Genomic DNA, 63,075 nt, shown 5'->3' on the forward strand with positions numbered 1-63,075 from the left:
ATTTCTCGGCGTGCAATAGTTGAACAAGACCACTCAAAGATGAAGAAAGCGATTCTTTGGAAAAAAATACCACTAGTTCGTTGCGCAATTCAAACAATCTTGATAATACTTTTCCTTTGGAAAGCCATCTTACTTCCGTGTGAAGAAGAAGTGATTGATGCTGACTTCCTATATCTTCACACACTTTAAAAAAAAGTCACAATTGGAGCGGACGTGATTTAACGTAATTCACAATTTGTACGGCTTGATCGAGAACTTTCTTTACCTCGTGTGGTATTTTTTTTACGACAAGGGCATGTCGATGTAAAACGCAGTGACTGCTGCTGCATTTAAGTGCAACATTCTTAATTCTTGTTACAGTACCTTTTATTTTCCCAGTCAAAGCGGCAGCTCCATCGCTACATATATCGACACATTTGTTCCAATGAATGTTATGTACATTTTCGTAATTATCAATGACTTTGAAAATTTCTTCTCCAGTGGTGTTGGTCTCCAAAGGAGCACAAATAAACAAATCCTCTTCAATAGATCCCCCAAAGGAGTATCTTACGAAAACAAGCAGTACTGATAGTCCAGCGACATCTGTACTTTCGTCGAGTTGCATTGCAAACATTTCACCACTTTTCAATCTACAAATCAATTCATCTTCAATGTGGTCAGATATTTTATGGATTCGATCAGATATGACATTATTGGAACTCTGAACTGCTGCAACTTTCTTCGCTGCGTCTTCGCCAAGTACACACTTGACAATTTCTGTCATACAGGGTTTTATTAATGTCTCTGCAATCGTGTGTGGTTTGCCAGCACGAGCAATCCTGTAACTTAACAGGAATGATGCTTCGGTGGCATTCTCGTTATCATTTTTAACAGATTTATGTAAAGCAGCCCCACTGGTTTTATGTGCATCTTTGTATCTTTTAAAAAAGTCTTAGCTTTTGTCTTTTAATTGCGGGTGGTTGGTATTAAGATGTCGTTTTAGCTTTGCAGGTGCCAGAGAGCTATTACATATGATTTTGTTGCAGATAACGCATTGACCATCCGCATTCTCAAGCATTCCTACAGAAATAAATCCAAAGGACAAGTAAGATTCGTCATATTTTCTCTTTTTTGAAGTAGTGTTGTCCTGAGATTGCCCAGCCCTTTTAGTCGTTGGTGTATTTTGTCTATCCTGCTCATGACAATATCCTTCAGTATTTACGATATCCTGGAATGAAATAAAAAAAACATTAGTAATGTGACGACAAGATGCAGTTTGGTGTCGGCTAAAAAGAACAGTCCCACCCCAAATCTTCCTTTGGCACAGTCTGGAATTTGACCCCTTTTTCGGGCGTGATTCGTTTATATCAAAATTAGATTATTATTAATAGGCATTTGCTGTTTAAAAGACTAGAGTCGAACACCCATGCGTCAGTTATACTACATTAAAGTAATTTGTCAGGGTTGTCACGGTTGTCACCAATCAAAATATGAACTGAGCCTAAATGATTACTATTGCTAGGTACGTATAATTTACTTACGGATAAATCAACAGCTTCTTCTGAAACACTTTCATTATTTGCTGACGATGAACTTGATGAAGCACTTATGCCACTTTGTAAGCGCCCTGTTTTGAGCCAGTTATCCATTTTTTGATAAAGATTGAAATTAAAAAAATAACATGAATATGAATAAATCGTTTGTATTTGTTTTGGCACTATCTGCAATTGGTAACAAATAAAAAAAATACTTACCTAAAACGGATATCGTAAGTACAAGATTATAAGAACAGGAATAACAATATCACTGGAATGTCACCTTTGTAAGTTCACACGAATTAAAAAAGAACGAGAACACACAAGTTCTCTCATGTCACAGTCATAGAGTCGAGTGGGCGGGCGATACGGGTCGCGGGCGGCGGGAGGAGGCGACGGCGGTCAAGCGCGCTGGATCTAGCTCCCGTGCGCATTATTTTTTTTGTTAAATACATACGTTAAATCCGGACGGAACGCGGAACCCTTGTGATGCTTCTACAGAACCCCAGGGTTCCGCGGAACACGAAAACGAAAATGGGAGCGCTGATTTAGAGAACAGTCACTTACATCCAAATTCTTTGCAAGTTCGCTTAATATCATAAAATCCCAAGAGAAATGGGCTATCGATAAAATTGTTCCTTATTTTGAAACACATAATAGCTAAACTTGTTTTCCCTCCTATATATTGGTAAATGTTACCACTCGCGTGGAATGACTCGCAAATTGCGATGAATATGAAATGTTCTTAGTTACGATCGTTCTTAATAATAACCGTTCTTATTAATTACCGTGATGATTTATCATATGATCAATATATGTATGTTAACAATTTGTATGTGTTCAAAAGTCACATGATGAAAATGTTTTCTCTTTGAGTTATCTGGTCGCCATGAAAATTATAATAATTGTCTATGACTTCATTCTTGTCTATGCATAACCTATAAATATTTTTGACAAGTGCTTTCTTCTCCGAGAGCCGTTTCTTCCTGTTAAACATACCATCCTACGCCTGTGATGGTTATTGGTAAAGTAAGTACTCATTCTCATATTCATCGCTATTTATTTAATAGCTGCCGTTATTCCAGTTTAGTTAGGTAATCATTGGGCGTTTTGTCACAGTAGAATGTTTAAAGTTTATACTGTCAATTTGACGTCTACCTATTATTAGATTAGCATTTCGAAGGCATTTATTTCAATGATCACAAAAAAATATATTTTTAAGAGATATTTTTTTAAAGCGGAATGGCGGTAAACATTGTAAATATATATATATAATTTTCCCACGATAAACAACGTTTCTCTTAACCGTTGTCATATCTTCAAGGTTTTCAAATATGTGTTTTGGCTACGACTTCGTTATTTTGACAGGATATTCCAAGCGAAACCACATTTTTTAATTTTTTATTCTATATAAAAAAATTACATTTTCTCTTATTTAACTAGAAAAAAACTAATATATTACTCATTAATATATTACACAACGATTTTATTCACGATCATTGTTTTGTTGATTGATCATAAAACTGAAAAACTTTTTTTTTAAATTTACCTACACTTTTTTCATTTTTAATTTCGACTGGGAGGCAATTATGTATGTTTCTCCCCTCGTAACCAATGGATTGCTTGCCGTAATGAATATGTATGGTGTTTTAATGTATTTTATCATGTTGCCGTGTAAAGTGTGTGTGTACTTGGTACGTTTTAATGATTTTTGTATTTGGATGTATGAGTTTATTATTTATTTTTCATATAAGGAGACATGTATTATATTCATAAAAAGTTTCTTAATGTTAATAGTTTTGTTTTCATACATAATTTTTCTGAGGATGTTCTAGGTTTGAAGTGAAATAGCTTTTTGATTACTTTGTTTTGTTTTAGGTGTAGTTCATTTATATATGTTTCATATGCATTTAACCAGATTTCAATCAAGTAGTTTAAATGTGAATTTACGAGGCTGTAATATAGATCTTTTTTAATTTTATTTGGTAACAGATATGATATCCGGCTAAATACGCTAATTAAAGGGGTGATTTTGTCTTTAATATCTTGAATATGCTGTATAAAATTTAGGTGTTTATCAATGCACAGCCCAAGATAATTCTCTCGTATCAATTTTTGCAGATATTATATAGTTATATTCAATTTTAAAGGGTACAATAACTTAACGAGTTGAGCTAAAAATCATGTATCCTGTTTTAATTTAACTTTTAAATTTTATCATTTTATTTTATTTTAACAATGTTCTGTTTCAGATATATTTTTTGGGGTTAAACCAATAACCAAACTCTACCAAAGCAGACCATGGATCTACTGAATCCAGCTACTATATCCATCAAGACGGAACCAGGGCTCCAGGAAGAAGATGGAGGTGAAATTGCATTTTCAGATTTAGATTTCGACCACCCAGCTGTAACGAAGGAATGCTCGCAATATGCGGAGAGTACTCAGACAGCCAGTTTGTTGCATTGCATACGTGTTAAATATAGAACTTAAAATTCGGATGTCCGGAATCAATATCTCTTTTGAAATGTCGTGCAAACAGGACACACACTTGTACACAACATCCTCTCTTATAAAACATGAGGTGTATTGGGTATTTACCTTAATATGCGTCCTTGCCGGAAAATACCAAAATACAGCACTCATTCAACTTTATTATATTAAAATGGATGACTTCTGATATTTTGGAGAAAATTAAAAAAAGGGATTTATTGTTTCGAAGATGGAAAAACTCACCTTCTAATGAAAAATTTGAAAATGATTACAAAATTTTGAGAAATAATGTCATCAAAATAAATTACCAAACGAAAAACTTGTTTTTGTCAAGATAAATTCAAAAGTAATTTTAATGATTCTAAGCAAACGTGGGATGAAATCAATAAAATTTTGGGAAGAAAAACAAAAAGTAATTGCGATGAAGTTATCTCGCGATATGTTTTAAAGGATCAGACAGTGGAAAGTGTAACAAACCAATATGTGAATTATTTCTCAGATAGTATTAACAAAATGTTGCACAGATGTGACTTTAAAGCATCCGATGCTGATCCAGTAGAATAACCTCAAAGCATGTATTTACCCGAGGCAACTATCACAGAGATTAAAAATATTGTTAAAAAACAGAAAAATTCGAATTGTATGGGAATGGTCAGCATTAGAATGTACGACATAAAAAGACATTTATATATTTTAGGACCTGTTTTAACGAACTTTGTCGATAGACTTATTATACAAGGGAAAATGCCTGATCTTAAATGTGCTATTGTTAGACCTATATACAAAGGAGGAAAAAACTCGGAAATAGTAAACTATCGACCTATTAGTATCTTGCCTGCACTTGATAAAATTTTAGAAAAATATGTTTCTTTAAAATTAAACAATTACTTTACTTAAAATTTTGCATTGTAGACAACTAACAATATGGATTTCAAAAGAAAAAAACCACAGAAAAATTATTACAGGACTTTTCGAATTATATACATAATGAATTAAACCATAAAAGACATGTATTAGTACTATTTATCAATAATTCCAAAGCATTTGATACCATTGATCCAAAAAAAATATTAAAAATCTTAGAGGCAATTGGAATTAGAGGAAACCTACTTAATTTGTTTAAAAATTATTTATTTAATAGACATATCTGTGTAAAAATATTAGAAAAACTGAGTGGGAAGAAAAAAATGAGCGCTGGCGTACCTCAGGGTTCAATTTTGGGACCCACGCTTTATTTAATATTTGTATCAACAATGAAAAAACTTTTTTTATATGTAAAACATTTTGTATACGCAGACTGCACTGCTCTTGTTATATCTGATGATCAATTATCTAATGCTATTAAATATATACAGTATGACTTTACGTCCCTGATAAAATGGTCACACGACGCAGGCCTAAGCATAAATACAAAAAAAAACAAATTGATGCACATACGATCTCCCGTGCTTCAGTTCTGAATAGCATGAAATAATATCCCACAATTTTGCATGTATTCATCAAAACATTTTGCAGAACTGTAAATGCGATAGTATTGAACTTGTTAATGAATATGTTTATTTGGGAGTGACTGTTGATTGCAACTTTAAATGGGACTTGCAAATAAACAAAAATTGTAAAAGGCTGAGGGCGATAGTGGGTAAACTGTACAAATTGAAATGTTTCGTTCCTGTGAATATTTTAAAAATAATTTACTTATCACTTGCAGAATCTACTTTACGATATGGAATAACCACATGGGGACACTCTTGCAAAACTAACTTAAATTACCTACAATTAGTACAAAATTCTATGATTAAATTACTAGTTCCAAAACAGATATTTTCACAGAGGCGAAACATATCATTATTGTATCGGAACTTGACTGTCTTACCGGTACAGGCCTTATTGTGGCACAAAATATTGATTCAGCATATATCTGACTCTGAATATAAGAGGAAAGTCGAACATGAACATAATACTAGGTTCACAAAAATGAAGGAATGCTTGTACCAAAACATTACAATAAATACGGACAGCAAACCCTGGAATAAAACATGCCCAAAATATTCAACATGTTACCAAGCAATATATATGCTGAAAACATGGCTACTAAGCAGAGATACTCTGTATTAGTAATATTTTTGATTATGGCAGTGGTTGGTGATAAATATGATGTATAAGTTGTATTGTAATAAGTAATAATATTATGAAAATATGTTATATTATAATTGAATATGAACATCCTGTTGACAAACTGCTTAATTGCGGTTTAATGGGATTGTACTTTGGAGAACAATAAAATAAATTGAATTAATTCACAATAAGTTTTCGGTTCATCGATTCACCTAATTTCATTTGGGACATGATGTAAATAACACGTATTTATTATACGTTAAAAATACATAAATATTGATTGTAAAAACAATATCCCATTGACTGAAAACAATCAAACTCTCTACTACGGGTGCTCTAGAGAAATTTTTTGTTTTTTGAAGAATCGGTCATTGAAGCGGACATCTGAGGTCATTTTTATCTAACATTGACCTCGTTGATCAATGGTATCTTTATTCGTAAAAAAATAGTTTATTGTTTACCAATTTAAAAAAATTCTCGTTTATATCAATTTTACGAATATACAGGGCTGGCTCTATCCTGGCGCAATTGGAGCAGTTCGCTCCGGGCGTCGAGTGCTCAACCTAACACATCGCCTTTGATATTATTTTTGATAAATACCGCGCTACAAAAAAACACAAATCATAATTTTATTGATTACAGTGATATCCTGCTTTGGCTTGTACTAATTGAGACTGTTAGGGCAGTCAAAATTTAACTCGCGCCCGGCGCCGTTTGGTTCAGAGCTGGCCATGGAAAAATACATTCTATTTATTGTCATTTTTATTACAGGAAGCATTAATGTGGAGGCAGTTACCGTAAACGCGGATCTTGGACCCCGAGAAGATGAAGCGGGGCTTACTTATATGACAATTGACATAGACCTGCCGGATGTAAAAGAGGAATGCTTAGAACGCTTTGGAAGAATTACCAAGGCAGCAGGTAAAATCAATTTATCACTGTAAACTTGAACGATTCGGACTCTCCTATTTTTTTTAACCTTTCTACGAACTTACTTCGCTTATTTACTCTAAGTTTAGAAAAAATGTGTTTAACTGAGTCATTTTCACCCATGTTATTTTTCAAATTTGTCGACAGATCTTCAGACGCATTTTGTCGAAAAAGGATTCACTTCTCCCCATCGCGACTACTCCTCCTCTCCTAAGTCAAATTTTGCAATAAACGTACGCACCCATGAAAGAGAAAAATATTTTCACTGTACCGATTGCCACTATTCATCTTCTCGAAAGGGAGATTTAAAGAGCCACATGCTTATTCACACGGGAGAAAAACCTTTTTCATGTTCTGTGTGCAACTATGCATGTAATCAAAAGGGTCATTTAAAGAGCCACATGCTGACTCACAGTGGAGAAAAGCCCTTTTCATGTTCCGCTTGCAACTATGCGTGTTGTCGAAAAGGTCAGCTGAGGAGGCACATGCTGACTCACAGCGGAGAAAAACTTTTTTCATGTTCCGCTTGCAACTATGCATGTAATCAAAGGAGTCAACTGAAGAGCCATATGCTGACTCACAGTGGAGAAAAACCTTTTTCGTGTTCCGCATGCAACTATGCGTGTTGTCAAAAGGGTCACCTGAAGAGCCACATGCTGATTCACAGTGGAGTAAAACCTTTTTCATGTTCCGTGTGCAACTATGCGTGTTGTCGAAAGGGTCAGCTGAAGGGGCACATGCTGACTCACACTAGAGAAAAACTTTTTTCATGTTCCGTTTGCAACTATGCATGTAATCAAAGGGGTCAACTGAAGAGACATGTGCTGACTCACAGTGGAGAAAAACCTTTTTCATGTTCCGTGTGCAACTATGCATGTTATCGAAAGAGAAACCTAATGATCCACATGATGACTCACAGTGGAGAAAAACCATTTTCATGTTCCGTGTGCAACTATGCGTGTTGTCAAAAGGGTTATCTGAAGAGGCATATGCTGACTCACAGTGGAGAAAAACCTTTTTCATGTTCCGCTTGCAACTATGCGTGTTGTCGAAAGGGTCACCTGAAGAGCCACATGCTGATTCACAGTGTATTAAAACCTTTTTCATGTTCTGTGTGCAACTATGCGTGTTGTCGAAAAGGTCAGCTGAGGAGGCACATGCTGACTCACAGCGGAGAAAAACTTTTTTCATGTTCCGTTTGCAACTATGCATGTAATCAAAGGAGTCAACTAAAGAGCCATATGCTGACTCACAGTGGAGAAAAACCTTTTTCATGTTCCGTGTGCAACTATGCATGTTATCGAAAGAGAAACTTAACGTTCCACATGATGACTCACAGTGGAGAAAAACGATTTTCATGTTCCGTGTGCAACTATGCGTGTTGTCAAAAGGGTCATCTGAAGAGGCATATGCTGACTCACAGTGGATAAAAACCTCTCTTATGTTCAGAGTGCGACTATGCATGTTCTCAACAGGGTAACCTGAAGGCACACATGCTGACTCACAGTTGAGAAAAACCTTTTTCATGTTCCCTGTGCAATTATGCGTGTTATCGAAAGGGTCAACTTAAGATCCTCATGCTGACTCACAGTCGAGAAAAACCTTTTTCATGTTCCTTGTGCAACTATGCATGTTATCACAAGAGCAACCTTACGAACAACATGCTGACTCACAGTGGAGGAAAACATTTTTCATGTTCCGTGTGAAAATTTTCATCTTAGCGAAACGCCCATCTAAAGACCCACTTGCTGACTCACAGTGGCGAAAAACTTGTTTTATTTTAAGTCCACATATTAATGTTTTAAAAGGCAATCTGAAGCGCATGCTGACTCACTGCGGAGAAAAACTTTTTCTTGTTCCTTGTTCATCTATGGATGTTCTCAAAAACCACTTCAAAAAGCCACATGCTGACTCACAGTTGCGACACACCCTTTTCATTTTCCAAGTGCACATATTTAGTTTCTAGGAAAGGCCATCTTACCTCTATATAAGATAAATATTTGACATTAGATGCATCACGTGCTGACTCACAGCGGAGAAAAACATTTTTTCTTGTTCCGAGTGCAACTATGCAAGTTATCAATAGTGTACCTTGAAGAGAAACTTGCTGACTCACAGCTAAGAAAACACTTTTTCGTTTTCTGGTTGCAATTATTCATGTTCTCAAAAGAGAGATTTGAAAAAATACCTGCACACTTACAGTGAAGACTAGTTTTTTTCATATGCAATTATGCATTTTCTCGAAGAGACTATTTGACTGGCCCTTATTTTTGTTCCTTGTGTTAACATTCATCTTCAAGAAAATTATTTACACAATAAATTTTAGTTATAGATATGATATGTTTCACCAGAGAGTTTCAAGTATATAAAATATGTATCATTTGTAATGTTCTAAATATTTATTACCTTTCGATTTCTTTAAATTTGTTCTGGATCGAATTGTAAAGGATTTGATTATTTTTTAGAACTTAAATATACTAAGTATGTGTAAAAATGCTAATTATGTCACACCTACTACTTAGACGAATATCAAAATATATATGAATATGTGTACAATAATGAATTTAACTATTTATTCAAATAATATTATTACACTTCTAAATTGTCTGTCAAAACTATAAAATTGTAGGAGCAGCTATTAGTGCGTTCTATAATATTTTCTTTTTTGTTTACCCTGCGGAGATCGCACCTTGTACCTGCGAGAACTATTTGGTAAACTCAGCCGCTAGGTATTTCAACCGCTCGAGAACGTACTACCTGGGCAGACAGGAAAAAGTTCCATTGATTTGACTGATGACGATTTTTCTCTCAGATATTTTAAAATGTAAGTATTTTTCTCCGTACATAACAGAACCGACAAAATTTAACTTTTTTAATTTTTTTTCAATTTTTTACTAATTGAAAATTTTTGTCGAAATGCCTTCATGCAATCATACATTTCGTTACGTTCTTATAGCAGATATAATGCCGTTAAAGCGTTATCAACAAATTCGTAAATTTTTACACTTTGACAATAGTTGTTAAAAGATTATTCTGGTAAAATCTATTGCCAATTGTAGAGAAAATTAGGAGCATTTATAGCATGAATTAAAAATCGAACAAGTTGGGTTTGTAAGGGCTGAAATGCCAATGATCTATGATTTTAATCGAAAAAAATGTAAACTCTTTCACTAAAAAAAAGTTGAAATATTTATGTTTTTATAATTATTAGTAGTAAATACAGATAATTACTTACTCGTTACAATTTTTAATTTGAATCTAACTTTACGAACCGCATTTGTCATTGTTCACAGTAGTTAAAATTTAAACTCAGATATTACCTAAAATTTAAATACATAACTTATTGCTATTTTTTTCAAGACCTCTTTTAGATCCAGAATCCTAATAACACGGTTAAACTATTAAAATTTCCTTTTTGATATCCTTGCCGACTTAAGAGTTAACAACTAATAGGACAGTAATGTGTTTGTCCTTAGTTTTTAAAGCGATTTTAAGCCTAATGTATAAAGCAATCGTATAAAGGACAGTGTCCAAATCACTTGCACTAAATATTAATTTAGATACCCTTTTTTAATTTTTTTAAAATATTTTATTGTGATTTGTTCTCAAAGTTGCGAACTTCCCACAGTCAACAGGTTGAAGATCTGCTAGCCCTGTAATATATACAATGCCCAATTGTGCGCGCTTTCTTCACAAAACAGTCGTTTTTTTCCTGTTTCCAAACTCTATTCAAACCGCGTTGTTAAACTTATCGTCCCATGCCTGTGATGGTTATTGGTAAGTACTAATGCTTATATTCATCGCTATTCATTTTGGTAACGGTCGTTATTCCGGTTTAGTTAGATAATCATGGGGCGTTTTCTTTGTCACACATCGGAACTTTTAAACTGTCAATTTGACGTATACCTTTTATTAGATAAGTATTTCAAAGGGATTTATTAAAAAAGTCACATAAATACGGATTAACGATATTTTGTTAAAAGCAGAATGGCGGTTAACATGGTAAATAAATATAGATTTATCCGACGATAAAGAAAAGATTCACTAAACCGTTGTCATAACTTCAAGTTCAAAATACCTCACAATTTACATTATTATTTCCCAATATGTTTTTTGGCTACGTTACTTTTGATTGATTTTCGAAGCGGAATCAAATATTAACATCCCGTTCAAATTAGAGTTCTGTTACAACTATGTTCTGTTTCAGGTTTTTTTTGGCTAAATTATTATTTTCTCATATGTGTTTTGGCTACGTTACTTTTGCTTGATTTTATGGTTAAATATTAACATCTCGTTCAAATTAGAGTTCTGTTATAACTATGTTCTGTTTCAGGTATATTTTTTTGGCTAAAATCCAAGGTTCGTAGAAAATATTTTTAACAAGGTAAGCTCATTGTGGGGGTAATCGTGACCTAGATGGAAGCCCATTTCCCACTGGGTGATTTGAATTTACTGTAATAAAAGTGACAGAATCCATTTGCAATGATTTATTTATAATGCGTTGGTAATATTATACTAATTATTATGTTAAAACTAATGCTTGGAATTAAATGGTAAAATCCCAGGAAATTTGCAGTGTTATTTATGCAATGATGATGTAGAATTGCGGTTACTTATTAGCGCCTTGTACATATTGTCTTTGAGGACATTCAAATAGAAAATCTCCATCAGTAAACTATCATGACAAGGATATGACAGGGGAAGTGTTGAGAATAATAGTTTTATTTTTATTTTTATAATAACTCCACACAGGAGGCCCTGAAGAAAATAATTTCCCTCAGGGCCTATGTCATCTTTGGGGATGCTGTGTGGAGGGTCTTTTTGTGGAGAGGAAGGAGTGAACATGGGTCTTGAAGAGTCCCATGTTGTAGGAGGGAGGAAACACAGAGGCCGGCAGTTCGTTCCACAGCCGAGCTGTTGAACTTAAGAACGAATCGTAGAAGCGACCCGTTCTCATGTGACAAATGTCAACCGTGTACAAATGTTGGGCGCGCGTTTGGCGTGTATCCCGACTACGCACCGGTGCCGAAGGGATCAATGACGCTAGTTCCTCAGAGCATCTTCCATTGTAATACCGATAGAACAAGGACAACATACCTACCAGACGCCTGTGCTCTAAAGATTGCAGTCCGTTTGTTAAGATTGGGGAATCTATCAAACGGACCGCCCGTTTTTGCACAGAGTCAAGGGTTTTTTTCAGGTATTTAGGGGCTCCGGACCAGAGATGGCTGCCAATTTCGACAGTAGGGCGCACTTGCGATTTGTACAGGGTCAGCAGTTGTGAACTATTAAAGTATCTGCGGGCCCTGTACAGTACGCCCAGCTTCTGAGAGGCCAACTTTGGCTTCGATGGAGCCCCCGTACCTGAGCTGGTAACTTATAGTTATACCAAGCATATCAATGGAAGGCCTGTTCGGAAGATTGCTTCCGTTGAAGGAGACAAGATTATCATTTGGATCCCTTTTAGACGTAATCAGACAGGATTGGGTCTTTGAAACATTAAATTCGACGAGATTATTTTTACCCCAGGAGGAAATACTCTCGAGATAACCGTCCATTCTCTGCTTTAAAGCCCTCCGAGCCGTTGGAGTTTGTGTGCCCTTTGGGGGCTTGTCAAACAAAAAGCTATCATGAACTGTACTGTCATCCGCGTAGCAATGAATCGGTGCACACGTCAAAAGGTCATTGATGTGCAACAAAAACAAATTCGGAGACAGAACCGATCCCTGTGGGACGCCAGCATTTATAGAGTGCGAGGAAGAGGTGAAGCCGTCAGCAACCGCCTGAATCGACCTATCCCTTAAAAAGTCAGCAATCCACGTACACAGGGATGCGAGAAGTCCGTAAGAAGGCAATTTTTTGACAAGTCCTCGGTGCCAGACCCGGTCAAAGACCTTGGATATGTCTAGTGCGACCGTTTGGGTCTCACCGTGACGTTCCAGGCACCGCCCCCAAACATGCGTCACATACGCGAGAAGATCACCGCACGAGCGGTTCCGCCGGAATCCGTTTTGACGGTCGTTGATAATTTTGTTCTTCTCGAGGTATGTGAACAGTTTGTCGTTGATCACACGTTCCATCACTTTGGACAGAACTGATGTGATCGCTATGGGGCGGTAGTTGGCCGGGTTGGAGCGGTCACCTTTCTTGGGAATAGGGTGAATGACCGCTTTTTTTCAACCAGAGTGCACAGTGCCACACGTCAGGGACATTTTGAAGAGCTTTCTCAAAACTGGAACTATTTCCGCAGCACACCTCTGCAATACCAGAGCAGGTATTCCATCAGGTCCACTAGCTTTGTTAACATCGAGACCCCGTATTACGTGGAGTACATCCCGATGTATTTATATAAAGAGATGTACTTGGTGGTAGATACTCTCAGCATACCAAAATATGTCTCAAAGGAAAGGGTGTTTTCTGATGACCGGATAACTCATCAAAATGACAACTCAACAAACCTATAAAAAAATGTTAAAAGTTATGAAAAGTGATGAAACAAAAACTAGGTTAAATGGGTTACATATGTTACTATTAAACCTTATTTTTATTTAAAGTTTATTTTAGTTATTAAATTGTGTTGAATAGTCATTTTGAGGAGTTCTTACAATACCTACCATTTCTTACCAAGCATTAAATTTTAAGAATTAATCAATGGATAAAGACAGAGGCTTTTACCTTCATTTCTATGATTTAATTATTACATGATCACTAATTTGTATATGATAAAATTCAATTAATATGTTATTATGAAATAGTAATACCTAGTTGCATAAAATATGTTATAAAAATGTCAAATCATTAACCAAAGGATATCTATCTTTAAACGAAACAACGAAATAATATGTTCCTCTACATTACTGAACGGATTTAAACTTGTGACACACATAGTTCAATTTTTAGAAATCTTTTTATCTTTATATCTGTAAAACTTTTTTTTTTTTTTATATTTACTCCACACAGGAGGCCCTGAAGAAAATAATTTCCCTCAGGGCCTATGTCAGAATACTAATAAAGTACCTTGAAAATTTTTCTATTATTGATACCCATCAATATGGTTTTCAAAAAAATAAAAGCACAGATCTACTACTTCAAGAATTTTCAAATAAAATTAATAATGATCTTAACAAAAAAAAACATGTACTTGTATTATTTATTGATAATTCAAAGGCTTTTGATACGATTGATCATAGTAAATTACTTAAAACTCTAGAAAACATTGGAATTACAGGAAACCTACATAAATTATTTGTTAACTACTTTCAAAATAGAAAGATTTGTGTAAAAATTTTTGATCATTTTAGCAAAAAAAAAATTGTTTTCGCAGGCGTACCACAAGGGTCCATACTAGGCCCTACATTGTATATAATATATGTTACTGCAATGAAATTTATATTTTCTCATGCAAAACATTACGTTTATGCTGACGACACTGCATTAGTTATTTCACATGAGGATTTATTAATAGCGAGTACTTTACTACAAATTGACTTTGTTACTCTTCAAAAATGGTCACATGATGTAGGTTTAATAATCAATGCTAAAAAAACGAAGCTTATGCACATCAGATCTCCTCATAATAACATCACCACAACTCCTAAAATTATTTCTCATGACTTTAATTGCATCCATAACTTTGTAATACAACCATGCTCATGCAAAAATATTGAACTTGTTTCAAAATACGTATATCTAGGCTTAACAATTGATTGTAATTTTAAATGGGATATACATATACAAAAAGTGTGCACACGGCTTAGAGCTATAGTGAGCAAACTTTATAGATTGAAGTTTTTTGTTCCACCAAATACCCTTAAAATAATATACCTATCATTGGCGGAATCCCTAATAAGATATGGAATAAATTCATGGGGACATTCAACAAAAACAAATCTTCTTTCAGTCCAAAATGTACAATATTCTTTGGTAAAATTATTATTAAACAAAACTAAATACGAACAAAGAAATGACGTACCAAAGTCATTACTATACAACTCTGTAAATGTATTATCAGTTCGTGCTTTATTGTGGCTTAAAATTGCGAGTCAGCATACCTACATCTCAATCTGAACATAATAAAATAGTGACACATGTTCATAATACAAGACTAATTGCAAACGATGGACTTGTAGTTCCCAGATACCTGAATAAATATGGTCAAAGAACTCTAGAATACCTCGTTCCAATAATTTACAACATGTTACCAAACTCAATAAAAAGCTGTGAATTGACTCACAGAAGGAAATGTATGTTAAAAAAATGGTTGTGTGAAAGAATTTTTTTGTATTAATGTAATTATGTGTATATTTTATGTACTTGTAAAAATTGTATATGTATTTAAAAAGTAATTGTTAAAAGAACCCGTTGACAAACTGATATCAATCAGTTTAACGGGACTTAATTGTAAAAAATGTATTTTTGAAAGTTAATAAATTAAAAAAAAAAAAAAAAAAATTGACACTAATTATAGTACATTCAGATGTGAGGTTATGATTGACGCATGAATTGACACTTTATGTAATTGTAATTTGACAGGAAAAACAGTTTATTTTTTAAGGTTTTTTTAAGACAATTCCAAACTTTGAAAGATTCTGTATGCATACAATGCATCTGTGAGGGTTGTGTATTCGTCTCTAACTCAGTATGAATTTTTCAGAAGTTAGGTTATTTTAATCTTTTGTAATGTGTTGTGCTGTCTGCAGGCCCAGAACGTGCTGCAGAACCACATTAGAATCCACACTGGCGAAAAGCCGTTTGCGTGCCCGGTCTGCCACGACCGCTTCCGCCAGAAGGCTGCGCTTGATACGCACGTGCGCGCCGTGCACCTCAAGCTGGGCGCGCGCAGACGCAGGGTGCCTAACACCAGCACCGTAGCCGAGGGTGGTGTGCTCGAGAAGAACAGCACTGAAGACAAGCAGGAAGTGTAGTGTATCTGCCACTGGGATCTCATGTGTACGCCATTAGGAATACCTTCTTGTGTTCCTTGTCTTATTATGACATTGTATTGTTACCAAGTGTTGTGGCTGTGCAGTACAGACGCAGGGTGCCAACACGAGGGTGGTGTGCTCGAGAAGAACAGCACTGAAGACAAGCAGGAAGTGTAGTGTATCTGCCACTGGGATCTCATGTGTACGCCATTAGGAATACCTTCTTGTGTTCCTTGTCTTATTATGACATTGTATTGTTAGTACGTGTTGTGGCTGTGCAGTACTGGCGCAGTACTGGTGCAGTACTGGTGCAGTACTGGTATCTTGATCATTCCTCCAATAAAAGTCATTTATTTCTTCCAGTCCCCAATTTATTTCATACAAAATTGAAAAAAATATTCACATGTAGCACGCATCAAATAACGCATTTCTTGCGCAGTATTAAAAAAAAATTTCCAAAATGCGTGTTTTATTTTACTGCGTGAAGTTCAGGCGCAAGTATTAAAATGTTTTTCATTCATAATCTATAAAACATAATCATAATTTCCAAAAAAGTGTTTATAAGTGATACAAGCGCTTTACAGAAGGCCGAGAAGATGTTAATGATGATGAGCGTCCTGGAGTTGCAACCACGTCAACAAACCAACAAAACATCCAAACAGTGAACAAAATGGTTTTGAAAAATCGTCGAATCACTATTAGGGAAGTTGCAGAGGATGTTGGCATATCAATCGGCTCATGCCATGCAATGTACTCGGATGTTTTGGGTATGAAACGTGTGGCAGCGAAGTTTGTTCCGAAATTGTGGAAAAACAAATCATGGATTTTGCATCACGATAATGCATCAGCTCACACATTTTGCCACAATTGATGAGATAAAGTCAGACTCGAAGAACGAGCTGATGGCCATACCGAAAAGCGCATTCCAGAAGTGCTTCGAGGATTGCATTATATCTGAGGGGATTACTTTGAAGGGGAGAAAATGTATATTGATGAATAAATAAATATTTTTCGAAAAAATTTGAAATTCACCTTTTCTTTTGAACAAACCTCGTAATTCGTGGTTTTTAAACAAAGCGTTTTATTTTTCATTTAATAGTACATAATTCCATATGCTAAACATCAAAAGTCATTCCACTCGAACAACGAGTGGGTCGAACCTCTCGTTGTTTGAGTGGAATGACGTCGTCGAGAATCGAGGCCCTGAACAAACCACACCCTGTGAACCCGGGCACCCCATGCTAAGTCACCAAATGTAGTGAACCACTTGAGGTGACTATGGTAGAGGTTTTGATGGTAAATATACAGATACACGGCACACAATACATATACGTAAATTTTTGTAAAAACACTTTTGTCAGTTTAATAATGAAAAAAAACTATTTCATTCACTGGAAATGGAAAATAATGCATTTCAATAGCTATTTCGTTAAATTTTAAATTGTTTGTTTCTTTAGCGGCCATTTTTTTAATATGAATACCGCTCAAGAGTCCCAACCGTCTAGAGCCAGTGAGACTATGGCATCCCCAATTGGGGGAGACTGAAGGCAGTAGGGAGGGGAAGAGAAAGGTATGGAAGTACCTGGATATTCAGATCTTATCAAAAAACGCGGCTAAAACCATTTCAAGCATGGTGGTCTTACACCAGGGCGATACTGAGAGTATATTCCACTCGGGAACACGCCGCAAGTATACTATGTATTATTATTATTTGTGAAAAGCAGTGATTTCAATAAGATTTCACAAGATTTACTATTAATCATATACCTACTAGTACGTTGATCTATTATGTATATACATTTATTAAATCAGTTGCCAGCTGTTATCGTGTTACAAAAAATACTTAATCTAATCTTGAATTCGTTGAGGTTTGACTGAAACATGTCTATCTGTGAAGGAAGTTGGTTTAAAAGCGTAGTCATTCTCTTCAGAGACATGAGCATTGGTAGGTTGGTCCTGCCTCTTGGAAAAATAAAAAGTCCTGTGCTGCCTAGCTCTGGTGAAGTTATCGGGGACAAAACATAACACGCTCCAGAACATCAGGATTGCGAATGTGTCTGTTAAGCAGCTTATGTGCTACTAACACCATTGCAAATTTTCTCCTTAACCCCCGATTAACGGATTGCTAGTCGAGAGTCTTACCCCTCGACCTGTTCTCAATGTAAAAGTTACGCTTTATAATATTAAGTTGAATGTTTGTTTTGCGCCCGTACATACGCAATATGAATATTAATAAGTAGTTTTGTCCGTATAAAAAGTACAAATTCAATATTCGATTGAATCACTGATACAATATTTTGATAATGAATTCTTTTACGCATTCCCTTAAAGGTTACTGAAATAGTTGTTTCTAATTGTTATCTAACTTATTCAAAGTGTTTTTAAAATAAAATGGGGCTATTAACCGTGTCCTGCGTATCTGTATATGTACCTAACTGGTGTGTTGGTTATCCAGTGAACTTTGTAGGTTATGTTTGAATTCAGTTGCCCCACACCACTGACTCTATCCAAGGGATATAAGAAGACACGCGGGTGTAGATAGCAGGAATACCGGCTGCACACGTATTCGGACCGTATGAAGTCACCCCCACCAGGTACTTCATGCAGTTGTTGTTCGGGTACGGAGCGAATATTGGACCACCGGAATCGCCCTGTAATATGAAAATATATTATTATACACTAATTGAGGTAAGGACGTGCTGGGCTGGACAAATTACATGCGTACATCTTCTGTGGAAATAGATCCTTCAGAAATACTTATCACACGCAACGCAAAACCATGCTTCCCATCCAACGCCAATCTGCGCTGCTAACACAGTGAAATCCATAACTTTACAATATCTAATCGATGGCTTAACCGCATAAGATTTTATATCAATTTCCCAAGCACAGTCGTGCTGTTGATAGCCCGACAGATATTGATAAAGCAATACCTCAATGAAATGACATTCCTAAATGTCAGACGGCAACATAAAGGCTAAAAATGGCGAAAAAGGCGAAGACAACATAAAGGCATGCCGTGTGGGAGACCTCATTTTCGTGCAAAGGATTTGCGTTTTTTTGCAGTGCCTTCTTGTATTCCCTCAGTGTTGCAATTTCTCGCACAATTTTTTGCATAAATACATATGATATAAGAATTTATTTAAGAGGCGTGCATTCCATACAGGCAAATAAGCACTGCCTATCCAAGATTACCAACATTAAAAGTTCTAGCTACGAATCGCAGCGCCAATTGCGCCTCTACGACCGCACTACTATATGCGACAAAAGTAGCAACTAATTATTCAAATGTGTACCTACTGTTGATGTGTGTATTGGAAGAAAGACTTGTTTTGGTTAGTGTTAAAAAGGCCATGCCTTTGTAGGAATGTAGCAATCAGTGCCATCTGTCAGTACCTCTATTAATTAGTACAATGTTTTATATATCCCGTAGAATTTGGCTTGTAAATATGAATAGTGAAGCGGTTATATTGATATTTGTATTAAGATTTTGAAGTAATAACATTTAATGTTTCTCCTAATGCCCTCCCCGATTAAATACTTTTCGCACGCCGCCGCTTACTAGCAACTAGCAAAGAATAAAAAGGAAGAAGAAGATGTTACCTGACAGGTGTCCCCGCCACTTTCTCCCAAAGCACAGATTTGGGTCTGCTTTAACTCATCATAGGTATCTTCACACTCTTCTTTGGACACAATATTCATTCGAAGTTTCTGTAGCCGGTTAGACTTGACACCACCTGGAAATAATCTTACTGTTGTCATTACTCTATTAAAATAAATCTCCAAATACTTGAGTCGGGCCATGTGTCAGAATAATAAACGGGTATGCATGAGAAGCGAGGATTGTGTGAAGACCGAGTTATTTGGCAGTTTATCCTCTCCGCGTTCCCCTGCTAGAAACGGCTTGACGGTTAGTTAGTTAGGTTAGCGGTCAGGCCGACTGCTGTTGAAGCATCCACGAGAGTACAACATAACACCACATCTGTTTTTATTTTTATTAGGTATATATTTCATTTTATTTGGTTTAACGCCCAGCGGGGCTTTTACACTGATTTTAAAAACAGAATATATCTAGTTCAAGGCATGATATAACAGTAAACTAATAAACTGAATATGAATAAATGGTTAAAGAATTATTTGTCTAATCGAGAGCTTACTGTCTGCATCAAAGGTCAACTGTCCTACAACTTTAAAGCTACAAGCGGCGTGCTACAAGGGCTCACATCTAGGACCCATTCTTTTTCACATATTATAAATGACGTTACAATGACGTTATGTTCACAGATGATATGAAAATTTACCGAATTATTGACAATATAAATGACTGCTTATTAATACAATCAAATCTCATTAGCTTTTCTGATTGGTATATCCAAAATAAATTAACCCTTAATGTAAAAAAGTGTCAAGTCATGAGATTTTATAGAAAGAAAAACCCATTGATGTATGAACCATCAAGTCTTAGGAAATTAGAAGTTTTAAATCAATATTTGACACCACATTAACATTTATCTCCCACATTAACAATATAACCACCAAAGCGATGCAAATATTGGGTTTCATATTAAGAACTACAAAAGATTTCAAAAATTTATAAATATTGTATTCATCCATTGTCAGAAGCCATTGAGAATTCAACTCAAACATTTGGAATCCATTTTACAATATTCATTAAAAATCAATATCAATCAAACAGTGTTATTAAATGAAATTGATTCATCAAACTGACATAATTAATGTAATCAATTAGAATTCTGAGCTTAAAATTTACGTACCTAAGAAATTTGTACTGAACTATTGTTGAGTGAAGTTTGTATAAAGAGGACAAAATAGGTGTTTGTGGAAGAGTCCGTCTAGCATCTTTGGGAATGCTGGGTGGAGGGTGAATTGATCACTTACCGTCACTGGTTAGTCCCCAGCCAGTAGCAGTAAGATTTAACTGGTTGACATTTAGGTTCCTGTTTGTCCACAAGCAAGCCGGAAGGACAAATGTATTGAAACTGAAAATATAAAATAATTTTTATTATTTTTTTTGTTGTAAGCATTGAATAAAACATACTAATTTCGGCTGTCGGTGCATACTTGTATGCGTGAAGTGAATATTCCTGTGTAATGCATAAAATCATTCAAGTTCAATGAACTTTTAATTTTTTTAAATTTACAATCAATAAAGTGGAAGCCGTAGTTATTTAATTTTTTACTTTAAAAGTTTATTTCTTTTGTTTAAATGTTTGACTGATAATAATAATAATAATATTTGGCTAATTTATATAGCGCCATTTTCGTGAGAAATCACCTCAAGGGCGCTGTACAAATATATTTCTTAAATAGTTAATAGGTACTAGAACTACTGACTTATCTATGTATGATACATCTACTATGAACATGGTGGTGACATGTCACCCTGATGCTCGTAAAGTTCTAATAGACAGCGGTTTGTGCTTTCTTGGATGGAATGCCTGTCGCACTCGCGTTTACACAGGAGCCACTAGATGCTTCAAGTGCCAACAGTACGGTCACATCAGTAATAATAATAATAATAATACCTGGATGACTTTTATAGCGCCGTTTTTGTGCAAAAACACCTCAAGGGCGCTGTACAAACTTATAATACATCTCTACAGTGTTATTACTTAACTATTTATGGAGAATTTATACAGTACAATACTTAGTTCCGGAGGGAGTTTATTCCAAGCCTTCGGCCCAGATACACCGAAAGCGCGATCACCAAACTTAGTATTTGGCTTGCGCATAGGTTCTATCAGTCTGCCTACAGCTGCTGATGTTGCTGATCTAAGCGTTGACTGCCTCAGACCAGTGTTTTCCGGGAAGCATAGTTCAGAGATGTAGGGTGGGGCCATTTCATTGATGGATTTAAACACCATCCAGCACAGTTTGTACTGGATTCTTTCAGGGCACTTGAGCCAGTGAAGGTTACGAAGGTGTTCTGAAATGTGCGAATATTTTGAAACCCCCGTTATGAGCAGTGCTGCTGCATTAAACACTGATTGAAGTTTGTCAATTTGATATTTTGGAAGGCTGGCATAAATGCCGTTGTCCTGTAAGTCCTGCAAAAGAAACCTGTCGCCACTGCGCCGCACTGGGACACACTTATGAGGATTGCCCCAAGAAGGCACTTCCCGCTGTCTGTGCAACATGTACCCGCTTTAAGAAACCTGCAGATCACTGATAGGGACTGTCCTGCCCAACTGGCTGCCATTAACATTCAAGTTAAAATGACCGATTATGGCTCTGGCTAATTTTACATATTTCTTCTTTTTAGGAATTACTTCTTCCTTTTTTTTATTTATTTTCATTTGTCTTGTTTTCAGGATTTTTCATGTGATTTACTGTTAACATTTTGTCCATGTATTTTATTTTCAGGAATAGCTACATGATTTGCTTTTCTTTTAGTCTTTTTTCTTAGTCTCTCCTTTTAATTTCATTAATGTATTTCAGGCTTGAACCGAACTCCGTTGTTTGTTTATTTTGTATTGTTTATGATTTTTGATTTCTTTTTGTTTGTCCCCATAAGGGATTGGATCACGGACCTAGTCCCCACATACGCTCACTGAAGCTCCGATAAGTTTGGGACTCTGCCAGACATCTGTGCCACCCCTGAGGGTGGTTGTGGGTCAGAGGGAAGTCTGTGCGGACCTGGGCACCTTCCGTCCTGCCTCCGACCTCCTGACGCTTTTCTCCCCTAGGGTCTTTAGGGTTAATCCCTATCATCCCATTTACTCTCTTCTGGGCACCACCACGAGGTTGGCTTAGGGGCGCGGTATTTAGACCTGCATTTGTCTTCCCAACCACCACCAATCCATCCTCAGGACAGCCAGCTGCGAGGCTTTGAACCACCTTCCTTTTGTTTTCTCTTTATGCTTACAGCTCTTCTGAATTTAGCGACCACACGATACTTTCTTTGTTTTCTACTATTATATACTTCTCTTCTCCTTTTTTATTTTTTAGGTTGCTCACATATCTGTAATTTATGCTCTCTTCTTTCTTTTCTAGTCCCGTCAAACGATTGCGAATTCCATGTTTTGTAATAATGTCCTGTTTTTTCTTTTTCTATGCTTTATTAGTTATTTGTTTTTAGTTGAGAAGTATTATTTGATCATAACACCTACTGTAGTTACTTATCTGTAAGTGCTTGCATACCGCTTCCTAACACTGTATGAGGGGACATTGAAGGTCTAACTTCACTTTTATATATTGTAGAGCCGTTTATTAAAAAAAATTAGATTCTTGCGAGAACTCCGAAGGGGTGACCATAAGTCACCTATACCGGGGTGGGACAGCGGTGGGTCACTTCAATACTGACTTATCTCTAAGACTTATATCTAGTGACTTACGACTAAGGCCTATAACTACTATCTTAACGACATATATACGAGTATTTACATATTAGCAAATTACAACTAAAATTAATATTAACAATCCAATCTTACTAACGCCAGAAGAAGAAGGAAGTTCTATTATATTAGGGTGTTTTTATTGTAAGCTGGATATACATGTTAAAGGAATGAAATTAATGAATAAAATCAATGGTCAATCTTAAACGCATTTAGATGATTCATCTGCCAACAATTAAACCGATTGATTTGTTATGTTCCCGCTGATATTGTCCATTGTCCATTGGCAGGCAAGTCAATAGAAAAATTGAATGAACGGAATCGCTAGATAATGTAACAATTACGGTATAAAAAGGTGAAAAAAAAAATATTTGGATAGAATGACGGATTTATGGAAATGAGTGTCTGAAAAAGTGAGTTTTTAGTTTGGATCTAAATTCTGTTGGGCTGGTTATACATCTCAATTCCATAGGAAGTTTATTCCAAGCCCTTGGGCCGGATACTCCGAATGCACGATCACCAAAATTAGTGTTCGGATTTCGCTTAGGCTCTTTCAACCTTCCAATTGCAGATGATGTCGCTGATCTAAGAGTTGACTGCCGTAGACTAGTATTTTCCGGAATGCATAGCTCAGTAATATACGGTGGCGCCATTTCGTTGATAGCTTTAAACATCATCCAGCATAGCTTGTACTGGATCCTTTCAGGACACTTCAGCCAGTGAAGATTTCGGAGGTGCTCCGAAATGTGCGAAAACTTGGGTACCCCGGGGATAAGCCTTGCTGCGGCGTTGAACACTGATTGTAGTTTATCAGTTTCGCATTTAGGAAGATTTGCATAAATGCCGTTGCAATAGTCAAGACGTGATACTATATATGAGTTCACAAGTAATTAAGTAAGTCATTTAGTTGCCTCTGTGGTGCCATAATTTTTCAAGTTTACTGTAATTCAAAAGGTAAATTTCTTCTGTAGAAAGGCAATGATTATGTGGCAAATAATTTTTTTGTAATTAGCTTCACAAATCCTACAACTATAATATCCCGTGATTTAATAAATCTTATTTTCATCTAAGAAAAAACATTATATAACAGTGTTTATACCCTTATTAATAATTATATTAAATCAGTTCAAATTTTAAAAATTAAAATAATTTTCGGTTCGAAATATTTAATTATAGGACAGGATCGAAGGCAGGAATAGAAATTTGTTCAGAATATCACGAGGTATGGATAAAGACCGCATTGGCCAATGAACTCCCTGCCAATGTGTATTAAGGTGAGTGGTTGGAGGTACCTGGTGGATAAAGATGATATATACCTGACAGAATCCCTGAGTTGTATGAGGGTGATATCGTTGGTTTTCTTGCTGGGATTGTACTTAGGGTGGATGATGAACCTCTCAATGAGGACCTTATCACCATCGTCATCCATTATATTATAGGCACCAACTGTCACATGGTCTGGGCGGCTGTAATACATAACATACATATCTATATAATTCATATATTATAGTTAATAAAAACGGAATTTTACTATTGGATTATGGCGCTGGTTGAATAATTTCCGTTAATTTTGCGGGTGCGGTTAAAACAATAACATTAATAACACAGGATTAAAGGAAGGGGTGGGAAATGCCACAGATTTACTGTGATGGATGCACGAGATGATGGTTTGCGGGTTTTACAAATATGGATAGTTCACTGGCGGTGCGTGAGTATGATATTCGACTATCTGAGAAGTTTTTGTCAACAGGGACGCCTTTTCGTACACTGAGGTTCGTCTGTGGTTGTTAGAGGTTTCATTAAATTGGATTTAGAATTGGAAGACATCTTTTAGGCAACTCAACTACGTATTAAACAAATTAATACTATGTAAACCGGCGCAACAATTATGTTTATGTTTTTTTGTTAATAAATTTCTTGAAAAAAACTGTTAGTTCAGAGAACTGTAGACCTTGCATCCAAAAAATTAAGCATTAGAAATATATTCTATTAGGCTGCTGATAGAAAATTACGAGTCACTGACCAGCGTTCCTTCGTACGCATAGTCCGCCTTAGCGCCTCAACTCCATCCTAGTGCCACCTCAGGAACGTATTAAAACTGCTCACCCTTTTCTCCTGTCTGTTAGGCAATGGGCTGCTGATAGAACGTACGAGTCACTGACCAGTGTTCCTCCGCACGAATAGTCCACTTCATTGCCCGAAGTCCATCCTAGTGCCACCTTAGAAAAATATTTCATTAATTTAAAATGAATTATAATTTCAAACAAATCTTAATTTTGAATGAGGAACATCACGTGTCACTATGTTCGTAATCTCCGAAACCGCCCAAACGATTGCATTGTATATGGTTGGTTTCAGCTTGAAATACAGGATAGTTTTTTCTTTTTTTTTTATTGTGTTTATTTCTTGCTAGAGCAATCCCAATGAGTAACAGAACTCATTTTAGGACAGGAGGAACTTACAATTCATATGTAGGAGGTAGTAGGAACAATTTTACAACGGTATTTTGATATCAAATATAAGTTTCACATTCAATACAGCATAAAAATTAAAAATTAAAATAATGACACGTTAAGTAGAACAAACAACAATAGAAAACAAGTACAGAAAGAAAAAAAAACATGGATAAGATACAACAAGAAATGACAACACAGTTACATATTTTCATTTTTAAATGTAGTTAAAAAATATTCTTTTAAAGCATTGCTTTGCAATTTTTTATTGTGGTGGATGTGTTTGTACATATCTGGAAGCGAATTATATAGTGTATAGGCAATATAGTTCAGTGATTTTAACCCATATTTTGTAGTGTGTGTTTGAGGAATGCGGATTTTATTGTTATTTCGAGTATTGTGGCTGTGGATGTCTTGATTGTAAAGTGGCTTGATGTTGGTGTGAGTTGATTTTTGGGTAATTTGTAGGATGGTGCTTGTGATTTCATATTTAGGAAGGATTGTAATTGGAAGGATACCAGAAACTGAATAGATGTCCCTAACATGAGTGTCCCATGGAAGTTCAAACACATTTCTGAGAGCTCGGTTTTGAGCCACCTGCAGGTCAGCTATCAATTTCTTTGAGGCAAAACCCCAGATACAGCAGAGATAGGAAAGGTGTGAATGTACCATGGCATAGTATACTGAAGTTAGTAAAGGAATGGGTAGTAACCCTTGAAGCCTATATAGTACACCAGTTATAGGGGTAATTTTCTCTTTTATATGATTTATATGGAGATCCCACGTGAGTTGGGAATCTACGATCCGACCCAAATATTTTGTGTTCATTTTCTTTTCGAGGCAGTTGTCTCCAATTTTAATATCGAGGCTGAAATTTTTCTTGTTACCGATAAGTATATAATGGGTTTTTTTACGTTAAGAGTTAGTTTGTTTATTCTCAACCAGTTTGTGAGATGGGAAATATCAGCATTCATCTCCGTTTCAAGCTCCGCTAGGTTCAGTTTATTGTAAAAAATTACCGTATCGTCAGCATAAAGTTGTATAGTTCCTTTAATACCCCACTTTGTTATGTCATTCACGTAGATTAGGAATAGCAACGGTCCAAGAATTGATCCCTGTGGTACTCCACATGTTATTTTACCTAATTCACTCATTTCTCCTCCAAATTCTACTGCCGAAAAGCGATTTGATAAATAAGATCGGAAAAGCTCCAGAGGTGTACCAACAATACCCAAATGCTTCAGTTTTTCGATCAATACGTTATGATCCACCGTGTCAAACGCCTTCTTTAGATCAATAAATATTGCCGCCGTAAAATCACCGTCATCTATATGTTTCTGCAGATTTGATATAAAATCGAAGGCTGCACATTTAGTGTTAGATCGTCGTCTGAAACCATATTGTTTTGACGTGAGAATTTTGTTGTGTTCGAGATATTTCAATAGTCTTTCTTTAATGACACTTTCAAAAATTTTAGAGATAGCTGGAAGTATAGAGATTGGACGATAATTTTGGACATTTTTTTTACATTCATCTTTATGTACAGGAATAATTTTTGCAATTTTTAGTTTATCTGGAAATATACCCTTTGATAGAGAGAGATTTATTAAGTAAACGAGGTCATCCACCAGTTCACCCTTGCAGTTTTTGAGAAGGAGAGAGGTTACACCATCGGAATCAGCTGCTGCTTTAGACTTAAGGTTAGATATGATCCGTAAGATTTCCTTTTTATTTGTCCTGATCATGTTAAAAGATTGTTTTGCTTGAGGTTCCGTGTAGATCGTATTTACATCAGTTTTTGAAGATTTTATGACTGATGCTAAACTTTCCCCAACTGAGAGAAAAAATGTGTTAAATGCAGTTGCAATCTCTTTTGGTCCCTTTACTTCTTTGTCATTTATGACTAGAGATTTACAAGCTATTGTTGGGTTTCGCGAGCTATTTGATAGAATGGAATTGATTGTTTTCCATGTTCGTTGTGGCTTATTAATGTTTTCATTAATCAATTTCGTATAATATTTAGATTTAATGTATCTTCTATAGTTGGTGACAGTATTACGAGCTTTATTTTTTTCTATTGTCAAAGGAATACTTTCTTGATTTTGTTTCCAAAGTTTAAATATACTATTTCGTTTTTTAATAAGTGTATCAAGTTCAGCATCAAACCATGGAGTATTGTTCAGTCTTTTGTCGCCTGTATTTGTTTTTACTTTTGTTTTGCTTGAATTTATAGCATTCTGGAGATAGTCAGCGAAATTATTATAATTTTTGTTTTCATCATCAGACGAATGATCAAATTTACAAGTTTTAAGTGAAGTATTTAATTTTTGATAATTTATTTTGTTAGCATTTGTGAGGTTTATTGCGGATCTGTTATTGGGAAGGTTTTTCAAGGAATTTTCATAATCCAATATAAGTATATTGTGGTCACTAAGGGGATCATCAATGTTTGAAATTGTGCCGGAAACATTTGTCCTATTTGTAATGATGTGATCTATCAACGAGCTAGTGTTATTAGTTACCCTTGTGGGAAACATTGTGTTACATAGATAAAAGTTATATGATTTCAAGGTGTGAATATATCTTCGTGTAGTATCAGTGTCTTTTGAGATATCGATATTGAAATCTCCAAAAAGTAATGTGTCTTGTTTGTTATTGTTTAATATTATTTCGAAAGATTCAAAGAAATCTGTTATATTTGAGTTCGGCCTACGGTAAAAAACATACAAATTTAGAGGTTTAATACTTTTTGACGTGACTGTAATTCCTAGAAAGGTATTTTCGCTGCAGCATTTTTCGATCTTCTTACTGTTGAGTGTATTATGCATGTAGATGGCGACCCCTCCTCCTCGGTCCATCTCGCGGGAAGCAAAGATTCCAGAATAGTCAGCAATATTGAAAAAAGTTTCCTCTCCTTTACGTAGCCAGGTTTCCGTAATCACGAGAATATGTACTGTTTGTGTAATGTTTTTGAGGGTTTCTTCGATTTCGTCTATTTTGTTTCTGATGCTTCTAGCGTTCATGTACATAATACGCATACAGGAATTTATAGTAGTGTATTCTTGTATACTGAAACATTTTTTTTCCTTTATGTTGCCTTTAACAGTGGCCCACGTAGTCTACCCTTTCTCTGAAGCGCTCATCCATTAGCTTCCAGAGTGGGCACTCTGGATTTGTTGCCCGGTGGTTTCTCGTACCTCCACTGCAATTTGAACATGTTGGTTCTTTCGCCTTGTTGGGACATATGTCATATTTATGACATTCGCCACAGTGAAAACAAGTTAGCTTCTCTGTACAGAAGCGTTGGGTGTGACCAAAACCTAGGCACTGATAGCATTGCATCAGCGGTGATTGGTCTTCGACCACAAGCCGTTGGTATCCGACGTTTATTCGTCCAGCGTTTACCAAGGATTTCCAGTTTGTAGGGGACGCTTCTAGGACAACGTTACACAGAAGTTTGTTTCTATGGTTTTTTTTATATTTGATTCTTAAATTTTGTGTGAAATCTATTTCACACCCTTTATTTTGATTTTGAAGTGACTTGAGTAAGTCTTCGTCGGAGGCACCTTTTATCAGTCCTTTTATTATAACAAGCAGATCGAGTTGCTTTCCGTCCGTCACTGTTATCTGTCCATGGAGTCCTTTGCTCAACTCCGCTTTGAAATCATTTTTATCTTGTAGTGAGGCCATCTTAAAAATTAGTTTGTCGTTATTTGTTTTTCGCATACCCGATACACCAATTCCAAGGGATCGAACATCGATGTGCTTCTTAATTAGCTGGTCCAAGTCATCAGAATTTTTTCCCGGGTCATCTGAGCTAATTACTACAGCGTGACTCTGTTGCGTAGTTCTCGGCCTGGCTGTGACATTCGCGTACGTAATATTGTTGTTCAGTTTAGCCTTAATTTCGTTAATGTTAGTGGAGAGCGATTTGATGGATTCGAAAACCATTTCCAATGGTTTCGGTGAAGAAGTACATACTTGCACCGTAGCCTCCAGGTGATCCATAATGCCACTGACATAGTTCATGAGGGATGTCCGCTTTTCTTTGCTTAAAATATTGATGGTTAGCATATTCTTTATTTTTTCTTGGAGAGCCCGAGCCTCATTTAAACGGTCGGTCGCAGACGGCAACAAAACAGCGGACTCATTCGTTTCTGCTTTATCGAGAGTCATACTTATATTGACAGATTTTTTTAAAACTTTAGAACGGAGTTTTGCACGTTACGCCTATTTAACGTCAAACTGATTATCACAAAATGTCAAATTTTACACCCGACAAGTGGCGCTATTGTCGAAATCTAAATTTGTTTTAAATTTTTTCTTCTTTTTCTCATCCAAAAATACACACAACAACAAATTTTACCTTCCCTACATAGAAGGTGGTTTGTGGCAGGACAACGTTTGCTCGGGCCCACTAGTACATGTATTTGATGCGTATACAATTATGTTGAATATTTGGTCTGTCATTCATTCCAACAGTTTAATCCTAAAAAGTTATCGTAGAAGTTTTTAACAACACTACTTATATTTATACCAATATTGTTCGAATACTCACCATGTACGGGAACTCGCCTGGTTTAGCTCCTTTTCCCCCCACTATAAGACTTTCTTGACACGTCTTTGAATGACTTGCGTATTCGTTGCACTCTGAAATTAAAACATGAGTAAGCCTACTCCATACGCAGAGTTTCTTCCGAGAGATGTAAACCAGCTTACTAACTGTAATCACTTATATAGTTACTATAGTTAGTTAGTTAACTTACTTGATTCGCTGATTCGTGACATCTGTTGATTTTTTGGTTGTGGGCAGCAAACGATAGCCGTCCTGTCTAGAAATAAAAATATAAAATATATAGGAGTCATTTGCATCCAGTTTGTATCGACTATAAAATCATATCTATAGATTTTTTTATCGATTATAGATTAATAGAGAAACCACTGTACATTGGTTAGATAATAATTTGAAATAAGTATTTAAAAAAATAATGCATTTTAGTAGCGATTTCATAAAACAAAACGAATAATTTGACATCTTTTCTTCACGCATTGTTTTGACATAATAATTTTACACACGCCCCATTTTGCCTCGAATAAGTATTTGATTTACTTTATCGTGACATGTCTTCCACTGGCGTCCCCGATTCCTTCTATTGTTCACTTCCGCGTCATAATTTCTCCTTGCACCCCTTTATTCGTTCATCACAAACGACTGATCTTACTACAAATAATATTTGTCTTGTGTGTTCCTCGGGAGTCCCTGACTTTTTCTACCATTCACTTCTTGTTGTAGCATAAAGTATACCACATTGTTACTGTCAAAAAAACTACATTATAATGACTTTAATTTGAGTGTATATCATTCCAGTGCCCAGACAATGCGTATTAATGACACAAAGATACATGTCTTCATTGTTACAAACAAACATCGACAAATATACCTTTATAAGACATATTTACAAGAATCATAAAACTTACCACTAAATCCACAATTGGTTGGGGCGATTCCATTTTCAATGTTTCGTTGGACCGAGGGACAGTTGTTGATCACTTTGCATGTTCCGGACACTCTACCACGTTTTATGGTGCAATTATCACCCACTGAAATATTAATAAATATATATAAAGTCATTGCCCTTTTCCTATTTGGGTTGGGGGATCCATCGCCTTGATAAGGCGCCTCCAGGCATCCCTTACCTTTCCTCGCACAGCCTCTGGAGTTATTTATTTAACTTTTTTAATTATATTTTTATGTGATTACCGCACAAGAGTCTCAACTGCTCCCAACCGTCTGGAGCCAAGTCTATAGGTCCCCTAATTATTAAGATATGTTTTGTGGCTGAATGTAGTGGGGAGGGAAAGGAGATCGAAAGAGGAAGATTGGGAAGCACCTACCTGGCTATTCATATTTGATTATCAAATACGGCTAAAGCCATTTCAATCAAAAGTTTCAATAATTCTGACTGTTGGTCTTTCTCCAGGGTGATACTGATAGTATAGTTCACCGCGACCTCCGTATTCATAGCCAAGGATCGTTACCATTCAACATCAACGTTTAACAGTTTTAATAATGAAAATGGGTGAAACATGTTTTTATTCCAACCGCCTGTTAATAAACATATCAAAGCCCATTGTCAATCTATCACATACAAGTTCAAAGTGTTTGTTGAGCCGGAGTTTTATTTAATAAGAGAAAACCCGGAGACACAGCTAAAATAATGATTTCAAAATATTAAATCACTTTGTTCAGTTATATGTATAGGTCGACTGGTTGCAGTTTCACTCTTACACACTCTTGAGTTAATATTTCCATTGACCTGAAGAAGTTTGAGTGTAACTGAAACCGGTCGACATATATAACTCAAATAAAGTGCTTTAAAACAATGTAAAATTTATATAATGTCAAGCCACAAAGTGTTTGCTTTCTTCGATAAAAATAATAATAATTGACTTACCTCTCGCAGAATGCACCAGCGTCACAACTAATGGCATTAATATCCAAACATATTTCAACCTGCAAAGCTGCATTGCACCTGTTATCGAAATTGTATTGTATTTATATGTTTTACTGCTTTCTTACAGATAATCTCTCTTAAGTTAGAGCAATCCAGTTAATAAAAGTCAATTAATGCACAAATAGGTCCTTACAAAAAATAAAATAACCTTCTCAGTCAAAGGATACACAATACTACAAAATATCCGAAATAATATTATGTTAACCCTTTCAGTCCCAGTGTTAATTCAAATTAACACAAACTTTGTGAATTTTTTTACCGTAACTGTAGCGATCTGTAGTTTTCTTATAGTTTGTAGTCTTTTCTGTGGCGTCTATTTTTTTCGCTCGGTTGAAATCCTTATTTCCGCCACAACAACGATTAATATTTTGACATCTGCTGATTGTGAGTTTCATCGAATTTCTACCGTCATTGATTACTTAATTTAAGGTGAGATATCAATATTTTCTACAGGAATTACAAATATTTTAACGCCTTAAGATGTGTTCTATAATAATAACCAGTTTGATTCACTGTTCACAGTCATTTCCCAGAATATTGTAAATGAATTTCAATGTTCATTCAAATTAACACTGGTAGTGACGGACATGTTTTCGACTATTATGGTGAATTTATTATCTTAGATTATTTCTTTATTTATGAATGAATTTTAGTTAAAATGTTATTTGCTTGTACCTTAGAGATTATCACTACATTGTCAATGTGCATTTTTTACATGAAACAGTTATTTTTATTACTTTTGTGTTATGTATATTTTACGTTACTATTTAAAAAATACCCTCTGACGCCCAGTTTTAATCCAAATCAACATAGAAAAATTAAAAAAAAAAAAAAATTAAATGCCAAAAATTTGCAAATAATTTTCTGAGGTATTATCAAGCATTACATATTTTATATGTGTGAAAACAATAATGCGGGAGTGAAAGGGTTAAATAACCAGTCTGCTGATGGCTATTCATATGTAAATCTCACCGCTCTTGGCCTTTAGCGATGGTTGTCCAAATGTTATATTATTTTTAATTTCCTCAAAAAGCTCAATTATTAAACCTGTAAATGTGGGATATACGATGAAATATTAATAGATTCATTGGCTTTAAACCACAGTAAGCAATTTATATGTTTCCTTATTTATATTCCGAGTTACGATTATTGGAATGAGCGCTGCGGAATACAAAACCGAAATCTCCATCGCTCAAGGCATTTATTTTGTAAAAACCTTATCGCTAGAGTGGCACAAAGAGAGGCAAGATACACAAGTGATTCACTAGTCTCAAGTGATACAATGGTCTCAAGTGATACACTAGTCTCAAGTGAACCGCTAGTCTTAAGTGATACACTAGTCTTAAGTGATACACTAGGCTTTTAGATGGTTTAGATTTTGTGTCGGTATTTAGTATTTAGTAATAATAATAATAATATATTTTACATAAAATTATACAATAAACCATGCGGAAACTTTGACTAGCCAACTAGGAATGGATCCTGTTTTAGGCCAGTCAAACTGACAACTTTAGTTCAAATCATAATTTCATATTAAATTGTTTAATTATAAAAAATATTATTTCACAGAAGGAAAAAGTGTTAATACTGAATTCTTGTTAGAAGTGTTAATTAAATATAAAATTTTGTACTTATAAGAATAATCGAAAAGAAAAAATAATATCTTAAAATACAAAATGAGTATCGAATGCTTTTGTTTAACAATAGTTGTATGTTTGGTTATTTAAATCGCTTGCGAAAATTGAGAATCAAAACATTCTTCAAGCGTGATAACAAAATATAATAATTAACATGAATGACGTGTCCCCAGCTTTAGGAGCCGGCAAAGAAACTCAAAAAGTTGCGACTCGAGAAGGATGCAGCAAATGATTAAAAACAAAATTGAATATTTATCTTAAGGAAGTGAATAAAAAGCGACATAAGACAATGGTTGATACCCAAATGTATTTTTTCCATTTCTTTGCTTAATTTTTTAATCCTACTAAGATATTTTCCCTTGGAGCACTTTATGTAAAATAAAACCAAATGGAGCACTTTATGTAAAGTAATTAAAAGCCAGATGGTAATAATAAAAAGACAGATCACCGCTGTAGTTGTAAGGTAGAGCAATGGAAAGGGTAGAGTTATAAGTTTATAATCTAGTTGGGTGGTTAGAAAATAATCAAAAGCATAGATTGATAAAAATAAATTAATAAAAATAAATTTCAACATACACAAAATAACACTAACAGACCAGTTAGACAAGCGTACAAAGAAAACATTAAAACTCCAACAGTAAATTCAACCTTTGGACAAAGACACTACCAATACCATGCTATAAAAGCTTTCAACAGTCTAAAAATTGAAATTAAAATTGAGGATAATAAAAATAAATTCACACACAAAATTACAAAATGGATTAAACAACAAAAAAGACAATATTACCAAAATGTCATAGCATAAAATAAAAATAAAACCTACACGTAACACACAAAACCAACATAAACACACATCACTCACAAACACACAAGATTATTTTCATTGTATTATTTTTTAATTTTAAATGTACTATTCTGTATTTTTATTTTTATTTTTAGTTTTAAATTTATTATTTTCTTTTCAAAATTACTATCTTCTCTTTAAATGTAATATGTAGATTAGATTTTCATATTATAAAATGAAGGCCTCAGCACGGGCAAGCCACCCAGTGAGGCCTACATTACATTACTGGAAGACATAAATTGTAACAAAATAATGTACCAAATAAATAAATAAATAATAAATAAAGAATAGACAATTGTGTTCGTTTTTGTATTGTATGGACTTTAACGAGTTATGTATGAGTGTTTTTGCAATTATGTATATATATTTTTTGTAATGAGATTATCTATTGATCAACATTTCTTCACTTCTGACCCCCCCTAAATCAAGGAGCCAGTCGTTGATCATTTTGCCCAAAACATTTGTACTTTTCGTTTTCCAAGCATTGGGAATAAAATTAAATGATTTTGGTATTAAGTACGAGAATTGCCGTTGCTCAAGGGAAGTCGAGGTTTTTATGGGGACTATTGGATTATTCCTTGAAAGTAGTGTACATATTGATATATCTGCATTAAACTGATTCTGATATAATTGGATTTAAAGTTTTGATTCTGGGAAACAAACCAATGAATGTGTGTCTTCATAATTTGTACTGTTCGTTTAGAGATGTGAATATGTTTAAAATCCCACCGTCTGGAGCCAGTGTGTCTATGACATCCCCTGTTGGAGTATGTTGTTAGGTGAAGATGGCTTTTCAGTTATTGTCACCAACCACGGCTAAAGCCATTTCAATCAACGGTTCAATTCTAAATGGTGTAATTTTTGAGATTACATTTCACCCTGAAACTTGCCGTAAATACACTTCAATGTTATTTTTATAAATTAATTGATTTGAACCAGAAACCTCCGGATTTGTAATCGAGAGATCCTTACCACTATTAAAGTTGGTACTTTAAAAAATGTAAATAATCAAGTAATAAATTATTATTATGGATTAAAAAATCATTTTATTTCCTCAATTATTTTGCGTATATTTTCCTCATTGGAAAGGTTAAATTATTTAAAGGTATGATTTTGTATTTTTTAAACTTATGAATATTTATGAATATTCTCGTGCGTCATTAGAATTGAATTGAAAATTCATTTGCAGAATCATGACAACATAAACGCCCGGTTTTTTATTACGAAACTTTTGTATTGATTATGGACCGGTTTTGTGCAAAATTGTGCTTGAAATTTGCTGAAATATACAGAGAAACTTAAAGATATTTGTTTAGATATTAGTATTTCTTGGAATAACATTATGAATTATTTGGAGGTTATTATACATAGTAATGAGATGATTTTTGGGGAATATTGCTAGATTTTTCGTATATTTTTAAAAATCCCCAAAATGTGTTCATATTAATGTAGCATGGAAAATACCGTAACGAAGATATAAGCTGTCGAAATGTTGATATTTGCAGCCAGCCGAAAACCGTGTGACTTCACTGTACATGACGTACCATGACTGGCGCAGCAGTACTGAAATTCTAATTATGAATTGTGTTTTTAGGTAAAGGTCGCAATCAGGGCTGGCTCTGTGCAGGCGCAATTGGAGCAGTTTGCTCCGGGCGCCGACTTGCCAGGGCGCCAAGGAGCCAAGGCACTGATAACAACTAACACCTTAAACAGCGCCCTTGGAGTTTTTACATGGCTATTATAATATGGTCACCAAACACGGTTAAAGCCATTTCAAGCAACGTTTCATGGCGATACTGAGAGTATCTCCTTCTTCTGATTCGCAAATATACAATAATATATTAATTATTATTTTTTTGGTAAACTAATGTTTTTAAGACAAGATTTTTATGCATAGCACAAAGGGTAACAATTATTTTACAAGCAATAATTATTCGCCTGAAACACGTGTCCCATCGAAGGGATACGGGTTCGAGTCCCGTTTGCGTCATGTATCTTTTATCAGGAGATTTTTCAATGTGGATGAGTGTTTCAGGCGAATAATTATTGCTTGTAAAATAATAATATATTATTTTAAATTAATAAATTGTAAAATAACACAAATTATCAAATAAAATTTACTTGCGCACGCAGAGATTTTAACTCGCGACCTCCGGATTGTTAGTCGAGAGCCTTACCCCTCGACCAAGGAGGCCGTCAAAATGTAATGATTTATGTACAAAATTAATACACATTTTGTAATATTTACCAAAATGTAGTTGAAACAAGATTGAGGAAAAATTCCACAAACTCCTGACTTGGTCGGCTTATAAACTGGTACTGGATTAAGTCAATACACTGCTATTCTTAAAATATCAGCTCGCTCACAAATATAATATTGTTAACACGGCGTCCAGAAACTCGTATTCCAAGCGGGAATTGGTGGATCTACTGTTGGACTCGATTTGGTGGAAAAACTTTTTTTTATTTGAGGTCAAATTAGAAAACCATCGGTTTGTTAATGTCTTTTATAATACGTCGTAGCTTAGACCCAGCTATTTGGTTTAATTTGGGTACCACCAATAATTTGGGAACCATTTATTGGATAACCAACACCCTGCCAAAGGTAACCCCAAGTGGTTCTGTACATATGAGGGAGATCTTTTGACCTCTCCAGCCGACCAGACTCCAGACTCTCTCTCGACCCATCGAGGGATGGATTCAAATATCCGTCACTCCTGGACAAATTGACCCTCAGATTCCTTCCCACCCACTTATTCCTTTTTCCTTCACAGACCTTCCTCTCCTTCCTTTCTTTAAAAGGGCCCTCCGCGCAGCATCCCAAAAGATGACAGAGGCCCTGTGGGATTTTTTTCTTCAGGGCCTCCTGTGTTTAGCCAACGTAAAAAAATGAGACACTTTTACAAATGTAGCGTCGCTTACGCTAGGCGGTTCGTTTTAAAACGAACACTCAGATGATGTGCTGAAAAGTTCCGCAATGGACTACGCTACACACCTTTGCGAACTTTACTCTTGTGCGCAGGTTTTAGTTATTTTATGTGCGCTCTTCGGCGGTCAATATACGACTGATGTATTAGGTTATCCCTTCTGGTGCCGGTAGTAAGGTCACGTGGTTTACCTGCAGCTCGTGGGATTGATACCTACATTCCATGTTATTTATTATATATGTCAGTGATATATTCAATATTTCCAAATATGGAGACATTGTCTCTTACGCTGACGATACAGCTCTACTACTAAAAGCAAACACCTGGTCAGAATTAAATAATATGGCAAATACAGATATCAATGAACTAAAATTATGGTTTGATGAAAACCTGTTGACTTTAAATTCTATTAGCGGCTATTCCACACAGATAAAGTATAAATTAATTATATAGCTTGTGACAGGCGCTGCGAGAACACAATGCATAACGTTAATTCACAATCAACTTACCGGGAGGAGATGGTGAAATCTGCATAGTGAGCATCATCTGTCAGCACTGGAACGTTTAGCGTGGTTGTTAGCACTCGTTATTTAAAGTTAAATTGCGATAAAATACGTAAGGTAATTATTTCGATAAAGACAACCGGCGATCGATATTTGACAGGTCGAACCGTTTTTGTGCAACTGCTCGGCCCACGGCCTCCGTGGATCCAGCTGACATGTGCGAAATTTAAACTATACAGTTTAAATTCTGACGGTACGATTGGTTAGTACACAGCCTGTCAAAAGCAATCAGCGTTACGGAACATTCCGCCCACCAAAATACAACAACGTGTATTTTAAAGAAAATTTAGAAACCAAACGGGCAATGCTGTGGAACGTTGCGTGAATGAAGAACAGTGAAAAGAGATAAGAAAAAATAAGAAAAATATTAATAATAATAATAAAAAAGATAAGAAAAGAAAATAATGCAAATAAGAATAACGAAAATCGATAAGAGAGAATGCGCCGCGGAAGCGAAGATGATTAGTCACATTGACTAGGCAATGGACATAATTTAGTTAATGGTCTCGTGAGAAGAGAACCATTCGATGTACGAACCGTAGCGATTCGCACAACGACGTCGGGGCCTGGGTGACAATGTTCTCGATGTAGAGCGTCTATCACAAGAGAAGTAAGCTTAGATTCGCGAGGAAGTAGGGCAGGATGTTTATACTCGAATTTGAGCCCAGATCGTGATAAACTGCCACCCACCCTGAGCACACCGTGGTCGTCAATGAAGGGATTAAGCCTCCGCATTTGTTTCGACATAAGGTTGCCCTTTTTCAAGCGTGTGATATCATCATTAAAATGTACATGTTGAGTGCGTTTAACTACTGTCAAAAGTGAAGTGTGAATTTCGGCACGGTTTAATGGAAGATACAAACGACGAGATTCTTTATTCTGTAGGTTGTAGATGAATCTAAGACAGTAACCGAGAATGCGTTGGATTTTCCGAATCGAAGAAAATTTAACTAGTAATAGGTCCACCAGATTTTCGTCCTGTTGGACAAATAAAGATCGAACTCGTTCCTCAGAGTGAAGTTCAATTTCGTCGAAATTGCCATCGAACGACGGCCAAGAATCGGATGACTGGATCAGCCACGAAGGCCCCGCCCACCATAACGTGTGATCGATCCGATCGGCTGGGGATTGACCACAAGAAGCGACATCCGCTGGATTATTTCCAGATGACACGTGATGCCAGGAAGTCCCTTCGAGGGCATCTTGAATGTGACTGACACGGTTAGCCACGAAAGTCTTCCAGCGACACGAAAGAGAAAGTAACCAGGCGAGCACGATGGTTGAATCCGACCACGCAAAGGTATTGGAGATCGGAAGCAATGGTACGTATAAATCTTTGACGAATTTTAATAGATCTGCTAGAAGAACTGCCGCACACAGTTCAAGGCGAGGCAATGAAATCTTTTTTGTGGGGGCGACTCGAGACTTGGCGCAAACCAAATATATTTGGACTTTATCGTCAACATCCATGATTCGCAAGTAAACTACCGCGCCATATCCAAGTTCCGAACTATCTGAGAAGCCATGAAGTTGACACGACTCCATCTGAGGGAATGACACCCATCGAGGGATTTTGAACGACTTCAAGAGCGGTAATTGTTTAGTATAACGATCCCATTGACGAACAATGTCAACAGGGGGGGTGTCATCCCACCCAACCTTTAGAACCCACAACTTTGGTACTAGGGATTTGGCGAAAAACGTCAAAGGGCATAGAAAACCGAGAGGGTCAAAAACCCGAGCGACTTCACTGAGGATAGTGCGTTTAGTAAACTCGCGATCGAGGCATAGGACTTCGAATGAAAATGTATCAGGCCGTGGCTCCCACTTTAATCCCAATACCTTGAAAATGTGAGAGTTATCAACATCCATGGACACCAAGTCATTGAGGCAGTATTCCGGAGGCAGATCGGCGAGTAATTCTGGTTTGTTACTAGCCCACTTCCGCAATTCGAATTGACCTCGTTTGAACAGCTCGATAACTTCGGTTTTCGTTTGTTGAGCTTGTTCTAAGCTGTTACAACCGGTGACGATGTCATCTATGTAAATATCCGAAGTTAGCACACGACGCGCTAGCGGTAAATCATAACCTTCATCTTTGGTCAACTGTTTGACAGTACGACAAGCCAAAAATGGGGCAGAGGAGACACCATAGGTTACAGTGTTTAGTTGGTACTCTTGGATGGGTTCCGACGAATGAAAACGCCAAAATATTCTTTGGAAAGCGCGATCTGGTTCTTGAACCAATATTTGGCGATACATTTGTCGTACATCAGCAGTAAACACTACCGATGGTATACGGAATTTCAGCAAAAGCTCCAGCAGGTTCTTTTGAAGCTTTGGACCGATAAGCAAGGTATCATTTAACAAGGATCCGTTAACATCCGTCGCTGAGGCGTCGAAAACGACTCTTAAGTAAATGCTAGCGCCGCCTGGACGAAGAATGCAATGATGAGGTATGTGATACTTTCCCTTGTGCAAATCTTTTCCAGGAACACGAGTCATGTGACCACTGTGTAAATAATCAGTCATGAAAGCAGAATATTGTTCACGTAAGGTTGGATTTGCTATGAGTTTGCGCTCGAGTGAATGGAATCTACGTAAAGCGATCTCACGCGATCCTGGAAAAGAGATATCCCTTCCCCTTTCTCGGAAAGGCAAGGATACGATGTATCTTCCCGAAGATCCGTCCCGTGAGTGGTCAGTGCAGTACATTTGTTCACAAAGTTGTTCCTCATGAGTGAGGTGTGAAGACTGGGGAATGGTGTCTAACTCCCACAGTCGCTGGACCTCTTCGTGGATCCGGTCCTCGTTAGTAACGATGAAAGATTTCGTTTCGTGAGCAGTGTCCGAACCAACTGAACCTAGAAGAAGCCAACCAAATGCAGAATTGAAAGCTGATGGCTGACGTGGACCACCATTCACATTACCAGGTCTCAGAAGAGAAGAGAAAACCTCAGCACCCAGAAGAAGATCAATCGGTCCCGGTTTGTGACAGTCAGGATCGGCAAGAGGCAAGTCTCTCAACTGATGCCACGATGACTTATCTAGACGAACAGTTGGCATGTTGCCACAGATACTAGGCAGCGTAAGTGCCTTGATGTTGAAGAGAACCCGTCCCTTAACACCGATCTCTAATTGAATGACTCCTGACGTGGTTGCGGAAGATTGGCCTAAGCCGCTAACTCTCTGAGAACTGGCTTGACGAGGGATGCCTACGAGCTCCGCAGCACGATCGGTGATGAAGTGAACTTGACTGCCCGAATCGATCAATGCGCGAAAGGTTTGGAAACGGCCGGATGAATCGCGAATGCCAACATTGGCGGTTGACAATAGTACTATGGACTTGTCTCCTAAGTTGGTGAGGACCTGAATTTTAGAGTCGGAAGAAGGCTCCTGGTCCGTAGACGTCGTGGAGTGTTGATACTGATCTTCCAAAGAAGCGTTTTTGTCTCGATGGAGCAAAGTATGATGTTTTTGCTGACATTTTTGACATGTAAACAAAGATTTACAATCTTTAAGATAATGAGAAGAATGAAGACAATTGAAACACCAACGGTGTGATTGAACAAACTGTAGGCGATCCTGAACTGACTTGAGTGCAAATACCTTGCACTTGGAAATGGAGTGGTCTTCCCCGCAACAGGAGCATTTCAGGTAAGTGGTGGAGTTCGAGGACCTATTTGTTTCAGACTGTCCTTTCTTAAGATCGCAAAGAAGCGCTGCAGTTCGTTTTCTGGCAGCCTGATTAAAGTTCCGTGCAAGAGGTTTGTCAATAGTACTGCTATCGCGAGTCGAAAAATGTAAGTCTCGTACAAGAGCTTCGCATTTGTTATAAAGAAACTCTTTGAGTTTCAAATATGAAGGCAGGTCGGTAGGAGACTGCAGTTGTTCGAATGCGCATCTTGTAGGTGAATCTAATATCGACAGAATTAAATAACAAAGCACGAAGTCCCAATTATCTATTGGGAGATCCAATTCTTTTAAAATTGTTAAATCCTCATTAAATACATCGAACACGCGACGAAATTCAAAAGGATCGTTAGGCGGAAAATTTAAATTTAGCATTTCCCGCCAACACGTAAATGCGAGTTCACGCGCGTTACGATAGCGCGCGATTAATCTTTGATATGCTTCAACGTAGTGAGCTCCTTGTACTGGAAATGTCCGAATTAACCCTAAAGCTTCTCCAGATAAACATGAGAACAAATACTGCATGCGTTCGATGTTGGATAAAGATTTGTTTTCATGAATCAGAGCGTTAAACATGTCGTAAAATTCGGGCCATTGCTTGACATTTCCAGAAAATATTGGAATGTTTATTTTTGGTAATTTAACGTTTGTGCACGCATTCGCGGTTTTACAATCGAGAGGCTGACTGGTTAACTCCTGGTAAATTTCGACAATTTGATAATACATCTCGTCAAAGGTTTCGCGAATTTTATCCTCATCAATTTCGTTTGTGTCATCTAAAGCTAATATTTCCGCGTGAGACGTTTCAAATTCAAGAACTATCTTTTCCAGAGTAGTATAATGCGCTAACAGTAAGTTGCACTTAGTTGTATCGTGTAAAGCGCTTTTTGCTATTTCATGTGTCTTGAGTAATCTATTATTCGCTAATGTCCGTTTTCGGCGCAATATTTGAATTGCTGGGGCCATGTTGAATAAACACGATTGGAAACGTACCCAAAAACGAAACGAAAATAAATAATAATAATATAATCTATTATAAATATATGCGCGGTAGGTCGTAAATACTCAAGAGCTAGGTACCTACCTAATTACTGTTCGAATTGATTATTATTCAAAATTTAAGAAACATTCCACAGCACTATCCGTTTTGGCATAGATAGATAGTTCGTTCGAAGAACGAACAGGGGTTGGAATAGCCGCACTTTAAAGGGCTATTCCACACTGATAAAGTATAAATGAATTATATGGCTTGTGACAGGCGATGCGAAAACACAATACATAACGTTAATTCACAATCAACTTACCGGGAGGAGATGGTGAAATCTGCATAGTGAGCATCATCTGTCAGCACTGGAACGTTTAGCGTGGTTGTTAGCACTCGTTATTTTAGATTAAATTGCGATAAAAAATACGTATTATGATTACTCCGATAAGACAACCGGCGATCGATATTTGACAGGACGAACGGTTTTTGTGCAACTGGTTCGGCTCACGGCTCCGTGGTTTTAGCTGACGTGTGCGAACTGAAACTACACAGTTCAAATTCTGACGATACGATTGGTTAGTACACGGCCTGTCAAAAGCAATTGGCGTTACGGAACACTTATTATTCACCATTTTTCATTAAAAAACAAGAAACACCTAAAGAAATAAACATAATTATCCACTCTGTGAAAAAAAAAGAAAGCCACAAATGCAATATGTTATGCACAAATATAGAAAGCAAGACCGATATTAAGTACCTAGGCATAACAATAGACCGACGTTTAAAATGGTCTCCACATATAAATATCCTGAACAACAAAATAAGGAAACTAAAATATATATTTAGATGTTTAAGAGATATTTTAAACGAAAAATTACTTATAACCACATACTTCGCTTTCTATCAATCAATTATACAATACGGCATTATAGGCTGGGGCGGTACATATAAAAATCAAACACAAACAATTTAAATACAACAAAAACTAATAATAAAAACCATATTAAGAAAAAACCCTATTCAATTTCTTCCGAACTTTTATTCAAACATTTTAAGGTCAGAAAATTAAGTGCATTATACTTCTACCATGCAACATTACAAATTTATAAAAACTATATTCAAAATAAAATTGCACCCTTTAAAAATAACAGAAATCTTAGATAAACGAAAATACTTCCTACTCCTAAATGTTAAAAAACAATAGGACAGTTCAACCATGAATATCTCGGAGTTAAATTTTTTAACTCATTACCAGAAAAAAATAGAAACATGAATGCAAATATAAACGAATTCAAAAGCCACCTTAAAAAGAATTCCGAACAGTTGAACTGAATCATATCAAATATAAACCAATATAACAACACCCCCCCATACACACAAGCTCTGCTTATTTATGGGGGTAGGTACATCAAATACTTATATTTTATTATATTATGTAATTAATAACTGTACTATATTGTGTAATGTAATTATTTTTTATTAAAAAAAAAAAAAAAAATGTTAGGGCAAGTCTACCAATATACGACTGACGTATTAGGTGATCCCTCCTGGTGCCGGTAGTAAGGTTGACCTCCAGCTCGTGGGATACATTCCATGTTAGGGCAAGTCTACCAATATACGACTGATGTATTAGGTTATCCCTCCTGGTGCCGGTAGTAAGGTTGACCTCCAGCTCGCGGGATACATTCCATGTTAGGGCAAGTCTACCAATATACGACTGATGTATTAGGTGATCCCTCCTGGTGCCGGTAGTAAGGTCGACCCCCAGCTCGTGGGATACATTCCATGTTAGGGCAAGTCTACCAATATACGACTGATGTATTAGGTTATCCCTCCTGGTGCCGGTAGTAAGGTTGACCTCCAGCTCGCGGGATACATTCCATGTTAGGGCAAGTCTACCAATATACGACTGATGAATTAGGTGATCCCTCCTGGTGCCGGTAGTAAGGTTGACCTCCAGCTCGTGGGATACATTCCATGTTAGGGCAAGTCTACCAATATACGACTGATGTATTAGGTTATCCCTCCTGGTGCCGGTAGTAAGGTTGACCTCCAGCTCGTGGAATACATTCCATGTTAGGGCAAGTCTACCAATATACGACTGATGTATTATGTTATCCTTCCTGGTGCCGGTAGTAAGGTTGACCTCCAGCTCGCGGGATACATTCCATGTTAGGGCAAGTCTACCAATATACGACTGATGTATTAGGTTATCCCTCCTGGTGCCGGTAGTAAGGTTGACCTCCAGCTCGTGGGATACATTCCATGTTAGGGCAAGTCTACCAATATACGACTGATGTATTAGGTTATCCCTCCTGGTGCCAGTAGTAAGGTTGACCTCCAGCTCGTGGGATACATTCCATGTTAGGGCAAGTCTACCAATATACGACTGATGTATTAGGTTATCCCTCCTGGTGCCGGTAGTAAGGTTGACCTCCAGCTCGTGGGATACATTCCATGTTAGGGCAAGTCTACCAATATACGACTGATGTATTAGGTTATCCCTCCTGGTGCCGGTAGTAAGGTTGACCTCCAGCTCGTGGGATACATTCCATGTTAGGGCAAGTCTACCAATATACGACTGATGTATTAGGTTATCCCTCCTGGTGCCGGTAGTAAGGTTGACCTCCAGCTCGTGGGATACATTCCATGTTAGGGCAAGTCTACCAATATACGACTGATGTATTAGGTTATCCCTCCTGGTGCCGGTAGTAAGGTTGACCTCCAGCTCGTGGGATACATTCCATGTTAGGGCAAGTCTACCAATATACGACTGATGTATTAGGTTATCCCTCCTGGTGCCGGTAGTAAGGTTGACCTCCAGCTCGTGGGATACATTCCATGTTAGGGCAAGTCTACCAATATACGACTGATTTATTTTATTTATTTTTTATTTATTTATTTATTTAACGCCCAGAGGGCTTTTACATGTGGGTGGTACAAATTTAATGACAGTTTTGAAACATAAGAAAGAAAAGAAAGAAATAATAAAAATAAAATTACATAAGTATATGCGAGAAACAAAATTAAAAATATCAAGAACATAAATTAAAAAATACAGCGATTTGACTGGTTTACAAAAATATAACTTCCATTTAGGAATAGTATTGAAATAGGTCTTTTACGTAATCCACAAAATTCGCAAAGTTAATATTAAATATATCGACATCACCTAAGTATTGGTTTCCCATAGTGTGAAACCGTTGTATTGGGGAGTTCGCAATGTAATTGCGCTTATGTATTAGGTTATCCCTCCTGGTGCCGGTAGTAAGGTTGACCTCCAGCTCGTGGGATACATTCCATGTTAGGGCAAGTCTACCAATATACGACTGATGTATTAGGTTATCCCTCCTGGTGCCGGTAGTAAGGTTGACCTCTAGCTCGTGGGATACATTCCATGTTAGGGCAAGTCTACCAATATACGACTGATGTATTAGGTTATCCCTCCTGGTGCCGGTAGTAAGGTTGACCTCCAGCTCGTGGGATACATTCCATGTTAGGGCAAGTCTACCAATATACGACTGATGTATTAGGTTATCCCTCCTGGTGCCGGTAGTAAGGTTGACCTCCAGCTCGTGGGATACATTCCATGTTAGGGCAAGTCTACCAATATACGACTGATGTATTAGGTTATCCCTCCTGGTGCCGGTAGTAAGGTTGACCTCCAGCTCGTGGGATACATTCCATGTTAGGGCAAGTCTACCAATATACGACTGATGTATTAGGTTATCCCTCCTGGTGCCGGTAGTAAGGTTGACCTCCAGCTCGTGGGATACATTCCATGTTAGGGCAAGTCTACCAATATACGACTGATGTATTAGGTTATCCCTCCTGGTGCCGGTAGTAAGGTTGACCTCCAGCTCGTGGGATACATTCCATGTTAGGGCAAGTCTACCAATATACGACTGATGTATTAGGTTATCCCTCCTGGTGCCGGTAGTAAGGTTGACCTCCAGCTCGTGGGATACATTCCATGTTAGGGCAAGTCTACCAATATACGACTGATTTATTTTATTTATTTTTTATTTATTTATTTATTTAACGCCCAGAGGGCTTTTACATGTGGGTGGTACAAATTTAATGACAGTTTTGAAACATAAGAAAGAAAAGAAAGAAATAATAAAAATAAAATTACATAAGTATATGCGAGAAACAAAATTAAAAATATCAAGAACATAAATTAAAAAATACAGCGATTTGACTGGTTTACAAAAATATAACTTCCATTTAGGAATAGTATTGAAATAGGTCTTTTACGTAATCCACAAAATTCGCAAAGTTAATATTAAATATATCGACATCACCTAAGTATTGGTTTCCCATAGTGTGAAACCGTTGTATTGGGGAGTTCGCAATGTAATTGCGCTTATGTATTAGGTTATCCCTCCTGGTGCCGGTAGTAAGGTTGACCTCCAGCTCGTGGGATACATTCCATGTTAGGGCAAGTCTACCAATATACGACTGATGTATTAGGTTATCCCTCCTGGTGCCGGTAGTAAGGTTGACCTCTAGCTCGTGGGATACATTCCATGTTAGGGCAAGTCTACCAATATACGACTGATGTATTAGGTTATCCCTCCTGGTGCCGGTAGTAAGGTTGACCTCCAGCTCGTGGGATACATTCCATGTTAGGGCAAGTCTACCAATATACGACTGATGTATTAGGTTATCCCTCCTGGTGCCGGTAGTAAGGTTGACCTCCAGCTCGTGGGATACATTCCATGTTAGGGCGAGTCTACCAATATACGACTGATGTATTAGGTTATCCCTCCTGGTGCCGGTAGTAAGGTTGACCTCCAGCTCGTGGGATACATTCCATGTTAGGGCAAGTCTACCAATATACGACTGATGTATTAGGTTATCTCTCCTGGTGCCGGTAGTAAGGTTGACCTCCAGCTCGTGGGATACATTCCATGTTAGGGCAAGTCTACCAATATACGACTGATGTATTAGGTGATCCCTCCTGGTGCCGGTAGTAAGGTTGACCTCCAGCTCGTGGGATACATTCCATGTTAGGGCAAGTCTACCAATATACGACTGATGTATTAGGTTATCCCTCCTGGTGTCGGTAGTAAGGTTGACCTCCAGCTCGTGGGATATATTCCATGTTAGGGCAAGTCTACCAATATACGACTGATGTATTAGGTTATCCCTCCTGTTGCCGGTAGTAAGGTTGACCTCCAGCTCGTGGGATACATTCCATGTTATAATAATAATAATAATAATAATAATAATGATTTATTGTCTTCTTTTCTTATTAACACATAGATATAATGATATCCTCACTGGGATCTCCCGTGCTGAGGATGTCATTTACATATTATAATTTAATTATAAGAAATTAATATTACAACAAAGTATAATGTAGTATATAGTATATTGTTAGGGCAAGTCTACCAATATACGACTGATGTTTTAGGTTATCCCTCCTGGTGCCGGTAGTAAGGTTGACCTCCAGCTCGTGGGATACATTCCATGTTAGGGCAAGTCTACCAATTTGGATGTCTGTGGTGGCGATTTACGTATTCTTAAAAAAACCTGTATTTTTATCAAATATTTTCGAAGACTGCGAATATTATGAATGAAACCGGTTCGGCAGGTTTCAGATATTATGTCTGGTTAAAACGTATTGGTTTTTAGTAGAGTGAAAATAATACTTCATTATTTCTTCAGGCATATTATTACTTATTCTAATTTTGATAAAGACCATAAATTTCTATTTTAATATTTTACTACTGGAATTTTCTTCACACAATCATTTTCAATACTGAAAATGACATTTAAATTAGAAACGAATTAGAGTTCATTGAACGTGTAGTTAGCGATGGGTGGTGTGAGTCTTCACTGACAAGAGGATTTCTCATTACAGGTGATTAAATCTAGGATTCGGTTTTTGGAATTTTTTATGTGATTATATTGTTTTAATTCGGAGTAATAAATTGTGTCAGTAAGTGAGGAACTAATTGTATTTAAGTTTCCAGGTGTTAAGTGTGAATCATGCATTTCCCATATTATGGTGGGAGAAAATATCATAAAACGTTGTTGGCAAGACAGGAGGTATGTATACAGCACATATGATGAGATTGAGAGAACTTACCGGAATAGATACGAAGATTTGTGCAATCTGATTTTTTCCCAGTCATCGAGACGGGAAGCTGAGAGCTCCTTACGCACTGCTACTAGCACACCGCCTCCGTCCATCTTACCAGTAAGTATACAGTCCCTATCTCGTCGGAACACCGTGTACCGTGAATCAATGAATTCGGCCGTATTTACACTTGCTACAAGCCATATTTCAACTAGAACTATAACACCATAGTTATTCGATGAAATATTAATAAGTAGATCTTGAGTTTTGGTCTTCATACCACCGCAGTTCTGGTAATAAACGGATATAGATGATGTCATTTTATTAGTGTAAGTGTGCCTATCGATTTATTCCACAATCACGAGAGCGGTACATCAATTAGGACGTATGAAGCATCAAAATTATATATGAAACAAAGATAACTTAGTGTAAAATATGTCAACATTGTAAGATGTTAATGAATATGCAAGAGATATGATAGTGCTATACGATTATAGAGGTATTGCGCTGTTAACAAAAATATTAAGTAATTTTCCAAGAAACAGACGAATGAACAAGGGTACAGGATAGTGTGAGAGAGTTGGCATCGACAGCAGCAGTAACGACTGTGTTGTAGAAGTCACATATTTTGTTGATCATGAGTGGTAATTTTGTTAAGGTCTCCCTCCCGACAAATGGTGACCACTCGATAGAGATCATTCCTTTTCGCCAGGATACTGTCATTCCGCACCCATGCGTATTTATAGCCGTTTTCTTTTCCGGCGGCACGTGTTTTTGCGAAGAGTATTTTATTTTTTATTTTCAGGTGTTCATTTACATAGAAGTTAGTGGTGGGAGCGCCAAGTCCTAGTAGGCCTGTTGTGAGGCTGCGGCGAGTCCTTACCGCAGCGATGACATCAGCTGCTCCATTTCATCATGAGCGTCTCTGATTGATTCCATTTCCTGTCTTGGGCTGGCATTTTCTTCCTGGAGAACAGTTACACATCCCATAATTTTGGTGTACCGGTCCTTCCACTCATTTGACAGCGCGCCCAATTTTCGATGAATGGCGTCAACTGCGAGTTTACTTAAAGTGCGCATTGTTTCGAGTTTCGACTCAAAGATGTTGATAAGGGAGTCTGTGTCAATGTTTATTATTGACTGGTGCGTTGCCGACGGTGAGTCCATGGGGCCAGATTCAGTCAATAGAGGTGATGATGGTGTTTTCTTCAGACTGCAAACCATTCTGCCAGATTTAGACATTTTGGTTATGTACCTAATGTTTTTCCATCGCCAAAATGTGCAAACAAAAGTAAAAATAAAATATTTATTTTTATTTAATGCCAGTAGGATTTGAACTGAGGTTATCCGAAACTCTACAAAGTAATGGCGGGCGCTATCACCGCTGGAATAAAAGCCGCATTTGTATTTGGGTTAAAATATTTTAGTAAGAATCGTGTTAGCACTAGGATGTTGTGTATTTATTTAGAACGGTGTAAAAAAATATTTATATTATAATCGTATATTTTTTCTTGGAATCTTTGGGATTCTAACTGGGTTCTTCCAATATCGGTGCAGGTTTAGCGGGCGTTCTCACCACTGGGCTAAAATCCGCATGTGAGGTACCGTGAAATATGTGTAATATGAATTGACTTAGCACAGGTATTATAATAAGTAAATGAATGTTTATTACGGCGACAACACTAACTGTCACTTCACAGAACTTGAACTAATCACTTGAAATAAGATTAAGTACGACCGTTTAGACATAGCTAACGTAGCTGTTCAACAGGAAATCATTTACCGATAGATTGATTGATTATTATGACGTATTCTAGACCCTGAATGAGGGTGATTTTTAAAGAGCGATTTTTTGACGTGCTTTCTGAGTGAATGTTGGTGAAGAAAGCTCGCACGATTGGGCATTTTTTTATTTTTTTATTATACATTATACACTTTACAAATAAGGTAAAAAGTCCCGATAAACTGCTTTTCAGCAGTTTGTCTAACGGGTTCTTTACATTATAAATCTTTTTATATTGAATTTACAGTTACATTTTTAAAATTATTTATTTAATTATTTATTTCACGCCTATTAAGGCTTTTACATACATACATATAAAAAAAATTACGAAATTATACATGAAAATAGTGCAGCCGACTATTTAAAATAATTGCCGAAAAATAACTATAGAGTCAAAATATCACTGAACTTGATCTACACAGCATGCAGGCACAAAACATAATTTTTTTCTGTTTCAGTTGACAAAATTATTATGTGTTAGTCAAATCAAATTAAATACCTTTATTAAAATATTCCACTACTTGATGAAAAAAACTTCAATAGGGTATGCTTATATATTGAAATTGATGTACTAAATATATCAACAACATCGTAGTATTTGTATCCTAGCTGTTGAATCCGTCGCATAGGAGTGTGATATTGGGACGTTTGCTACAATAATAAGGTAGGTACTGTCTTGTAACCGACCTGCTTGGAGTATGAAAAGAGATTACATATAATAAATCAGGGGTTTCAAACATTGAATTAATAATTTTATACAAACAGGTTAAATCGGAAATAATTCTGCGATCAGATAATTTTATTAAATTTAATGAACAAAGTACGTTATCGTAATTTAGGTTTTCTTTAGGAATGCCCATTTTTAAATTTACATATCTTAAAAATTTATTTTGGATTCTTTCAATCGCATGTGAATGAACCTCATAATTTGGGGACCAAACTGTGGAATTGTATTCTACATGACTCCTTACTAGTGACATATATAATGTTTTTACAGTATTTACATAATTGAAATCACTAGATACCCTTAAAATAAATCCCAACATTTTCAAACCTTTAGGTATTGGTTATTATTTCAATATGCTTGATAAAGTTAAGTTTCGTGTCAAACCAAATGCCTAAGTCATTAATTACCGAGACAGATACTAACGTCATATTGTTAATGGAATAATCAAAAAATATTGGATACTTTATTCGATGAAACCTCATAATTTGACATTTGCTTATGTTAAGTTGCAAGCGGTTATCACGACACCATATAATTAATCTTGACAAGTTATTTGACAATATATGGCAATCGTTAATGTTTCTGATTGCTTTGAATAATTTCAGGTCGTCTGCAAACATTAACACTTGAACATCATTGAAAATATACAATACATCATTGACAAATAATAAAAACAAGATTGGACCTAAGTGTGACCACTGGGGAACACCACTCGTAGCAGTGAATTTGTATGAAAATGTACCATAAATTTCAGCAGCCAGTAATCTTTTAGTCAAGTAACTATAAAACCACTTATATAGTGAACCTCCTATACCGAATTTATGGAGTTTATTCAGCAATAACTCATGATTGACTTTATCGAACGCCTTGCTAAAATCGGTATAAATAGAGTCAACTTGACATTTACTAGACATGGAATCAGATATATGGTTTTGATAGGTTAACAAGTTAGGGTAGATTTGCCAGTAGAGAAACCATGTTGTTTAGGAGAAATGACGTGGTTTAATCGGAAAATAATTTTTTTGAAAATAATTTTTTCAAAAACTTTAGAAATCGTTGATAAAAGGCACACCGGTCTGTGATTAATCTCCTCGTGTTTATCGCCTTTTTTAAAATAGGCGTAATGAAGCTGAATTTCCATTTAGTAGGAAAACATCCTGTTCGTAAAGACTGATTAAACAGCAAATATAAAGGATACGCCAGATTGGTAGCACAATTATTCAAAAATACAGGAGGTATTTTATCTGGTCCAGCACTTTTGCTTTGATCTAGTAATTTTAGTTCAGTCAATATATCATTATATTCTATGTGGATAAAAGATAAATTAAGATTATGATCAGTAGTAAAATTTGATACTGTACTAGCAGAAACTGGTGTCTCACATTCATAAACGCTTTAAAAAAAATCAGCAAAAAGGTTAGCAATACTTTGAGTGTCTAGTGATTATATGTAAAAAACAAAAAAATTACAGAAATATACCAAAAGTAAAATGATGAAAAACAAACACATCAATTTTAAAAGTCATGAAAATAACATGTCATTATAAGCTAATACAAATGAATTTTTTCAGTAAGCCAAGTCTTCGAAAGTTCACAAATTGTTGGTTTTGGGTACAGTTTTTAATTTCAGCAGGTAACATATTAATAACAACTGGGAATCATTATAGTTTAACGTTCTTTAGTTGATTTGGGCAATCCGGAACCTTGAACACAAATCACAATAAAATATTTACACAAAATTAAAAAAAAAAAATCGTTTCTAAAATAAAATTTAGTGCAAGCGATTTGGACACTGACCTTTAAACAGTTTCTTCATACACAAGGCTTAAAATCGCATTCAAAACTAAAGGCAAACACATTACTATCCTATTAGTTGTTAACCCTTAACTAGGCAAGGATATCAAAAATGAAATTTTAAAAGTTAAACCGTGTTACTAGGATTCTGGGTCTAAAACAGTTCTTGAAAAAAAATAGCAATAAAATAAATAGGTTTTTAAATTTTCAGTAATATCAGAGTTCAAATGTTAACTACGGTGAAAAACGCCAAATGCGGTTGGTAAAGTTAGATAAAAATGAAAAATTGTAGCCAATAAATAATTATCTATATTTACTACTAATAAGTTTCTGTTTTGTACGGAGACAAATACTCACATTTTAATGTATCTGAGAGGAAAATCGTCAAATCAGTCAAATCAATTGAACTTTTTTCTGTCTGCCCAGGTAGTACGTTCTCGAGCGGTTGAAGTACCTAAGAGATGTGTTAACAAAATAATTCTCGTAAGTTCAAGGTGCGATCTCCACAAGGTAAACAGAAAAGAAAATGTTCTAGAACGCACTAGCAGCTGCTGCTACAAATCTACAGTTTTGAAAGTTAATTTAGAAGTGTAAAAATATTATTTGAAAATAATTAAATACATTACTGTACACATATTCAAATATATTTTTATATTCGTGTTAGTTGTATGACATAATTATCTTTTTTACACATACATTTACATTTAAGTTACACGTACATTTAAGTTTAAAAAAAATCAAATCTTTTCCAATGCGATTCAGAACAAATTCAACGAAATCGCAAGGTTATAAATATTGTGACCATTATAAAATTATATTAATTTTAAATACTGGTAACTCTCTGGTGAAACATATCAGATCGAATACTAGAATTTATTCTGTAAATAGTTTTCGTGAAGGTGAATGTTAACGCAAGGAACAAGAAAAGTGTCCAGTCAAAGAGTCTTTTCGAGAAAATGCATAATTCCATATTAAAATAAACAGTGAGTGCGCACGCGTTTATTTCAATCTCTCTTCAGCCAGAAAACGAGAAAGTTTTTTTTCAGCTGTCAGTCAGTTTTTTCTCTTCAAGGAACACTGTTGATAACTTGCATAGTTGCACTCGGAACAAGAAAAGGGGGTTTTTCTCCGCTCTGAGTCAGCATGTGTTCCAACAAATGTCCTATATGGGGGGTAAGGTGGCCTTTCCTAGAATCTGAATATGTTCACTTGGAAAATGAAAAAGGTTTGTCACCACTGTGAGTCAGCATGTGGCTTTTAAGATGTGCGTTTTGAGAATATCCATAGATGAACAAGGAACAAGAAAAAGTTTTCTCCGTAGTGACTCAACGTGTGCTTCAGATTGCCTTTACAATAACATAAATATGTGCACTTGGAACATAAAACAGGTTTTTCGCCACTGTGAGTCAGCATGTGGGTATTAAGATGGGCGTTTTGATAAAATTAAATGTTTCACACGGGACTTGAAAAAAGTTTATCTCCACCGTAAGTTAGCATGTTGCACTTCAGAAAACATGTATAGTTGCACACGGAATATTAAAGAGGTGTACCTACGATGTGAGAGAGCATTTGGCTCTTCAGTCGGCCCTTTTGATTACATGCATAGTTGCATACGGAACATGAAAAAAGTTTTTCTCTACTGTAAGTCAGCATGTAGAACTTTAGTTGACCCTTACGATAACACACATAGTTGCACAGGGAACATGAAAAAGGTTTTTCTCCACTGTGAGTCAGTATGTGTGCCTTCAGGTTACCCTGGTAAGAACTTGTATAATCGCACTCCAAACATGGAAGAGGTATTTCTCAACTGAGAATCAGCATGTGCCTCTTTAGCTGACCCTTTTTACAACACGCATATTTGCACACGGAACAAGAAAAAGGTTTTTTTCTCCACTGTGAATCGGCATGTGCCTCTTCAGCTGACCCTTTCGACCACACGCATAGTTGCACACGGAACATGAAAAAGGTTTTTCTCCAATGTGAGTGAGCATGTGGCTCATTAAATTACCCTTTGGGAAACACGCGTAGTTGCACACGGATCATGAAAAAGGTTTTTCTCAACTGTGAGTGAGCATGTAGCTCTATCAATGACCCGTTTGACAACACGCATAATTGCACTCCAAACATTAAAACGGTTTTTCTCCACTGTGAATCAGCAGGTGCACTTTAGCTGACCCTGATAGCACGCATAGTTGCACACGGAACATGAAAAAGGTTTTTCTCCACTGTGAGTCAGCATGTGGCTCGTTAGGTCGCTTTTTCGATTACATGCATAGGTGCACACGGAACATGATAAAGGTTTTTCTCCACTGTGGGTCAGCATGTGGCTTGTTAGGTCGCTCTTTCGACAACATGCATAGTTGCACACGGAACATGAAAAAGTTTTTTTCCACTGTGAGTCAGCATGTGGCTCCTTAAATGACCCTTATGATAACTTGCATAGTTGCACACGGAACATAAAAATGGTTTTTCTCCACTGTGAGTCAGCAAGTGTGTCTTCAGGCTACCCTGTTGATAACTTGCATAGTTGCACTCCAAACATGAAAATAGTTTTTATCCACTGTGAATCAGCATGTGGCTCGTTAGGTCGCTTTTTCGATTACATGCATAGGTGCACACGGAACATGAAAAAGGTTTTTCTCCACTGTGAATCAGCATGTGCCTCTTCAGGTGACCCTTTCGACAACACGCATAGTTGCACACAGAACATGAAAAAGGTTTTTCTCCACTGTGAATCAGCATGTGCATCTTCAGCTGACTCTTTTGACAAAACGCATAGTTGCACTCCAAACATGAAAACGGTTTTTCTCCACTGTGAATCAGCATGTGCCTCTTTAGCTGACCCTTTCGATAACACGCATAGTTGCACAGGGGACATGAAAAAGGTTTTTCTCCACTGTGAGTCAGCATGTGGCTCGTTAGGTCGCTCTTTCGATAACATGCATAGTTGCACACGGAACATGAAAAAGGTTTTTTTCCACTGTGAGTCAGCATGTGACTCGGTAGGTCGCTCTTTCGATAACATGTATAGGTGCACACGGAACATGAAAAAGGTTTTTCTCCACTGTGAGTGAGCATGTGGCTCTTTAAATTACCCTTTTGAAAACACGCATAGTTGCACTCGGAACATGAAAAAGGTTTTTTTCCACTGTGAGTCAGCATGTGGCCCATTAGGCGACTCTTTGTATAACATGCATAGTTGCACACGGAACAAGAAAAAGTTTTTTCTCTTTCATGGGTGCTTACGTTTATTGCAAAATTTGACTTAGGAGAGGAGGAGTAGTTGTGATGGGGAGGAGTGATTCCCTTTTCCACAAAATGCGTCTGAAGATCTGTCGACAAATTTGAAAAATAACATGGGTGAAAAAGACTCAGTTAAACTTATTTCCTAAAATTAGAGTTTATAAGCGAAGTAAGTTCGTAGAAAGGTTAAAAAAAATAGGAGAGTCCGAATCGTTCAAGTTAACAGTGAAAAATTGGTTTTACCTGCTGCCTTGGTAATTCTTCCAAAGCGTTCTAAGCATTCCTCTTTAACATCCGGCAGGTCTATGTCAATTTTCATATAAGTAAGCCCCGCTTCATCTTGTCGGGGTACAAGATCCGCGTTTATGGTGACTGTCTTCACATTAATGTTTCCTGGAATAAAAAAGGACAATAAATATAATGAATCTTTGCATGGCCAGCCCTGAACCAAACGGCGCCTGGCGCAAGTTTAATTTTGGCTGCCCTAACAGTCTAAATTAGTATACGCCGAGGCAGGATATCACTGTAATCATTAAAATGATGCTTTGTGTTTTTATGTAGAGCGGTATTTATCAAAAATAATATCAAGGGCGATGTGTTAGGTTAAGTATTCGACGCCCGGAGCGAACTGCACCAATTGCGCCTGCATAGGGCCAGCCCTGTATCTTCGTCAAATTGATATTAACGAGAATTTTTTGAATAGAAAAACAATAAAATATTATTTTACGAATAAATATCATTGATCAACAAGGTAAGATAAAAAGTGACCTCAGATGTCCGCTTCAGGGAACGATTCTTCATGAAAGAAAAAAATTTCTCCAGAGCACCTGTAGTAGAGAAATTGGTTGTTTTCAGTGAATGGAATATTGTTTTCCAATCAATATTAATGTTTTTTAACGTATAATACGTGTAATTCACATCATATCTCAAATAAAATTAGGTGAAAATCGAGGAACCGACAACCTAATATGAATAGTATAAAAAAGTTTAATGAGTGCTGTATTTTGGTATTTTCCGGCAAGTACGCATATTAAGGTAAATTCCCAATACACCTCATGTTTTATAAGAGAGGATATTGTGCACAAGTGTGTGTCCTGTTTGCACGACATTTCAAAAGAGACATTGATTCCGGACATCCGAATTTTAAGTTCTATATTTAACACGTATGCAATGCAACAAACTGGCTGTCTGAGTACTCTCCGCATATTGCGAGCATTCCTTCGTTACAGCTGGGTGGTCGAAATCTAAATCTGAAATTCAATTTCACCTCCATCTTCTTCCTGGAGCCCTGGTTCCGTCTTGATGGATATAGTATCTGGCTTCAGTAGATCCATGGTCTGCTTTGGTAGAGTTTGGTTATTGGTTTAGCCCCGAAAAATATATCTGAAACAGAACATTGTTAAAATAAAGTAAAATGATAAAATTTATAAGTTAAATTAAAACAGGATATATGATTTTTAGCTTAACTCGTTAAATCATTCCTCCTTACGTACCCTTAAAAATTGAACGTAACAACCTGCAAATCCTGATAAGGGAGAATTATCTTGGGGTGTGCATTGATAAATACCCCAAATTTGATACAGCATATTCAAGATATTAAAGACAAAATCACCCCTTTAATTAGCGTACTTGGCCGGATATCATATCTGTTACCAAATAAAATTAAAAAAAGGTCTATATTATAGCCTCGTAAATTCACATTTAAACTACTTGATTGAAATATGGTTAAATGCATATGAAACATATATAAATGAACTACACGTAAAACAAAACAAAGTAATCAAAAAGCTATTTCAGTTCAAAGCTGGAACATCCACAGAAAAAATATGTATGAAAACAAAACTATTAACACTAAGAAACTTTTTATGAATATAATATAATATGTCTCCTTATATGAAAAATAAATAATAAACTCATACATCCAAATACAGAAATCATTAAAACGTACCAAGTACACACACACTTTATACGGCAACAAGATAAAATACATTTAAACACCATACATACTCATTACGGCAAGCAATCCATTGGTTACGAGGGAGCAACATACATAATTGCCTCCCAGACGAAATTAAAAATGAAAAAAGTGTAGGTAAATTTAAAAAAAAGTTGTTCAGTTTTAAGATCAATCAAAAAAACAATGACAGTGAATAAAATGTTTGTGAAATATATTAATGTGTAATGTATTAGTTTTTTCTAGTTAAATAAGTGAAAATGTAATTTTCTTTTATCTAGAATAAAAAAACATAAAAAACAGATGAAAAATAAAATGTGGTTTCGCTTGGAATATCCTGTCAAAATAACGAAGTCGTAGCCAAAACACATATTTGAAAACCTTGAAGATATGACAACGGTTAAGAGAAACGTTGCTTAGCGTGGGAAAACTATATATATATATATATATATATTTACAATCTTTACCGCCATTCCGCTTTTAACAAAATATCTGTTAACCAAATGTTTTTTTTAGATCATTGTAATAAATGCCTTCGAAATGCTAATCTAATAATAGGTAGACGTCAAATTGACAGTTTAAACATTCTACTGTGACAAAACGCCCAATGATTCCCTAACTAAACTGGAATAACGGCAGCTACCAAATAAATAGCGATGAATATAAGAATGAGTACTTACTTTACCAATAACCATCACAGGCGTGGGATAGTATGTTTAACAGGATGAAACGACTCTCGGAGAAGAAAGCACTTGTTAGCACTTGTCAAAAATATTTTTGGGTTATGCATAGACAAGAATGAAGTCATAGACAATTATTATTATTTTCATGGCGACGGTAACTCAAAAAAAAACATTTTCGTCATTTGACTTTTGAACATATACACATTGTTCATACATATTCATCATATGATAATTAATAACGGTAATTCATAAGAACGGTTATTATTAAGAACGATCGTAACTAAGAATAATTATTTTTAAGAACATTTCATATTCAGCACAATTTGCGGGTCATTCCACGCGAGTGAAAGTTAGTTCTGCCTCAAAGTCTCAACAAAACAGTTCCATTATTTTATCTGGTTAATTATTGATGTGATAAGGGTTATTATTAATTTTAATTATATTTTCATTTGTGTTCCGAGTTTCAGCAGAAAAAAAAATAACAATAATGTTTGCAACTAAATAATTTTGAGTTTTAATGTGAACATGTTCGTGATATTTGCAAGTAAATTGTTTATTTGTTTTTGACGTTGTTATGTAAATATTTTCTTTGTGTATTTATTTGCAGATATCGACACTTGCAGAAAGCCATTTCTTTGTGATTCTCTTTCGACGAGACCAATCCAAGTTACGTTACTGCGCACTTGTCTCCTAGAGGTGAGTCCTGTGAGTTCTTTCCGATATTGGGTACAATGAGTACACGTACAAAAAAATACCTGGTAAAATACCCGGTACAAAATACTTCCAAATATTTTATACCTACTTTAAGTATCTGGGGTGCGCCTGTTCTCACATTGCTGGAGGAATGGGGGCGGAGCTACGAAGTTTGCCGAGTGAACACGAAGGCTCAAAGCGGCTCGGAACTACGAAGTTTGCCGAAAACGATCCTGTCAACCACCACTTCATCGCGTTTGTGCACAAAGATGGCAAACTGTACGAGCTGGACGGGCGCAAGTCCTTCCCGATTAACCATGGAGACACGACCCCCGAGACGCTCCTGGAAGACTCTGCCAAGGTCTGCCGCACCTTCATGGAAAGGGATCCCAACAATGTCAACTTCACGGTGGTTGCTCTGAGCGCTGCCGATTTGTCTGAATAAATTATATATCTCCAGGATGACAAGAATCAAGCGTGACTGAATTTACCTCCACCGTATTTACCATTAACATTGAGCCAGTTGATTTTTATTATTTTTATTTATGTGATTCATTATGTATGTACGTAAATCACATTAGTTTTGCCATTATTTAAATGCTATTTTTAAGTTATCGCCATTGTTCAATGTTTGTGGCTTGGATTCAAACTGCTTTCTGCTTGTCATCTTCAAACTCATAATTTTAAAAATCTCAATAATTATATCACTTTGTGCAAGTCACAATAGTTGTAAGGTTTGATGGCTATTCTTAGCTTTTTGTTTTATGTTGTGAAAAAAACTCTTTATTTTGGTTGGATTTCTGCATGATTCTGCTTAGTACTAGGAATATGATGGATATTGTATTTCATGGCATTGTGATACTGGTAAATGATTGTCATACTTAATATTATATTTTTTTACATTTTCTATTACCTAATAAAGTCGCTTTTATGAATATGATTGATTATTTTATTTGTCTTGATATTTTCTGTAAACACTACTTCTTTTGAACAACTTGTAATCTACCGAATAAGTTGAACCACAACTCTGTCTTGGGACACACTTCTTGCTTCTTTCACATTCTTACTTTTATGTTTTTCTGACTCTTGTCATGACCTGATTCAAGTGACTTCCTTCATTTATCCTTTTGACCTGTCCCAACCATAGTATTTAATGGCATCCCTTTTATAAACTTATTCATTAAGCTTACATTAGTTTTACATTCTGTCTGGATCTTCACAAATAGGTAATCAAAATTCGGAAAACAGCCTCAGGGACCTCATTTTATAACTTGAAAAATGGTTAGACAATAGTTAATGTGCAGTCTATCCTCTGATTACACTTTTGGCTCTTTACACAGTAAGTACTGTGATGATGGATTTGTTTATGTAATCATCATAATATTGAATCCTTTTCAATCTAATCTAAACTAATATGTAGTATAAGAAAATTAAATTTCAGTAAGAAGCAGCTTTCCGAATGCACAAAATATTTGATTACAGAATGTTATTTACTCTGCCAAAATCATTTTCAGCAAGCCCACATACTTGATCAGCTATTTCAGTCCTGCTCTGCTGTTTACAAAAAGGTCACCTTAATACAAAATTTTATCCGTTCATTATTCGTGGGGGTAGGCTACAACCAACAACATGCCATTTTAAAAATCAATAATGGAGTTGGAATGAATCATGTTTTCTTGGCTGACAAGCATCATTCTCATTAAAAATTAGTTTGGATTATAGGAGTAGGTAGTAACCAGTTGTCATTGACATTAATATGATGAACTTGTATGTCTTCTTGAAAATATGTGTTAATAAGTTTACCTTAATGTTCTACCTACACATTCGATTGTAAAAGTTTTACTATTTTTTCAAATTTTTGTAAAATGGTCCATGTCCATAACATTATTGTCAATTCTATATCTACCTACAATAAGTTGTTTTATGTGACACGCTTCGTGTACACTCGGCAAACTTCGTAGTTCCGAGCCGCTTTGAGCCTTCGTGTTCACTCGGCAAACTTCGTACTCCGCCCCCATTCCTCCAGCAATGTGAGAACAGGCGCACCCAAGTATCTGGGTACTGGGGACGGAGAGTGACGGGGACCTGAGGCGTGCTGAGGTACAAAATATTCTTAAATATTTTATACCTACCATGGGTATCGGGGGACGGCGAGTCACGGGGACCTTAGGCGTGCTGGGCACTGAGAAGGGAAGTTGAGGGGAAGGGAGGGGAGGAACAAGAAGGAATATTATTACTTACAGGTGTTCTAAATAAATAATGTTTGAGAGTTTTTTTTATATGATTTTTATTTTTTTGTACATTCGTAGCGTAATGTTGTAAGGCGTATTACACTGCCTAACAAAACATATATTAGGTATATGGTCATGAAATTAAATTAACACGCTTTCCTACATTGCTGTCTATAATATCATCTCTACAGGTAACTTACTGTTAACTCAAAACCTGTTTAAAACGCCTCGACATCGGCAGCAGAATTTGGATTTTCTGGTTCATTCTAATCAACGCTAATACTCATTCCTATTCTTCCTGAAAGCATTAAAGCAGTGGATTAATATAGTTATTGGTTTTGCCAATGTTTTCGTTTCAATTGATCGATTCATAACACTTTTTCAACACAGGCATTTGGCCGGTGACATTGTTAATGAATTACATGTAAAATAACAAGTTTTCTCTTCTACTTTCTTTCAACCATTCTGCGTTGCCCTGAATACATCTCAATCGTAAAGATGGTAGACCCTGGTGTGAGATTTGATCAGAGTATGCGCGCACAAGTAGTCAGCAATACCTAGGAAATTACCAGAACACATCATAACCTCACAAAGATCTGTATTCTATTTTCAAGACATAAGATTCTTGTTATTGAATGTTTATGTTAATTTTTTACCTGATAAATTCAATGCAGAAGCCTTTCCGTCGCCTCTACCGCCATATTATTCCTGGAATACTACGGAAGGTTTTAAAAATCAACTATTTCGTGACTTTATCTTCGAATGCGCTGAAAGCAAATTTTAATCTGCGAAGTATTTTTCAATAGTGGAGTTCGGCCACCCTCCACTATCTTGTAGAGGATGTGGAATATCCCAGTGGTACAAAGCCATCTCGCTAGTATCGGATAAACAATTTATTAAAATCTGCCAATAAAATCTCCACAACGGCGCAG

At 36.3% G+C, this 63,075-nt stretch overlaps 1 protein-coding gene and 1 pseudogene across 3 annotated transcripts; one reads left to right on the forward strand and one right to left on the reverse strand.

Annotated features, from left to right (window-relative positions):
* Nucleotides 1–16,352: 16,352 nt before the first annotated feature.
* On the reverse strand, nt 16,353–37,082 carry LOC149415976 (chymotrypsin-1-like). Of its 3 annotated transcripts, none has more exons than XM_089642019.1 (10): nt 37,029–37,082; nt 32,240–32,317; nt 31,263–31,385; nt 30,551–30,616; nt 30,343–30,434; nt 25,438–25,550; nt 24,648–24,797; nt 20,876–20,976; nt 19,580–19,713; nt 16,353–18,627 (listed from the first exon to the last, which is right to left on the reverse strand). In XM_089642019.1, exons 2-10 carry the CDS (start codon nt 32,310–32,312, stop codon nt 18,457–18,459), a joined length of 1,023 nt encoding a protein of 340 aa, XP_089498145.1. In that variant the 5' UTR covers nt 32,313–32,317; nt 37,029–37,082; the 3' UTR covers nt 16,353–18,456. The 3 variants fall into 3 exon arrangements, with proteins under 3 accessions (XP_089498145.1, XP_089498142.1, XP_089498143.1); XM_089642016.1 differs by lacking the exon at nt 37,029–37,082 and adding an exon at nt 34,760–34,819; XM_089642017.1 differs by lacking the exon at nt 37,029–37,082 and having other exon boundaries at nt 32,240–32,455.
* Nucleotides 37,083–39,546: 2,464 nt separating this feature from the next.
* Nucleotides 39,547–60,357, forward strand: LOC149415977 (ubiquitin carboxyl-terminal hydrolase pseudogene; annotated as a pseudogene).
* Nucleotides 60,358–63,075: the final 2,718 nt, after the last annotated feature.

This window comes from Hesperophylax consimilis, chromosome 17, assembly GCF_061612785.1.
Source record: "Hesperophylax consimilis isolate HC1 chromosome 17, BYU_Hcon_1.0, whole genome shotgun sequence".
Taxonomy (NCBI): Eukaryota; Metazoa; Arthropoda; class Insecta; order Trichoptera; family Limnephilidae; genus Hesperophylax; species Hesperophylax consimilis.

Coding starts and splice junctions, on each gene's coding strand:
- LOC149415976 (XM_089642016.1), bottom strand. CDS start 34,781: ATGTTGGTTTTGTGTGTTACGT. Junction 32,318..34,759: donor GTTGGTTTTGTGTGTTACGT/GTAGGTTTTATT, acceptor TTTCGATAACAG/GTGCAATGCAGCTTTGCAGG. Junction 30,617..31,262: donor AACCAATTGTGGATTTAGTG/GTAAGTTTTATG, acceptor TTTTATTTCTAG/ACAGGACGGCTATCGTTTGC.